Source organism: Microcaecilia unicolor, chromosome 2 (assembly GCF_901765095.1).
Source record: "Microcaecilia unicolor chromosome 2, aMicUni1.1, whole genome shotgun sequence".
Taxonomy (NCBI): domain Eukaryota; kingdom Metazoa; phylum Chordata; class Amphibia; order Gymnophiona; family Siphonopidae; genus Microcaecilia; species Microcaecilia unicolor.
The window spans coordinates 88,328,219-88,400,307 of NC_044032.1; the positions used below are offsets into that span (position 1 = coordinate 88,328,219).

Here is a 72,089-nt window from a genome sequence, read left to right on the forward strand (position 1 = left end):
CTAATGGGTGGTACTCGAGCATCAGTCTGACACTACTGAGGGCTCCTGCAGGAGTCTAATGGTAGTGCCTGCTCCCAAAATGCGCGCAACAGATTTTTAAAAACGTTTTTGCGCTGGGATAGCATGGGAGCCCTTACCATCTCCTAAATGGGTGGCCATAAGGGCGTTCCCGGGAAATGGCAGCGAGGCAAGTGTTTCAATGCCCAGAATTTCCTTTTTCTGGGCAGCGGTAAACAGGGGACCTTGGTGTGTGACAAACCCATGCATCAACGCCACTGCAGGACCCCTTTTAGTGCCGCTTGGTAAAAGGGGCTCGAAGGTTACACAAAAGCATTTCAACAAGCTCCATTCTCCAGAAAAAAAAAAGAAGACAGAGTTATGCATTATGTATAATTGTAATAATACCTCTTGAAATGTATTTCAGTTCTCATCACAATATTTATTTACTTTTGAAAGGGCACCCTTCTGCCTATAGATTGAATCCAGTCTGGTAAAAGTCATTATAAATTGCACTACCCTTAATCCTAATTTTTCTTCTGATCAGAATAATTTATGCTCCCTTCTTCTTGTTCAAAGTAAGAGTGGTGTATCCGGAGAGGTTAGATATTGCAAGGGGGAGGGGGAGAATCTAGGAAACCTTTGTTTTCTAGACAGGAACCTAGCAAAGAAGAAATAATGATTTCAAAAACATCCAGTTGTTAAAAAGCCTGGAAAGAATCTTTTCTAAAGGGGCTGTTATATGCCCGCACTGGAAAACACAATCCTGCTCGACTTTACTTTCAGTTTCTTCACTTACAAAAAGAAAAAAAAAATCACATTTGGACCTTTCACCACCCCTGGGTCTCCCCCTCATATTAAAAACAAAGGGCAGCAAAAGGGAGGGGAAAAGGAAAAAGAAGAAGGAAGTGAGAAAAAAAACATAAACATTGATCTCAAAGTTTCAAAAGCTACATCCCTTTCCAACCCCCCCCCCCCCCCAAAGTATTTCTCCCACAATAAGGAAAAGGCCAACAGTGCAACATTCTTCATTAGATGGACTGGAAATACTCAGATAAATAATGCTCTTACCTGAATTACTGAGCAAAATAATTTTACTGTAACAATTTATGCTTTAAGGGTGGGTCACTTCAACAAACTTCATCAACAACTTCAGTATTACAGCAACTGTTTTTTAAGGTTGCACCAAATCGAAAGTATAAGAAACGTAAAGGATGATGCAGAAAAAGTAACCCTTCTAGGAATTTCAATTTGAAATTTTACAGCTTCGTTGTTATTATCTATATTTATGTGTTGAGTAAAATAAGACTATCTTTAAATATGGTGAAGTTACATACTTTTTAGCGTTCAAAAATAGTGCTCTATAAAATAGGAATCTAGTTACCTTCGATTTAAAACTACAATTATAAAAAAAAAAAGAAGCAGGGTACCAACTTACTGTTAATGATGTCACTGTAACCTAGACTTTTATTTAAAAAAATAATCTAATTTTAATAATTTGTATTTTGATAATATTATGACTTATAGACAATTTCTTTAAAAAAACATTTTGGATAAGAACGGAAATCATGGGAACGGACAAAATGAGAATTTATATGCTGCATGAACAAGGTTTCAGAGCAAAGGCAATTGCAACTGCATGTCAGCTCAAAAACTGGAAGCTAAGCGCTTTGAAGAAAATTTGTCAGCGTGACTGCAAAATTTTGACACATTGTTAATTGTATCATTTGAATAATGTTATTTTACTGTGTTTTACCTCAAACATTTTTATCATGCAAAAATTGCTAGGTAGTAATGTTAAAATGTTAGTAAAATGAACATAGCTTAAGATAATTAAATGTTATTTAACAGTAATATATAAGTAAATAAGTACGTAAAATTTCTCATTGAAATTCAAAGTGGTCGCTGAAAAAAACTGCAAAAAACTTGTAGAAGGTTACTTTTTTTTTCTCATTCTGTAAAGGACCTATGTTAAAGCTTTAGCAGTCCAATTGTTAAACATGTATGAGGGCAAACCTAGTACATTGTTTATGTATACTTGCAACCCACTGTTTAATGTCCTGTGTTCAACTGAGGTGCAAAGTCCGTTATGAGGAAGGAAGCAGTGGTTTACAAACTGAACTCTTATTTGTAATAAAATAACGAACCCACAATTCTGCTATTATTTACAGATTTAGGGTCCTGTTTACTAAGCAGCATTATAGGTGCGTACACTTTTAACGCGTGTTAACCATGTACGCACGTTAACCATGTACGTGCCTACAATATCCCTGTAGACGCCTACATGGCTACCACGCTTTCTAAGTGTAGGTGCACTAAAAATACTAAAGCACCTTAGTAAACAGGGCCCTTAAATATGAAACTTTTTCAGGTATTTAAACAATTTCTAAATATGGAACAGAGGATAGGGGACTTTGACTGTAGTAATCCCATTTGTCAGACATTTGTGAAATATATATGTCTACATATGGTGCTTTTATTGCACATAATATTTAAGGAAAATGAAGACAACACACAAAATTTGATATAGAATTCAAAGACCACAGTACAACCTTTATCTTTCTTCTCTTTTTTGTTTTTACTTCAGCTAACAAAAAATATAGTTAAATGACAATGGCAAGTCTTCTGACAATAAATAATAAATTACTTTAAAATTTTGCAATGCAAAAGCAAACAAAAAATTTTTTTTCTTTATTTCCAGTGAGAGAAAGAAAAAAAAAATTGAGTCTTTTAAATCAATAACTATACACATCTTTGGGGGAAAACGTTCTTGGATGTACATGTTGCACACACAGTCCCAAGCTTGGTGGCAAAAGAGGTATACCATGTTGTAATGCTTTCTAGAGTTGGTTTAGAAAAACAAAGCTAAAAAAATTCCTTTAAAGCAAAGTTTTCATTGTCCTCTCATCATCTTTGAGAGAAAGAGAGAAGAGAGAAGGGAAAGGATCTCAAAAATAAAACCAAAAGCCCAGTTACATGCTATAGGAGACACAGCTTTAATCAACCTTTTGTGACAAGCCATCTATGAACAGTGCAGACCAATGTAGCTTTGGCTTCCAGTCGGCATCCCTTGAGCAATTGTCCATAGTGCTTGGAGCTATTGTCTGTTAGTTAACTTTCAAACCTAGTGGAGCTCCTGTTTGGCAAGGCAATGATCAACTGATGTTCAATAAATAAAGAGCACCATGAGGATGGCTTCTGAAGCCTATCTCCTTTTAGCTGTGCAGAGGGGAACAATCTCTAGCTTTTGAGATCCACAGTCATAAATATATGGGGTTAAAAAAAAACAAAACAGTTTTCAGTACTCCTCTGATTATTGGCCATTAGGGGGCCAGTTTTCCATTTTCCATTAAGATCCCATGATTGTCTTCACAGTGTTACTACCATTCCACCAGTTCATTAATACAGCTTCATTTATTAGATAGAACTTCCTTTCCTGTATATTCAGTTTTGCATTAAATGGGTCACTAAATACTTGATTTGGAGTCCAATGTTATATTTATCACAGGAAATTAGAGTCCATATCCCTCATGCCTCAATTGGGCTGGCTACCATGCTGTTAGGTGTATCTGGAAGCTGAGAAGACATTGATTCTACTTCACTTCCGGTGGAATTGGAGCCTGGACCTCCTTCTGAAAAATTAACCTGCAGAAAACAGGTCTTCAATTAAAAGCAGTAGAAGGGAATGAATGTAATAGAACTTATCATTTTTTTGTACAATCACTGTAAAAAGCATACAACACTGTTCTAAACTTGGTCAGTTCTAAATCTAAGGGCCCTGTTTAATAAGCTACGCTACAGGTATATCAGCATTTTTAGAACACACTAAGCATTAGTACATGCCAAAAATGTTAGAGCACCTTAGTAAACAGGGCCCTAAGAAACATCACTTTATTGTATTGTATTACTCTGATGCATCCCATTTTAACCTCAATTTTTTTAATACTTTATAGAAAACTGTAGGAGCAAAGTTTACATTTTTTCTATAAATATAGCTAACTCATTTCGAATAATTTCCATGGAGTAGATAATCAGTGTTTTAAATTTCTCATAAGTTTTGTTTATTTACCATTTTAACTTATATCAGCATGAAAATATTGCTACCTACACTAGAAAACATATTTCTAATTTTCTTAATGGCAATTAATAGTCTTCTATTATAATTAGAAATCATATATTTTTCACATCCAATGGCAGTTAATTTTATCCAGCATGGTAGTGTAAATGTATGGACAGTCATTATTTGGTACTATCCATCATAGTTAATGTTTTCCCTCTTGCCACAATATAATACAGTACATTCTGTATATATTTATTGGCTTAATATCAATCATCTATCTAATGCCTCAATATGAATGCAGTAATACCTTTTGTTACTTTTGATTGATGTTATCTTTAAAGATATACACTGAAAATATTTTCTTTCTGACTTGGGTTCCTTATCATATTTCTTATCTGAAAGGAAATACTGCCCGTAAGATTGGCATTCATCTAAATATCAAGAATGTATTTATCTTCTTGGTCTCTTATCTCACAGCAGTTCATGTACCATTTACACTTTGCAGGTACAGTCAGACTTGGTTAATCCATAACTGCGTAATTCTGATGTCTACCAACATGAAATGCATTGCCAATAACAAATCTTTAGTTCTCTAAATTGCAAGAGTGTTGATTTATTAAATGTCTGACAGTTTTGTTCCCTGCAAAACTGATAGGAGGTTTACAAGTCAATAAAATCCCATCATTTTTAAGGGGAAGAACACAGACACCAACTTCATTTAAATCAACCCACATATAGGTCTAGATTCTACATATGTTGCCTGAAAAATCTGTGTGGGAAAAAAATAAGACTAGGTGTATTCTCTAAAGTACGCTTAAATTTTACAGAATAGGTTTACATTTCCGCACAGTATATAGAATACGCCGAGCACCTCTCTATGCGACTAAATTTGGTCATGGCCATTTACACCATGTTTTACTTGGCGTAAATCCTGATTTCTAAATTAGGCGTAGAATGGGTGCATTGTATAACAACGCACATAGATTTTAGAAACGCCCATGCAATACACATAACCATGCCCCCTTTTCAACTATGTGACATAGAATTTACGGACATCGTGTTACAGAATATACTTAAGGCCCTGTTTACTAAGCCAAGCTATAGGTGTGCTAGCGTTTTTAGTGTGCACTAATGCTACAGACACCCATAGTAATATATGGGTGTCTCTAGTGTTAGCGTGTGCTAATTTTAGTGCACACTAAAAATACTAGCACGTCTTAGTAAACAGGGCACTTAGTGAGTTGTGTACATAAATCTTAATTACTGCTAATTAGTGCTGATAATTGCTTGTTAACATCAAATTAACAGCACTGATTAGCTAGTTAATTAATTTACATGCATTGTTTTATAATACAATTAGATTTCCATATAAAAATTAAGGCACAATATATAGAATTTCAGGGATATTGTTTGCCCTGTTCATTTTTTTTCAGAAACATATCATTACAGTCAAACATATATTACCAAGAAAGCTACAATGCAATTGATTAGTACTTGAAAAAGAGAGCAAGAAAAGGTGTGAAAGCAAAGAACAGAAATATTGTCCCAGCCCATAGTTAACCCTGATAGTGGCTTATCTATGTAATTGAACCAGGTTTCAGAAAATCCAAGTTTTTTTTTTTTCTGGTCACCCCTATCAAAGCAGAAGCATCCTACTTTCTTGTGCAATTTTTTGACATTCACCGTCTGAGAAGTGGCTCTTACCAGTTGTTGAAATGCAGGCTGATCTATGTCACTCTGCAAGGCGAAGTCACTCAGTACTTTCCAAGGTGGTTGGTAACTCTGTACCTCCACTGGGTTAGCTTGTAAACCACCATCATGTCTCTCAGGACTAGCAGCCACCATAGGGGTTCCTGTCAGCCCTTGAATATTCTGTAAACAAGTGCCAGAAGAAGTCAATAAGCTTTGATAAGTTCCTGCAGCTAACTGTTGAGTAAACAGTTCCATTTCTATCTTATCTTTTTAGCCATCTCGTATTTGGATTCTTAATCATCTCCTTGAATATAAATCCCAAAATATTGAATGTTTTCAACAATCTGCACGTGTCATCTCAATTCTTAGCTGGTTAATTGTTAAGGAGTTAACACTTGGAGCTGGGACCCATTCTACCAGGCTTGCACCCTCCCCCACCCCTACCCCTCCAAGTCACTTTTGCAATCTCACCATATCTCCTCAATCAATAACTCAGGTGCACGCAATTGTGGGATAACCATAGGCCACAGCTTGATTTATTAACAACTTTTAAACTACAGCTACAGTTGTCAAAAGCATAACATCAACAGCTGCCCCCACCGCAGCTCGCCATGATAGCAAAGTAGTAACTTCCGCTTCCTGCTGTTGCCACAACTCTTCTTCTTCCCGGCTCCACCCTAACAGCAAGAGCCCTGGCCTGTGTGGACCTCCACTCATTTATTCTGGGTCAACCGACCACTTTTAATGACCTGGCTCATCTCCCATGAGCCATTGCTTCTGTAGCTCGGGTTTTTGCTGCTGCGACAATCCAAAAGCACTCCACCTAAATATAAAACTACAACACAAAAGTTGAGCCTCGCCCCTCCAATTCAAATGAGTGGGCAGGGGGATGGGAAAAGCTGCCTCCGAGGATCAGGAAAACGCCCTGAACCTCGGAGGAAGTGCCAGCTTTATTCCCTCCCAGCAACCTGCCCATAGTAACCTCTCCTCCAATCATCTCTCAGAAACAAGCTAAAGGGCAGGCCGGCTTCTTTTAAGCCAGCCAATAGTCTCTGCCCCTGAGACCGCCAGACATGAGTGCCGCCACCCCCCTACTATCCTCCCGCCCTGAGCCTTCCTGAATGGGTCCAGACCATGTTACTGGGCCTGTTAAGACAGGCTCTCAGGCCTTTTCTTTATAACTAAAATGAAAATGAAAGCTCACCACATGTCTTTTGTGCATTGATTAGTATCAAAACAAATCTGACATATACTGAGGCCTACATTCATCATTCCAATTTTCATAATGGTGACAATGCTACGCAACTCTAGTTTGGTTTTGAGGAAGATGGTAAAGGCAACAACACAATATTGAACTGTACTACTTACATTGTGAGACCAAATGCCCTAAATTTCTGTTAACTAGGAGGCCTTATGAATAAAATATTTCCAAGGGGAACTAGATTGAGTGATCCTAACAGCCTCCTACCTACAGTTTGATAGAAAATATGCAATTGCTTACCTATAAAAATAGCATTTTGGAATATCGTTTTAATAAAACAAAGCTGTAATATTTTTACAAAAACTTGTCTTATTTGCATGCTAGATTTTTTCCCCCTGAAAATAGCTATTATATGAGAAACAATCATTTAGGGAGTTTGTTATTATTTTATGTGCACTCTAACACTGTTCTTATGGTTTGCTGTGTGTGTAGATTCAATAACCCATCATAAAATATTTTCTATATCAATGTTGAACATGATACATTATTTTGGCTCTAATGCCAGTGCAGCAACAAGGACCATTTTACTAAGCCATGTAGGTGCCTATACTCGCTCAACGTGCATCAATTTTGAGTTACCACCTGGTTACCATGTGGCCATTGCGGTAAGTTCATTTTTGATGCGCGTCTGCTACACATGCCGGAAAATATTTTTATTTTCTGGCGCACAGGCGATAATGGGGCATTAATCGGCATTTTACACACATAGACCATTACCGCCCGGTTACCATGTGAGACTTTACCGCTAGGTCAATGGCTGGCGGTAAGGTCTCAGACCCAAAATGGACATCCATTTTCAGCAAAAACATTTTTAAAGGAATTTTTTACAGGTGCGCTGAAAAATGATTCTGCGCACCTCCAAAACATGTGTCTACACTACCGCAGACCATTTTTCAGTGCACCTTTGTAAAAGGGCCCCTCAGTGAAACGTTATAGTGCCTTTCAATCATACCACTCTAACAGCTTATAATCAAGGGCAAGGTCACAAGCCATAGCTGGATTGCAGTTACCACAGTATCTGGGAAAGATATCTGACTTTTAAAAAGACAGCTGCTTTTCTGCTATGATCACAAGCACTGTTGCCCATCTTTAATGTACCAAGTAGCATTCACCGAAACATCATGCTGTATCAACTAGAATAACCTGCCTCCCACCTGCCTGGATAGCACCTGGAAACGCGAATAACATAGCCTCAGAAAAAGCCTCCACAAACATAGTTATTATTGCACTGCCATTGGGTAGATTAATGTATTTTATGATGACGATGATGATGATAATAACAATAACAATAATAACAACAACAATAATAATAATAATAATTATTATTATTATCATGTTGATGTTGCTCTAAAGAAAGAGGCCTTTTAAGCAGCCACTTACAGTTTTGTCATTAGGTTGTTGCTGTTGAATCTGTTTCATCAAGATGCTTCTTTTTTTGTCCTTGCAGCGCTTGTTTTGAAACCAGACTCTGATGACTCTGGGACTGAGGCCAGTCATTTCTACTAGCTGCTCCTTCATGAGTGCGTCCGGTCTGGGGTTGGCATTGTAGCAGGTTCTCAAGGTGTGAAGCTGTTTCTCATTAAGGACGGTCCGGACGCGTGTGGTCTTCTCTGGCTGCTTATGGACATGTGGTCGAAGAGCTGGTTGCCTTGCAGAAATAGGTTCTGCTGTAGAAAAAGGGAGAGGAGGATAAGAGTTTTTAGATGTAAAGAAGGACGATATATTGAGAAATAGAACACACAGAAAAATACTAACTTTGTACAGTCCAGAAGTATGGAAATAATGATCTTTGTTTCTTTGGGAACTAGTATTCATGGAGGATAAATATGCCCAGTCCTCTTGAATATAGGTTTAGAAGTGGACTGGGGGGGGGGGGGGGGGGGTGATATGAAATCTGTATATAAAGGTAGATTCTGAAAATGGTGCCCAAGGTTAGGCATTGGGATGATCCATGCAAATTCTGTATAGGTCGCACAGTGCAGAACACCAGCATAGCTTTCATTTCCATGACTAACTCTGGGCCTGAGCATTTATGCCTGACAAAAGCTGGTTTAAAGACTCGAGCCAAGCTCTTGGCGCTTTCCCCTAGATTCTATAAAGGGTGCCCAAAGTTGTGCCTAATCCTGAGTTGCTTGTGGAAATAATTTGGCTAACAAATTAGTGCCTATAATTGTGTGCTAACAACCAATTATTGGCATTAATTGACAACATTTTAGGTAAGATCTGCATGCAAATCTTATGTTGCGCATATCAAAAGGGGTTGTGGCTATGGGAGGTGCAAGGGCGGGTCAAGAGCATTCCCTAAAGAAGCACACAGTATTACAGAATTCTGGGGCTTAACGCCCATCTTGGTTGTCCGCATTTATACCAAGTTTCAGTAGATGAAACTTTGGAGTCCAAAGCTAGGCACGGGATCTGTGCTTAAGCACTCTTCTATTTATTTATTTATTTGTTTGTTTGTTGCATTTGTACCCCACATTTTCCCATCTATTTGCAGGCTCAATGTGGCTTGCATAGTACCGTCAAAGGCATTTGCCCAGTCGGTTGATAACAAGTACAAGGTTGAAAAGTGATCGTGTGAGGTATATGTGGAGGGTCGGGAGGGATGAAGATTGCGTGTTGTCCAGTACGGTCAAAGTCATGCTGTGTTGCTGGGTGAAGAGGTTTATGTGGAGTTGTTGAGGTAGGCCTGTTTGAAGAGGTTGGTTTTTAGTGGTTTCCTGAAGTTCAGGTGGTCGTGGATTGTTTTCAGGGCTATAAAGGGAGTACACCCTCTTGTTCTTTTATCTTGGATCTTATATCTTTATATTGTGGACGAAAATTAAAACTTTTTATTTTCATGAGTTGTTGATTACTTGTATATTTTAGAGTGTTTTCTTTCATGTGTCCTGGCATTGTGATACTGTTTGGATATTGTGTATTAATTTGCATTAAAAAAGGGAGTACACCCTTTATAGATTAGCACGCTATGCAAATGGCTTTTTTGGCACCCAAATTTAGGCACCATTTACTGAATCTACCCCTTAATTTCTGGGAACGCCCTTGATCTGCCCATGCCCCTCCCATGGTCATACCCCCTTTTTGAGTTTCTGCTATGAAATGTAGGCACACATTTTATAAAATAAGGCGCAGGGCAAATCCGCACATTCCCCCGGATTCTATAGTGTGCCTAGAGATCTGCACCAAAATCCAGGCGTATTCTATAACAACTCATATTGGCTTAAGAAGCTAATCAGCATTGTTAATATCACTTGACAAGCAATAATAAGCACTAATTGCCAATAAGTATAATTTACACGCACAGCTCGCTAAGCATGTTCTGTAATGAACTGTGCCTAAATTCTAATTTGTGCAGTTCAAAAGGGGTGTGGCTATGGATGGGGAAATGGGAGTTTTATGGCCATTCCAAAATTTACACACATAGTTATAGAATATGGCCTAATATGTGTAAATTTACACACACAGATTTATAGCACATTTTCATTGGTGTAAATGGAGGTGTGTAGTTTTAAGTGCTGGGATATCAATTAAGCATATTCTATATACCATACCTAAAAGTAGGCACACTTATAGAATACACTTATGCAGAAATGTTTACCGTGCAGATTTTTTAGGCACCATATATAGAATCTGGCCCATTACTCCAAATTGCTGCCAATTAATTGCTTGTTAACACCAATAATTTATTGTTATCACCTAATTAGCTCATCAGTTTACATGTGGATCTGCTTCTGCACCCATATTTGGGTGACCTATGCAGAACCCAGGAGATAATATTCTAGGAACTGATTTTCACAAGAACTTTGAGTGTCATCCTATGGTTTTAATTGCACTTTTAATATCTGACTGAAAGTGTGCTAAGTACAGTTAAGGACCTATATACACAAAATAAACGTGTTTAAAAAAAGTTAGCAAATTCTATCTGGTGGAAAGTGAATAAAACTAAGATGAAATTCTCACCAAATCACATAAACCGCTTCAGGAAGGCAGGATCACTTTAAAGGCAATTACTGAAGATTAGCTTGTTGACAGTTTTAAATTACAGACTAAGTGCTGGCATGCAGTTAATGAAGTCTCTTTCTAGTTTCAGGATAGGTTTTAAGAAATAGATACATAATTTAAAAAAAAAACTACTTGTTTTAACTATCTGAAAGGACTTAATGAAATGGGGATTTGTATTTTAAGATCAAAATATAAACTAACCTGCCCTTAACATTTTCCCAGTTGCTTTGGGTCAGCTCTAGGATATAGCAAATGTATCATCTTTCACAGTTCCCGCATATACTGTCCACTGATCCTCTCCTGGACATGTACAACCCTTTACAATGCTACCCAGCAGGCAAATGTCCACTGCCAACCAAGTCCTCTCTAACTTCTTTTGTACTGCAGCTCTTGTTCTCTCCCTCCCCTTCCCTCCCCCTTCCTTGTGTGCTACTGCAGTTTCTGCTTAGTGCCTGCAAACACAATGTTCAGTTCCTGCTCCTTCTGGCAGACTGCTGTTATAATGTAATGCTGGCAAAGTACCTGCCATCTGCAGAGGTCTGGCAGGGTGAAGTGGGCTGAGGGGGTCGCTCGACCCTAGGCTGGCCCTCTCCACCACGTCGTGATCGGCTCTGCAGAAAAGGCCATCCTCCCTCAGTGCAAACTCGTCCCCAGGGATGAGCTGGTGGCTGCAGGCCACACAGCGGAAACACTCAATGTGATACACCTTGGAACGGGCCCGCATCACAAAATCATTCTTGCTGAAGCCGATGTTACACTTGGCACACTTGATTCCATATAATCTACCCAGGATGGCCGACCGGGGAAAGGAAAAGCAGGGAGGGGGGAAAGACAAAAGAGAGGACATGAGAAATACATTATAAATCCCCTTCCCTAAACAAATAAATTTGAAATACAATTGCTTGCACTGAATATTGTAACTGAATTTTACATTATATGTTATGGCAGAAGCAAGAAAATAAGTATAGGTATCTGATAGGGCCTTCATCAACCCAACTGCCCCAAAAATATGCATCATACTGCTATTCAGTCTGAGAAGAAAAGTATGAAATATAAGACTAAAAAGAAACCTAGTTATCTTCCAACCCACTTCAGAAAGTGATTCAATTATATAAGTAGGTTTGGGGCATGTTAATTCTAATCAGCCCTTAAATACCAGCAGTAAAGAATACCTAGGGATAATCAAATGTTTTCCTTGGTTATTTTCTCTTTATTACACAGACACACATAAAATCCCCCAAAGTGACAACAGGAATAGGAAATATATGCAAAATGTTCCCTTTTGTAAGTTCATCTGTGGTTCAATATCTTCAAGCAATAATTCCAACAGCCCTTGAAAAGCTTGAAGCCAACCACAGGGATATGAAAGGCAATGGATGCTCCCCAAAGCACACCATCACGTCTGTCCGGCTAAGAAAAAGACATAATTATCTGGAACCATTTGTCGCCTAGAAAAAGTACTTCAGCTGGCTATATGTGGTGTCATGTCCTACTCACTTTTCCTATAATTATTTTCCTATGGTCGTTTACAACAAGAGAAGAAAAAAATGAGAAGTTTTTAACAGACCCCTCCACCCCCCAAAAAAAATGCTCATTCACGCCTGTCTAATAAGAAAACGAAAGAATTTTAAACATTTTCCTAAACTCCTCCTCCCCATTAGAACCTCACATGCTGAATCCATAATCATGATTTTTAGACAGATGGCAGTTCTAAGTAAGTTTCTTCAAATCCCTTTGATATGTCGCATATTATGAGTCTGATTTCAGAAGAAAACTGAGAAGCCTGAATTCCATGGGCTCAGGTTTCACAACATTTTGTTAATCACTATTTTTTCAAACTGAAAAATTTACAGATAGAAAACACACACACACAACATGTAAAATATAGACTGAATAGTATGACAACTAACATTGCAATTTTTACAGAGAGCAAACTAAGAAGTTCATTCTTCCCAATTCAGTATTATGTCCTGTAGACTCGCCCCAGTCCTCGATGCTTACTTTAAGCTTTCCCCAAATAAAACACCTTGAATTCTGCTACAGTAAAGTCAAATTCTTGCAGTGTTATTATTATGCACTAGTTTGTACAATGGCCCATTTGAATCATTTGGGTAGTGTTTTATATCTGTCAACTAATACAGAATACCTAGGGCAACTTTTCTCTATATTACTTGAACTAATTTATTTATTTGTTGCATTTGTATCCCACATTTTCCCACCTCTTTGCAGGCTCAAAGTGGCTTACAATACACCATGAGTAGTGGAAGAATGCTAGAAAATAAACATTTAGTATTACAGAAGGATCTTGGTCAGCATGATGATAATAAAACAAAGTTATAGTATACAAGCAGATATTATGAAACAGTTCTGAATATAAATGGGCGAGTTGTGCATATTCACATTGGTTGATCTTTGTGGAAAAACATGTTTGCCACATCTAGACAAAAGAATTTCTTATATGAACTTCCAATATGGAAAGACAACCAGATCAATGCAAACATGTGTTTGCAGAAAGTACACTTCCATACATCTGCATCCATTCCCATTTACATATTTTAATTATACATATATGGAATTTATATGTGAGTTTATATTTTATTCCATCTGGATAGTTTACTGAAAATATATTTAATTACTGTAAAATAAAACAGTGATTCAAAGGATCATTGTAATATATATCCATCTGTATGTCATCAAATAATATCTATAGAAAAAAAATAGTATAAATAATTACTATATAATGGCTGCAGCATTAAGATTATTTCATCTTCATGGTGGTTATGTATAACAATAATTATTACCATAATTACTCATCTAACCATAGAAACTCTTGGATGTAAAAATATGGGATTGAATATTCCTGACAAATATTTGACAAACAGGTTCAGCCCCTGTGAATGAAAAACCCTAACTTTTAGGACAATGACTTATATCTGGAAGTGGTTACAGATTTAACATTTCAAATAATAAAAAAATTGTTAAGAAAATATTTCCCCCTCCCCTCCCTGTTTACTAAGCTGCACTAGCGGCTGCCATGCATTAATGCTGACACAGCCCATTCACTTTGAATGGGCTATGTCGGCATTGCTGTGCAGCAGCCATTAGCGCGGCTTAGTAAACGGGGGGGGGGGGGGGGGGGTTGATGTTTATTAAGCCTGTTTAATTTAACACCTACTGCATGGAATGTGAAATATACTCAAGTTGTCTTTTAAACTAGGTAACTATATAGCAGTTGTAAAGTATACCATTATGTACACTGTACGTTTGCAGAACTACGCTGAACAATAAAGTTTAAAAACAAGGGGTTTTTTTTCCCCATCACAGACAAGCCTGCAAAATAATGAACCTATTCTGAGAAATTATAGTTAACACCTAGAGCATAAATAGTGTATAATATATATTGAAATATGTCAAGGATAGCAGACAGTGAAAAATTTAACTTTATTAGATGTTTACAGAAAACAATTTAAAAATTACATTTCTGGCCATGCCCCATTTATTTATTTATGTATTGGGATTCATTTACTGCCTTTTTGAAAGAATACACTCAAGGTGGTGTACAGTAAGAATAAATCAAACATAAGCAATAGACAATTACAATAGTAAAATATATTCAAATAACAATCAAAGTAGGACATAGTATACTACTTATAATGTCAACACAATTGTTTCATTTACAATGAGCGATTAGTATAGCTCAGATTAAAGGAAGTGAAACTAAAAAAAATCATCAAAACCTCTAAACACTTCAGCCAAATAATAATTACAAAATCCCCCCATGTTAGTCAAAAATAGTATCAAAATAATAATTTTTATAAATATATTTTTCATCATTTCTTTTCAATAAATAAATTTGGTGGAACAATCATAGCACAGGCATTGATTCATGCCCAATAAATGCAGCTCATTCGTTTTTACTGCTTTAATCTGGTTATAATAATAAGTCCCACTTTTTCTACAAATTCATCTTTAAAACATTCTTTAAACATTTATCCTTCAACATTATCTCATTTGTGCAAAAATTCTCTTCAAGAAACTTTATATAAATAGATCTTATCCGGCCATCACTGTTCCTTAGAAAAAGGATACAGCACATACAATTTCATAGAAAAACCCAGCACGATCATGTTTTGAGGACATGGTTGTATAATGCTACCAAATTTAGGGGGTCTTTTACATTAGCCCAAAGTGGGCTTACTGATGCTAATCCAGAACTCTCTCCGACCCAACGCAGCTGCCGCAGGTAGTTCCAGCTAGAGCACGCGCCATTTGGGGTGCTCCAGAATTTTTTTCTATAGCACAGCGCTAACCGAGCAGTAATTGGGCATTGCTTGGTTACCGCCGGGTTACCAAGAGAGCCCTTACCCTCACCTCAATGGGTGGCGGTAAGTGCTCCCTACCGCATAGCCAGTCGTTAAGTGTTATCTTACCATGTGGCCATTTTTGGGGAGGCATTTTACCCACTGCAGTAAAAAATAGGCCCTGGCACATAGGGAAAACAGCCCCTGCCACTACTGCAGGACCCTTTTTCCTGCAGCTTAGCAAAAGGCCCCCTTAAGGCATCACAGGAATTTGTTTTAGAAAAAGCTTCTCTCTTTTAGAGAATGCATACTTGGGTCCTCTGTATTTACTCCAGGGCAGCAAAACTGACTTACGATTATAACCAGATTAAAGAAGTAAATGAAAGCGCTGTGTTCAGTACTGCCACTGTGCAGGTAGCACATGGCAAAATATCATTACTGCACCATGCGCTGAGCCACCCTGCAGTAGTACTGTGCTTGCTGCGTGGTATTTCCCACGCCAGAAAAGATTTTTCTATTCTCTAGATGGGGGGGGGGGGGGGGGGCGGAGAGTAGACATGCCCAGCAGAAAGTGGCCATTAGCACACACTGTCCGATTATTGCCGGGTTGACAATTGAGCTCTTACCGCCTTCTAAATAGGAGGAAGTAAGGGCTCCAGCAGTAACTTGCTGTGCACTAATATTTTTTATTAGTGTAAGGCAATTTACAATTTTCAATTAAAATAAGGGAAATTCCTGCTGTCATAAAAGTGGCCTCAGAACGCAATCATTTTCATGCGTCCACATTACCACAGGCCACTTTTTACCACGGCTTTGCAAAAGGATCCCTAAATGAAAGTACTGAATTTATTGGGTATGACTCATTGCCCTTGATATGATGGTCTTATGACACTAAAAATTAATAAAAAATATTTATAAACATCATTATTATTTAGAGGTTTTTAAAAATATAACCTAGTTTTTGTCAAATTATTATTTAATTGAAGTACTTTATTTGTCTTAGCCAGTGTTCTAAAAAAAAAGAAAAAAAGAACAAGCTGAGCAGAAACTAGTTAAGATTTTGAAATGGGAAAACAAGACAAAATATCAAACCCAAAGTTCTGTTTGATTTTAGGCTTGTCAGAATTGGCAACTCTCACATTTATCAGTTACCAGATTTTCATGTGAGGAAGGAAGCAGTTCCATTATCTAAATATACCAATTGTTTGTGGCCAGATGATGGGCAATTTGATCTGCTCTAATTCATCAGAACAGATAAGATAAGAATGAAAGGACAGTCAGATATCACCAAGGGTTAATATTTAAAAAGATTAAATGTCAGTAATTTTAGAAAATAAATATTTTACCCAATTTTATACTATTGGATAAAAAATGTTTTATTTACATAATTCATTAGTTTTGTTAAAATGAATCTTACAATAGGCAGGTTTTCATTTTTTACTTTTGGAATTTGAACTGTATTTATGCCAAGGGCGAGTGTCTGCTGCTTTTATATCCATTCAACTTAAGAGTTATGTACCTTCGGGCTGCATTTCTCCTTTTCCATTTTAAACAGTCTCTTCCACCTGACCCTACGACTTTAAGTTTTATTTAAGATTAATTATTGCAAATTTAAAGCAATTATTTTCTACAGACCAGGCGTTTCCTATTGTGGGCAAACGTGAATTTCTTTTTTTTTTTCAGGCTCGTCCGAACCATGTTTTATATTTACAGAATAAACTTTTTAATAAGATTCCCAGACTTGTGCAATCCACTTAGTCCAAAAATAATGGTGGTGGAGTGAAATACAGAAACCACAAAACTACATATGCGAGAAAAAACAAATCTGGAGAGAAGGAAAGAGCAGAGTAAGAAGCGTACCTGATATAGTCTCTTTTACAGTACGTTTTACCATCCCTAACAAAGCACGTACAGGTCTCATCCAAATACTGATTACACTCTGCACATTTCAAACACGCCGCATGCCATTCCAAATCCGGAGAAACCCGCAGAATATACTGATCATGAATTTGATTGCCGCAACCAACACACAGGGAAATCAGACGTTTTTCTGAAATGAAAATAAATACATGATTGACTAATCGTTTACTCTCCTACAGAGATAAACACACTTTTAGTGTCGTTTCCTTACAGGGCGTGATCTCAGAGAGGCTGTATTTCTTTTTTTTTTTTTTTTTTTTAAAGAAGGCATTAAAAAAAATATCACACACACACTTTTAGATGGTAATTGAAGTGTGCCATCAAAATCTTGACTCAGAAAGCAGAAGGAACAGAGGTACTATGCTAACTTGAATGGATGGTTTATGGTTTTGTTCCAAATCTAGCACACCGTCAAAACTGGGGCTTTGTACACTTCATTTGCCCATAATATTTGGTAGCTTCATAGAGCAGTGTCAGAAAAATGGGAGTATTTGAATAGAGAAACACTAATTGAATGCATGGTCATTTTTTTTGCACAGAGCTCTCCAATTTAGAAGAGAACTAGAGACTGGGAATAGGATCAAAATTCATTTCAGTTGTCTCTTGTTCTATTTTACACAGAACAAGATCCCCCTGACTGTAAATCTAGATGTTTTAGGCAAACCTGCACAGATAACAAGGCATTACCTCCCAGGTCAATCAACACAGTAGTTGTAGAATTGAAAGACATTTTGCCAATACGGCTGAGGACTTCGAGACTCATAAAGATACAGTGATGTTCTGAACGCTTAAACCCAGCAAGCATGCACGCCCTCCCTCTCTCAAAAGAGATGGATCAGGAACGCAAGCTATTCCATTTGCAACACAAGCCACGATAGCACACGGATAGAAACAAGGTAAAAAAAAAAATTGCAGCTTACTTTTTTGTGGGTCTCCCATATCTCCCATATCTGTGAGAGGGTGTAGTGTCCACAATGAAATGGTGCACGGTGCTTTTAGCCCCTAGAGGAGGTCTGGCTGCTGTTTAACATGGGGGAGTACTGTGAATGCTGCAGGGGTGAGAGGTGCTGCTGTGCTGCACTCTTGCTGATCAATCCAGTTTCGTCAGTGTGGGAAAGGGGAAGAGGAGCTGCAGTGCTGGACTCGGAGCACATCGGACACTCTCTTCCTTATCTCTTACTCAAACTTCTCGGCTCCAAGTCAGCTCAGTCTCCATTGGTTTGACGTAAAGCGCAGCGATGTCAGGGCTGCTCCCAGCTGATTGGCTGGGTCCAGCACGGAGCAGCTGTTCTTATTATCACATTTCAAGCCCTGCAGCTCTGTGTACTGCCGTACAATCCACAGTCCTCTGTACTAAGAGATTCACTTGTGACTTTTTCTCTCTCAGTACGCATTTATGTTTGCATTTTCTTTCCTTTCTTGATGATGACACCTCCTTTGATTTAACACTATTTGCATGTCTTTGAGTTTACTTTCTGGTCTTTCATTTGACAGTGATTCTAAGTAAATAACGTTATCGTTGTGCATATTCCATGGATTTGTACCAGGAATTACCTTTTGCTTGTAAAACAATACATGGTCTAACTTCTTAGTTTAAATTGCTTCTTATGGAGACCTGCCTTTCTAAGAATTTCTCATTTGCAATGTAATAACTTTTTTTTCACACAGATTCATTGAATTCATTCATAGGCAAAGGTCAGCTATATTACGCTTTTATTTACATTCATAATATATTTCTCCTTTTCTTTCTTATTGAACTGAGAAATGTTTGCTTACTTGCTGTTAACATTCTTATCAACAAAAGATAATTATCATGTCCTTTAATTTATTCCTCAGCCACATATTCCATATGTAATTATTTACATAGTATGATATGTACACTGATTATTGCTGTTTATAAATAATCAGCTGTACGGATGTGTACATAATGTAGATAGAAACAATTTAAATACATGTATACCTATGCATATACTAGTAATTTTTTAACAGATTTTTTTCCATCATAAAATTCTTTAACTTGTGGCTTGTATATCTCTGCTAGAATATGTTGATTGTTTTTAATGCACTTTCTTGTCTGCTTTTTTGTTGTTGTTCTGATTTCTAAGTGATGGGGTACATTTATTAATTAGGCCACCATGTATTTCTGATTTACACGATAGAGATGATTATTTTGACTTTAGTATATGTTTGGTTAAGAATTTGGCTGCTGTTAATTAACAATTTCATTAGTAAACTGACACAAATAATGTAAGCAGAATATGCAATGTTAAAAATAGTTATGGGAATTTTTTACATTTGTATGTCACAGAATGACTGCTTGTTTCTTAATCTTTCTGAATATATTTTAGCAACTACTACTACTACTTAACATTTCTAGAGTGTTACTAGGGTTACGCAGCGCTGTACAGTTAAACAAAGAAGGACAGTCCCTGCTCGAAGGAGCAACCTGAGGGGTCCTTTTACAAAGTTGTGGTAAGCCCAATGCAGGCTTACCACTTGCCAGTTTGGAGCTACTGCTGGCCCAACACCAGCACCAGTGTAGTTCCAGCCCCAGCATGCTCCATTTTCCATGCTGGGGCTTGATTTTTTTTGCACACCGGTTACCTAGCAGTAATTGGGCAGCACTGTGTACTACCCAGTTACCACTGTACGGGCTTAGTATGGGAGTCACCTCAGAGGGTGGCAGTAACTGCGCCCCCTCGCATGGCCACTTGGATAGGGCAACCTTACTGCATGGCCATAGCTATAGTCAGCCTTTTTTATCCACTGTGATAAGAAGGGCCACAGCATGCAGCAAAAGCAGTCCCCACAATTAGTGCAGGGCTCTTTTTACTGCAGCTTAGTAAAAGGACTCCTGAGTGTCTCTGGCTTAAGTAGGCTAGAACTGCAATTTATATAAAAATCATCATATATATGATTTTGTTGACAATTCTTGGCCAGTGTTTGAAAGAAGACCATTACTTTGGAGTACTTTGAAAACTGCCATAAGATGTGACAATAGCCATATTCTATAACAAACCAGGTGGGTTTTATTCATGTGTTAAGACAATTCTGAGACTGATACTGTTCATATTGTCAGTGGAAGCATCTTTGGAATGGCCTGCTTACTGAAACTGAATGTGTTAAAAAGACAGGGGGGGGGGGGGGGGAGAATGTACGCCAGCATTTTAAAAAGTACAGGGCTGGTCATATACAGACTGCTAGATAAGTCAATTAAGAAATAGAACTGTTGGCTTTTAAATTGAAAGTCTTTATTAAAATAATCATAAAAGCTGATTTAGGTCTATATCTAGTCATTGTTCTGTATTCAGCAAAATATTTCTTTCACATTAGAGTGAAATTAAGAAAGAAAGAAAAAGAAAGAAAACAGCAACAATTAGGAAGCATTACTGCTGATGGTAGAGTTTCCAAACAGAGGAGCTAGGGAGTAGATCATGAAAACCCTTAGACAAGAGCTATTCCACTGTAATACACCAAGGGGTTGTGTGTGTGTATGTGTGTGTTGTCACAATTGACCTCTCCCGTGTAGTAAACAACAATTCTATAATAAGCTACTAATAAGATAATCTTTATAAATTCCATCAAAATATTAAACAACCGGATGGGAGGAATATATTTCATGCTAGTGTGACCCTCTGCATAAATTGAATGTTTTATTATAATAATATTTCTGTGTGATAAATATGATGTCAGGTCATTTTAGAAACGTCTATTACACATAACTAAAACAGCATAGATTTTTAGACCTCAGTCAAAAAATCGCTGACACCTTAACATAATAACCTTTAGGTACCGAATTTGGGTCGCCATTGATTTATTTCTTTTTTTTTTTTTCAAATACGTCTGTATCTAGTCTTTGGAGCATATCAATCAACTCTGTGAAAAATATGCATAAAATTGGGAATGTTGAAGCATAAATCAAACAATGATTAAACAATTTAAGACAAATGCCTGAAAATAAATTGTAAGACATGCAGATAGTGTTAAATAGAAGGAGGTGCCATAATCAAGAAAGAAAGAAAAAAAAAATAAAAAAAAAAGCAAACACAAATACGTGCTGAGGAAGAAAAAGTCACAAGTGAATCTCTTAGTACAGAGGACTGTGGATTGTACGGCAGTACACAGAGCTGCAGGGCTTGAAATGTGATAATAAGAACAGCTGCTCCGTGCTGGACCCAGCCAATCAGCTGGGAGCAGCCCTGACATCGCTGCGCTTTACGTCAAACCAATGGAGACTGAGCTGACTTGGAGCCGAGAAGTTTGAGTAAGAGATAAGGAAGAGAGTGTCCGATGTGCTCCGAGTCCAGCACTGCAGCTCCTCTTCCCCTTTCCCACACTGACGAAACTGGATTGATCAGCAAGAGTGCAGCACAGCAGCACCTCTCACCCCTGCAGCATTCACAGTACTCCCCCATGTTAAACAGCAGCCAGACCTCCTCTAGGGGCTAAAAGCACCGTGCACCATTTCACTGTGGACATTACACCCTCTCACAGATATGGGAGATATGGGAGACCCACAAAAAAGTAAGCTGCAATTTTTTACCTTGTTTCAATCCATGTGCTATCGTGGCTTGTGTTGCAAATGGAATAACTTGCTTTCCAGATCCATCTCTTTTTCCTCTGAGAGAGGTTGTCCTTGCATGCTTGCTGTGTTTAAGCGTTCAGAACACCACTGTATCTTGTGTATCTAGATATCCTTAGCCCTATCGGCAAAATGTAGGTCTTTCAATTCTTAAACTACCTTTGTTGATTGACCTGGGAGGTAGTGCTTTATTGTCCATGCAGGTTTGCCTAAACCATCTGAATTTAGTCAAGGGGATTTTGTTATATGTAAATGCCTGTAAAATAAAAGAGCAAGTGACAACTGAAATAAATTTTGATCCTATTCCCAGTCTCTAGTTCTCTTCTAAATAGGAGAGCTCTGTGCAAAGAAACGACCATGCATTCAATTAGTATTTCTTTATTCAAATTCTCCCATTTAACTGATACTGCTCTATGAAGCTGCCAAATATTATGCCAAATGAAATATACAAAGCCCCCCGTTTTAATGGTGTGCTAGACTTGGGGGAAAAAAAGAAAAACAACATTAAAACATTCATAAGGAACACTATTCAAATTAGCATAGTACCTGTGTTCCGCCTACTTTCTAAATGAGTCAAGATTTTGATGGCACACTTCAATTACCATCTAAAAGTGTGTGTGTGTGTGTGTGTGTGTGTGATACTTTTTTATGCTTTCTTAAAAAAAAAAAAAATACAACCTCTCTGAGATCACGCCCTGTAAGGAAACGACACTAAAAGTGTGTTTATCTCTGTAGGAGAGTAAACGATTAGTCAATCATGTATTTATTTTCATTTCAGAAAAACGTCTGATTTCCCTGTGTGTTGGTTGCGGCAATCAAATTCATGATCAGTATATTCTGCGGGTTTCTCCGGATTTGGAATGGCATGCGGCGTGTTTGAAATGTGCAGAGTGTAATCAGTATTTGGATGAGACCTGTACGTGCTTTGTTAGGGATGGTAAAACGTACTGTAAAAGAGACTATATCAGGTACGCTTCTTACTCTGCTCTTTCCTTCTCTCCAGATTTGTATTTTCTCGCATATGTAGTTTTGTGGTTTCTGTATTTCACTCCACCACCATTATTTTTGGACTAAGTGGATTGCACAAGTCTGGGAATCTTATTGGAAAGTTTGTTCTGTAAATGCAAAGCACAACCCGGGCGAGCCTGAAAAAAAGTGTGCCAAGAATAGAAAACGCTTGGTCCGAATTTAGGAAATAATTACTTTGAATTTACAATTGATCTTAAATAAAACATAAAGTCGATATGGTCAGGTGGAAGAGACTGTTTAAAATGGAAAAGGAGAAATGCAGCCCGAAGATAACTCTTATGTTGAATGGATATAACAAGCATCAGACACTCGCCCTTGTCATAAATACAGTTCAAATTCCAAAAGTAAAAAAGTGAAAACCTGTCTATTGTAAGATTCATTTTAACAAGACTAATGAATTGATTGTAAATAAAACATTTTTTAACCAATAGTATAAAACTGGATAAAATATTTATTTTCTAAAATTACGGACATTTAATCTTTTTAAATATTAACCCTTGGTGATATCTGACTGTCCTTTCATTCTTATCTTATCTGTGCTGATAAATTAGACAGAGCAGATCAAATTGCCCATCATCTGGCCACAAACAATTGGTATATTTAGATAATGGAACTGCTTCCTTCCTCACATGAAAATCTGGTAACTGATAAATGTGAGAGTTGCCAATTCTGACACACCTAAAACCAAACAGAACTTTGGGTTTGATATTTTGCCTTGTTTAATTATTGCAAACCTTTACTACGTTCTGTTCAGCTTATGCGTATGTTTTTATTGAAACAATGGTCAAAACCACTAAAGTACCTCAGCCAAATAATAATTCCAAAAAAATCCTGTTATACAAAAATAGCATCAAAATAATAATAATGATATTTATAAATACTTTTTCATCTTTTGTGTGTGTGTGTGTCATACGACCATCATATCAAGAGCAATGAGATGTGCCCAGTAAATGCAACAGCTTCATTTAGTGCTGAACACAGCTCATTCATTTTTTTGCTTTAAAGTCCCAAATCTTCTATAAATGCATCTTCAAAACAGTGTTTTGCTGCCCAGGAGTAAATAGGGAGGAGACAAGTGTGCTTTCTCTAAATGAGAGAAAAGCTTTTACTAAAAGGAATTCCTGTGATGCTTTAAATTTTGTAGCAGTAATACAGCCCTGTCTTGACACAGCTTTGGCTCAAAATATGATCATGCCGGCTGTACCTTTTTTTCCAAGGAACAGTGATTTGAGAGATAAGTTTTATTTATATAAAGTTTGTTGAAATGAATTTTTGCACAAAAATATAATGTTGGAGTATAAATGTTTAAAGACTGTTTTAAAGATGTATTTATAGATAAATTGAAATTTATGATTATAACCAGATCAGGGCAGTGAGTGAATGAATGAGCATGTTTGATCACTAAATAAAGCTTCATATACTGTGCATGACTCATTGCCCTCCCACCACACTAATACAATGATGAAAACATATTTAAAAAATGTTATTTTGAAGCTGTTTTTGAATAACAGTTTTTTGTTTGTTTTAAATTATTATTTGGCTGAAATGCTTCAGTGGTTTTGGTGATATTTTTGTTTACTTCCTTTAAAATGAGAGATAAAAATCTTATTTGAAACAATGGGGCATGGCCGGAAATGTAGACTTTTTAATTGTTTTCTGTAAACATATATGTTATAATTCTTCCCTAAATATATTTCAATACATACATACATACATATATATATATATATATATATATATATATATATATATATATATATATATATAGTTGTTTATTATGATTTCTTAGAATGGGTTTATTATTTAACAGGCTTGTCTGTGATAGGGAAAAAGCTTAGTTTTTAAACTTTATTGTTCACCTTAGTCCTGCAAAGGCAGTGTACATAATAGTATACTTTACAACTGCTATATGGTTGCCCAGTTTAAAAGACAACTTGAGTATGTTTCAGATTTTATGTAGTAGGTGTTGAATTAAACAGGATTGATAAACATCAAATATTTTTCTTAACTTTTTATTATTCCAAATGTCAAATATGTAAACACTTGCAGATATAAGTCATTGTTTTTAACCTTAGGGTTTTTCATTCACAGGGGCTGAATCTCTTTGATTGTCAAATATTTGTCACGAATATTCAATCCCATGTTTATACCCGTGGTTAAATGAGTAGTTATGGTAATAATAATTGTTATACATAATCACCATGAAGATGAAATAATCCTAATGCTACAGGCATTATATAGTAATTATTTATACTGTTTTTTTTCTATAGATATAATTTAATACATACAGATGGATGTATATCACAGTGATCCTTTGAATCGCTGCTGGTTTATTTTATAGTAATTAAGTATATTTTCTGTAAACCATCCAGATGGAATAAAATATAAACCCACATATAAATTCCATATTTGTATAACTAAAATATGTAAACGGGAATGGATGCAGACGTATGGCTGTGTACTTTCTGCATACACACGTTTGCATTGATCTGATTGTCTTTCCATATTGGAAGTTCATATAAGAAATTCTTTTGTTTAGATGTTGAAAACATGTTTTTGCATTAGTTCTAGCAATGCAGAGAAAAGAGGTCCAAAAGTACCTTCCCCTAGTTATTCTGTTATCCATGTCTCAATTGACAGATGTAAAACACCACCCAAATGATTCAAATGAGCCATTATACAAACTAGCACATATAAATAAAACTGCAAGAATTTGACATTACTGTAGCAGAATTCAAGGTGTTTTATTTGGGAAATGCTTAAAGTAAGCATCGAGGACTGGGGTGCGTCTACAGGACATAATATTGAATTGGGAAGAATGGGCTTCCTAGTTTGCTGTCTGTTAAAGCAACAGTACTAGCCATCATCCTATTCAGTCTTTATTTTACATGTTGTGTATATGTGTTTTCTGTTAATTTTTCAAGAAAAAAAAAATCACTAACCTGCCAAAACTATGTGAAACCGAGCCAATGAGTTTCATGCTTTTCAGTTATCTTCTGATCTCAGTCTCACATTATGCAACATATCAAGGGTGTTTGAAGAAACTTACTTAAAACTGCCATCTATCTAAAAATCATGATTATGGATTCAGCAAGTGATGTTATAACATGAAGGAGGAGCTTGGGAAAATGTTCAAAATTCTTCCTTTTCATTGTAGATAGGAGTGGATAGGCATTTTTTTTGGGTGGTGGTGGTGGTGGTGGTGGTGGTGGTGGGAGGAGGGTTGTTAAATACCTCTCATTTTCTTCTCGGGTTGTAAAGACGACTGTAGAGAAATAATTTTAGGAAAAGTGAATAGGACACAACACTATATACAGCCAGCTAGGCGACAAGTGGTTCTAGATAATTATGTCTTTTTCTTAGCTGGACAGATGTGATGGTGTGCTTTGGGGGAACATCCACTGTCTTTCATATCTCTATGACCGGCTTCAAGTTTTTCAAGGGCTGTTGGAATTGTTGCATGAAGTTATTGTACCATAGATTAGCTTACAAAAGGGAACCACATTTTGTGTGTGTCTCCTATTCCTTCTGTCACTTTTGGGGATTTTATGTTTTTCTGTGCAATGGAGAGGAAATAATCATGAAAAAAACATTTGAGTATCCCTAGGCATTCTTTTCTGCTGGTGTTTAAAGGCTGATTTAGAATTAAAATGCACCAAACCTACTCACGAAATTGAATCACTTTCTGAGGTGGGTGGGGAGATAGCTAGGTTTCTCTTCTTTAGTCCTTTATTTCATACTTTTTTATGCACTGGGGGGGGGGGGGGGGGGGGGTCAAAGAATGGAATATCAAATTCCTATTCTTATTTTCTTGCTTCTGGTAATATGTATAATGTGAAACTTGGTTAAGATACAAAATGGAAGCAATTTATTTATTTAGGGAAGGAGATTTATGATGTATTTCTCATGTCCTCTCTTTTGTCTTTTTTTTCTTCCCTACTTCTCCCTTCCCTGGTCGGCCATCCTGGGCAGGTTATATGGAATCAAGTGTGCCAAGTGTAACATTGGCTTCAGCAAGAACGATTTTGTGATGCGGGCCCGTTCCAAGGTGTATCACATTGAGTGTTTCCGCTGTGTGGCCTGCAGCCGTCAGCTCATCCCCGGGGACGAGTTTGCACTGCGGGAAGATGGTCTTTTCTGCAGGGCTGATCACGACGTGGTGGAGAGGGCCAGCCTAGGGGCAAGCGACCCCCTCAGCCCACTGCACCCTGCCAGACCTCTGCAGATGGCAGGTACTTTGCTAGGATTACATTACAGCAGCAGCCTGCCAGAAGGAACAGGAACTGAACATTGTGTCTGCTCACAAGGAGCAGAAACTGCAGTAGCACACAAGGAAGGGGGGAGGGGAGGAAGAGAACAAGAGAGGCAGCACAAAAGAAGTTAGAGAGGACTTGCTGCCTCTTGGTTGGCAGTAGATGTTTGCCTGCTGGTAGCATTGTAAAGGGCAGTACCTGTCTAGGAGAGGATCAGTGGACAATATATGCAGGAATTGTGAAAGATGATACATTTGCTATATCCTAGAGCTGACCCAAAGCAACTGGGAAAATGTTAACGGCAGGTTAGTTTATATTTTAATCTTAAAATACAAATCCCCATTTCATTAAGTCCCTTCAGATAGTTAAAACAAGGAATTTTTTTTTGTAATTATGTATTTCCTAAAACTTATCCTGAAACTGGAAAGAGACTTCTTTAACTGCAGGCCAGCACTTAGTCTGTAATTTAAAACTGTCAACAAGCTAATCTTCAGTAATTGCCTTTAAAGTGATCCTGCCTTCCTGAGATTTGGTGAGAATTTCATCTTAGTTTTATTCACTTTCCACCAGATAGAATTTGCTAACTTTTTTTTCAACAAGTTGATTTTGTGTATATAGGTCCTTAACTGCAATTAGCACACTTTCAGTCAGATATAAGAAGTGCAATTAAAGCCAAAGTTCTTGTGAAAAAGAGATGCTAGAACACTATATTCACATTTTTCCCCCTCAGGCCACTTCTGAGGCTAAGTTCAAGAGGACTGAGCATATTTATCCTCTAGGTTTTAGATAATAATACTAGTTTCTGAAGAAACAAAAGGGCATTATTTCCATACTTCTGGACAGTATGACTGCACTTAAAGCACAATTAGCTTTACACTTTATAGATATCATTAACCCAAGTAAAGAAAAGGTGTTTATATTTTGGAAAGTGGTGATACCTTTAGCAAACAAATGCTTTTCTTGTGACCACAAGGGGGAAAAATACTTCATAAAGAACACTTATTGTTTAGTGTTATCTGTTTTGTATGTTGTAAAAAGAGAGCATTTATCTCTGTTTATTTTGGTCAATCTGTTTACTTTGGATATATATTTCACGATGTGTACTTAAAACTTGATTCAGGGGAGGAATAGCGAGGTAATAAATTATTTGACCTCAATCTGAAACAATGTTAATTATTCAGTCTCTGATTTCAGGAAAAGATCTATCCAGTAAACAATGTATTGGGTTATCTTCTCACTCTGTATGATTTTTTCCATTCCTTTATTTTAGCAATGCAGCTTGATTAAAGCTATCTGAAACCTGGCAGCCAACACTACTTTGCCTTCTACAGCTTTGGGGACAGTATCAAATTTTTCTCCTAGGGATTGCTGACCTATAGTTGGTATACCAAAATAATGAATTTGCGTTCATTTAATATGATGTTGTACCTTTAGGTCTCCAGCAGAACACAAATTTTTTAATCAAGTCTCTCCATTGTGTGATTTGGAGATGAGAGTGTGTGTGTGTGTGGGGGGGGGGGGGGGGGGGGGGGGGAGTCTCCTCTTTCCATAGGCATCGAAAGGAGGGATAAAACCCTTTCTAAACTATAGCCCTTAGCTCATGTATCACAAATTAATTAGGAAACAAGTTCAGGTATAAATAAATATAAAAATCAGACTGTATTGCTGAGAAACAAATTCTATCCATGCTATTAATAAAACTGAACAACTTAGAACATTGCCAATAAGTCAGTTGCTTATAGAGTGAATTATTTATTTCTAACACATGTTTTTATGGGAAGAATGTACTAAGTCAATATTTTTCTGAGTGTTCTATTTCTCAATATATTGTCCTTCTGTACATCTAAAGTCTCTTATCCTCCTCTCCCTTTTTCTACAGCAGAACCTATTTCCGCAAGGCAACCAGCTCTTCGACCACACGTCCATAAGCAGCCAGAGAAGACCACACGGGTCCGGACTGTCCTTAATGAGAAACAGCTTCACACCTTGAGAACCTGCTACAATGCCAACCCCAGACCGGACGCACTCATGAAGGAGCAGCTAGTAGAAATGACTGGCCTCAGTCCCAGAGTCATCAGGGTCTGGTTTCAAAACAAGCGCTGCAAGGACAAAAAAAGAAGCATTTTGATGAAACAGATTCAACAGCAACAACCTAATGACAAAACTGTAAGTGGCTGCTTAAAGGCCTCTTTCTTTAGAGCAGCATCAACCTAATAATCATAATCATAATAAAATAATAAAATACAGTAATCTAACCAAGTGATATACAAATCATTTTATTGTGGTTTGTTGAAACTATGCACACAGTGAAGAACGATAGAGTGCACATAAAATAACAAAACCCCTAAACAATCATTTCTCATTAAACAGCTATTTTCAGAAAAAAAAAAAGTTGGTATCAAATTATAAGAAGTTTTTGTAAAAATATTACAACCTTTTTGTTAAAATAATTTTCCAAAGCTATATTTGTTTAGGTAATCAGCTGCATATTTTCTATCAAACTGTTAGTAGGAAGCTGTTAGGATCACTCAATCTAGTTCTCCTTGGAAATATTCTATTCATAAGACCTCCTAGGTAACAGAAATTTAGGGCATTTGATCTCACAATGTAAGTAGTAAAGCACAATACTGTGTTGTTGCCTTTACTATCTTCCTCAAAACTGAACTTCAGTTGCTTAGTAGACACACAAATCACAAAACTGTTTAAAGTGGGAAGTACTGTTGCTACATTTCCTTGTTTTTACTGTATTCTTTACCATGTAAGATGCTTTCTTTTACTATGTAAGCCGCACTGGACCTGCTGTTTGTGAGAAAGAGCAGGGTACAAATGAAATAAATAAATAAATAAATAAATAAATAATGTAATTTATACTTCATTGACACCATCAAGAACATTTGCATGGTGAATATTGACCCCAGTATATGTCAGATTTGTTTTGATAATAATGAAAATACAGAAATAATGTACACAAAACACATGTGGTGAGCTCTCATTTTCAGCTTGGTAATTTATTTATTATGACATTTCTACCCTGTATTTTCCCAAGAAAGCTCAGGTTCAATGCGGCTTACCTAACAAGTTAAGAAGAAGCTTTACAAGACAATTATTATTAATACAACAATTCAATTATAATAAAACTAGTAAAAAAGGCCCGTTTCTGGAGCAAATGAAATGGGCGCTAGCAAGGTTTTCCTCTCCAACCCTCCCCTCCCTACTCCTTCGTCGTTGTGAAGCCACTGACGCCATGGCTCCGCACCTCGTCAATGCACCTTCATCACCTTCTTCACCTTCTTCGTTCTGAAGCCACTGATGCCATTGCTCCGCCCTCGATGTGTGACGCCATTGCTCCGCCCTCAACGTCATCACATTTGACGTGAGGGCGGGGCCCAGAGACTTGGTGATTTCGGTGGCTTCACCACCACGAACCCTTCATGAAGGAAGTGACGTCAGTGGCTTGGCTTCAGTGACGTCAGTGTCTTCAGAACGTTGAGGGTGAGTTTTATTATATAGATCTTTCCATATTAGCTGAACACAGATCTAAAGAAGTGGGCTTTAAATAAACTAAATGACATAGAGGGGCATAATCTTCTACTCTTCTACTTCTATCCCTCTGCCTGTCGGCATACCTCAGGGTTCTGTTCTTGGTCCCCTCCTCTTTTCTATCTACACTTCTTCCCTTGGTTCATTAATCTCATCCCATGGCTTTTCCTACCATCTCTATGCTGATGACTCCCAAATCTACCTTTCTACCCCTGATATCTCACCTTGCATCCAAAACAAAGTTTCAGCATGCTTGTCTGACATTGCTGTCTGGATGTCTCAACGCCACCTGAAATTAAATATGACCAAAACCGAGCTTCTCATTTTTCCCCCTAAACCCACCTCCACACTCCCCCCATTTTCTATTTCTGTTGATGGCTCTCTCATTCTCCCTGTCTCCTCAGCTCAAAACCTTGGGGTCATCTTTGACTCTTCTCTCTCCTTCTCTGCTCATATCCAGCAGATCGCCAAGACCTGTCGTTTCTTTCTTTACAACATCCGTAAAATCCGCCCCTTTCTTTCCGATCACTCTACGAAAAACCTCATCCACACCCTTGTCACCTCTCGTTTAGACTACTGCAATCTGCTTCTTGCTGGCCTCCCACTTAGTCACCTCTCCCCTCTCCAATCGGTTCAAAACTCTGTTGCCCGTCTCGTCTTCCACCAGGGTCACTTTACTTATACTACCCCTCTCCTCAAGTCGCTTCACTGGCTCCCTATCCGTTTTCGCATCCTGTTCAAACTTCTTCTACTAACCTATAAATGTACTCACTCTGCTGCTCCCCATTATCTCTCCACATTCGTCCTTCCCTACACCCCTTCCCGTGCACTCCGCTCCATGGATAAATCCTTCTTATCTGTTCCCTTCTCCACTACTGCCAACTCTAGACTTTGCGCCTTCTGTCTCGCTGCACCCTACGCCTGGAATAAATGTCCTGAGCCCCTACATCTTGCCCCATCCATGGCCACCTTTAAATCTAGACTGAAAGCCCACCTCTTTAACATTGCCTTTGACTCGTAACCACTTGTAACCACTCGCCTCCACCTACCCTCCTCTCCTCCTTCCTGTACACATTAATTGATTTGATTTGCTTACTTTATTTTTAGTCTATTAGATTGTAAGCTCTTTGAGCAGGGACTGTCTTTCTTCTATGTTTGTGCAGCACTGCGTACGCCTTGTAGCGCTATAGAAATGCTAAATAGTAGTAGTAGTAGTAGTAGTAATAATCAAAAGGGACGCCCAGGTTTTGCTGAGGACGTCCTTGTAAAACATCCCGGTGGAGGGGCGGGGAAACCCGTAATATCGAAACAAGATGGACATCCAGCTTTCCTTTTGATAATATGGTCGGGGATGCACAAATCCTGAAATTTAGGTCGTCCTTAGAGATGATCATCCCTAGACTTGGTTGTTTCTGATTTTCGGCGATAATGGAAACCAAGAATGCCCATCTCAGAAACGACCAAATGCAAGCCCTTTGGTCATGGGAGGAGCCAGCATTCGTAGTGCACTGGTCCCCCTCACATGCCAGGACACCAACCGGGCACCCTAGGGGACACTGCAGTGGACTTCATAAATTGCTTCCAGGTACATAGCTCCCTTACCTTGTGTGCTGAGCCCCCCCAAAAAACCCATTACCCACAACTGTACACAGCTACCATAGCCCTTATGGGTGAAGGGGGGCACCTAGATGTGGGTACAGTGGGTTTCTGATGGGTTTTGGAGGGCTCACATTTACCACCACAAGTGTAACAGGTGGGGGGGGGGGGTCTGGGTCTGCCTGCCTGAAGTGCACTGCACCCACTAAAACTGCTCCAGGGACCTGCATACTGCTGTGATGGACCTGAGTATGACATTTGAGGCTGGAAAAAAATATATTTAAAGATTTATTTTAGGGTGGGAGGGGGTTAGTGACCACTGGGGGAGTAAGGGGAGGTCATCCCCGATTCTCTCCGGTGGTCATCTGGTCAGTTTGGGCACCTTTTTGTGCCTTGGTTGTAAAACAAATAGGACCAGGTAAAGTCGTCCAAGTGCTCATCAGGTACACCCTTTTTTTTCCATTATGGGTCGAGGAAGTCCATGTGTTAGGCACATCCAAGTCCCACCTTCACTACGCCTCCGACACCCCCCCCCCCCCCATGAACGTTGGTCACCCCGCGATGGAAAGCAGTTGGGGGATGCCCAAAATCAGCTTCGATTATACCGATTTGGGCGACCCTGTGAGAAGGACGCCCATCTTCCGATTTGTGTCGAAAGATGGGCATCCTTCTCTTTCGAAAATGAGCCTGATAATCAACATGATCTAATATGCCTGGATAATGAGTTCCAGAGTTTGGTACTTTGATAATAAATATTAGGATTATGGATAGTTTTGTAGGTTAAGTTTTTACAACTTGGAAAATGTAATATGAGATATGCTCTAGATGATGAGATGGCATTTCGTGGTGATAACTTAATGATGTCTTAATAAACTTAATAACAATTAACCAGCTAAGAATTGAAGATGACACGTGCAGTTTGTTAAAAACGTTTAATATTTAGGGATATACATTCAAAGCACACAATTAACAAGCTAAATACAAGATGACTATATAGATAAGATAGAAATTGAGCTGTTTACTCAACAGTTAGGTGCAGGAATGTTATCAAAGCTTATTGACTTATTCTGGCACTTGTTTACAGAATATTCAAGGGCTGACAGGAACCCCCATGGTGGCTGCTAGTCCTGAGAGACATGATGGTGGTTTACAAGCTAACTCAGTGGAGGTGCAGAGTTACCAACCGCCTTGGAAAGTACTGAGTGACTTCGCCTTGCAGAGTGACATAGATCAGCCTGCATTTCAACAGCTGGTAAGAGCCACTCCTCAGATGCTGAATGTCAAAAAGGATTTTACCTTACTTTTGCTTTTCTATGTGGTTATATATTCTGCTCACACCTTGAAAGGTTCATAGCAGATTACAATACAGAGAATCCAGTAACAAAAAACTGGGATTACAATATCAGGAGAAGTTCAAGCGGATTACAATACTGTGTAGCCAGTAGCAAAACATAGAAACATGACGACAGATAAGAGCCAAATGGCCCATCCACAGAAGCAGAGCTAGGTTGACGGTGCGGGGGGAGCGAGAGCGGACTTCCACCGATGCTGGCGCACATTCTCAATGCAACACATTGAGAAAAAAATAGGCGCCTGAGCTGGCAGAACTCTGTTTGGGGGAGCGGCCGCTCCCCTGGCACCCCCCTGACTACGCCCTTGCCCATCCAGTCTACCAATCCTCAATAACCACTAACTCTTCCTTTCCTAAGGGATCCCACATGCCTGTCCCATGCTTTCTTAAATTCTGACACCGTCCTCATCTCCACAGCCTCCACCAGGAGGCCATTCCATGCATCCACCACCCTTTCAGTGAAGGAGTATTTTCTTAGATTTCTCCTAAGTCTATTTCCTCTTAACTTCATTGTATGCCTCCTGATTCCAGAGTTTTCATTCATTTGAAAAAGGGTTGCCTCTTGTATATTGAGACCTGAGGTATTGAAATTTCTCTGTCATATCCCCTCTCTCTTGCCTTTCTTCCAGTATATATAGGGTTACCATATGGCTCCAGAAAAAGGAGGACACATTGATCCAGTCTGGGTTTTGCTTCCATTGAAATCAATAGAAGTAAAACCCAGACTGGCTCAATCAGTCCTCCTTTTTCTGGAGCCATATGGAGGGGCATATTCGAATGCGAACGCCCATGTGTAAAAACGTCCATCTCCGGAGACGGCTCCGTGAAGAGGCGGAGCGAACCGTAAAATCGAAACGAGATGGCCATCCATCTTCGGTTTCGATTATACTGTTCGGCCCACTGAAATCCCATCATTTGTGTTGACTCTAGAGATAGATGACACAAATGGTGAGATCGCTGGACCTAGAGATGGCCGTCCGCGGTTTTCAGCGATAATCGAAACCACTGCCGACCATCTCAAAAACGGACCTAATCCAAGCCATTTGGTCGTGGGAGGGGCCAGCATTCGTAGTGCACTGGTCCCCCTGAGATGCCTCTATGCCAGCCTCGAATATCATACCTAGCTCCATGACAGCAGTATGCAGGTCCCCGGAGCAATTTTAGTTTAGTTGGTGCTGCTCGGGACCCATGCAGAGAGCAAAAATCGGAAGAAAAAAAAACATGCAAGTGCAGTCAGGGACGTCCAAATTAAAACAATAGTAATAGGGGGATTTGAACCAGAGCAATTTAGTTTAGTTGGTGCTGCGCGGGACCCATGCAGAGAGCAAAAATCAGAAGAAAAAAAAACATGCAAGTGCAGTCAGGGACGTCCAAATTAAAACAATAGTAATAGTGAGAGTTGAACCAGCCATCTTCTGATTACAAGACCTGTGCTCTAACCACTGCACCACTTATTCAGCTGTCTAGACCTCCTTCCCTTTCCATTAAGTCCCTCCAAGTTTCTGTCAGCCATCACAGCTCGTTTAGCTGACACCTATGTCAGGTAAGTGAGCTGTGATTGGCTGACAGAAACTTGGAGGGACTTAATGGAAAGGGAAGGAATGCCTACTCAATTAAGTAAGTGGTGCAGTGATTAGAGCACAAGTCTTATAATCAGAAGGTGACTGGTTTGGATCCACCTATTACTATTGTTTTAATTTGGACGTCCCTGACTGCACTTGCATGTTTTTTTTTCTTCCGATTTTTGCTCTCTGCATGGGTCCCGTGCAGCACCAACTAAACTAAAATTGCTTGGGGGACCTGCATACTGCTGTCATGGAGCTAGGTATGGTATTTGAGGCTGACATAGAGGCTGGAAAAAATATTTAAACAGTTTGTTTTTTAGGGTGGGAGGGGGTTAGTGACCACTGGGGGAGACAGGGGAGATCATCCTCGATTCCCTCCGGTGGTCATCTGGTCAGTTTGGGCATTTTTTGGAAGCTTGGTCGTGAAAAAAACAGGACCAACTTTGTGTGGACTAAATGCTCGTCGGGGACGTCTTGCTTCTTTCCATTATCAGGCGTGGAGGTCCATCTGTTAACCACGCCCCGGAATGCCCCTGTCCCGCCTTCACTACCGTTCGGCCACGCCCCCAAGAATTTCGCCCGTCCCCATGATGGAAAGCAGTTGGGGCTGTCCAAATTCAGCTTTCGATTATACCTGTTTTTGAGATGGACGTCCATCTCCCGATTTGTGTCGGAAGATGGGCGTCCTTCTTTTTCGAAAATAAGCTGGATGGTAACCCTAAGTGTATACATGTTGAGGTTCCTAAGCCTGTCCCTATATGTTTTACGACAGAGACCACTTACTAATTTTGTAGCTGCTTTCTGGACCAACTCCTCCTGTTTATATCCTTCCGTAGGTGCGGTCTCCAGAACTGCACACAGTACTCTAAATGAGGCCTCACCAGAGATTTATAAAAGGGCACTATCACCTCTTTTTTCCTGCTGGTCATCCCTCTCCTTACACACCCAAGCATCTTTCTGGCTTTGGCTGTCACCATTTCTACCTGTTTAGCCACCTTAAGGTTATTAGACACAATCACCCCCAAGTCCCGCTCTTCTTTCATACACAGAAGCACTTCACCCCCTATACTGTACCATTCCCTTGGATTCTTGTACCCCAAGTGCATGACCCTGCATTTCTTAGCATTAAATCTTAGTTGCCAATTATCAGGCTATTCTTCAAGCTTCGCTAGATTCTTCTTCATACCATCCATAGCCTCCGGGGTGTCCATCCCATTACAAAGTTTGGTATCATCTGCAAAGAGACAAACCTTACCAGACAGCCCTTCCACAATATCACTCACAAAGATGTTAAAAAGAGCCAGCCCAAGGACTGAACCTTGTGGTACACCACTGATAGCAGCCCTTTCCTCAATGCAAACTCCATTTACCACTACCCTTTGTCTCCTTCCAATTAATCAGTTTTTAACTGTCACTTTAGGTCCCATACCAAGGACCTGTGTGGGATTGTGTCAAATGCTTTTCTAAAATCCAAGTACACCACATCTAGCACCCCTCCCATGATCAACTGTTTGGTCACCCAGTCAAAAAAATCAATCAGATTTGTCTGACATGACCTGCCTCTAGTGAAGCCATGCTTCCTTGGGTCCTGCAGTCCATTTGAATCGAGAAACCTCATGATCCTCCACTTTAGAAGCACTTCCATTAGCTTACTCACCACTGAGGTTAGACTGACAGGTCTGTAATTCCCAACCTCCTCCTTACTTCCGCTTTTGTGCAGAGGGACAACATCCGCCCTTCTCCAGTCCTCCAGGACCACTCCAGGCTCTAAGGAATCATTGAAGAGGTCAGACAGCGGTGCCACCAGAACATCTCCAAGTTTATTTATTTATTTATTTACAGCATTTATATTCCACAATAGTCCCACCCATGGGCAGGCTCAAGTTCCCTGAGTACCCTCGGTTGTATCACATCAGGCCCCATCACTTTGTCTACTTTTATTTTAGCCAGCTCCTCCCAAACAGTCTTCTGAAAATCAGTCCCAATCTACCATACAACCATCCCCATTAGCATTTGTTTTCTGTGGTCCTACCCCCAGCCTTTCATCCATGAACACAGAAATAAGTGTTAAGTAGTTCAGCTTTATCCTTATCAGCTTCTGCATATTCCTCCTCCTCAGCTTTGAGTCTCACAGTGCTATTATGGCAATTCCTCCTGTCATTTATATATCTGAAAAATGCCTTGTCCCCCAATTTTACCGTATTGGCTATCCTTTCTTCTACTTGTCTCTTCGCATTCCTGATGGTTTTTCCAGCTTCTCTTAGCTTTTACAGGTATTTTTGCCTGTCCTCCTCTTTCCAAGTCTTCTTGTAATTTATGAAGGCTAGCCTTCTTTCCCTTACCTTTTCAGCTATTACGTTCGAGAACCAGAGTGGCCTTCTTTTCCTCTTACTTGGATTACATGCATAGAGATCAGTAGCAGTGCACTGGGACATTAATTACATAGTTAAGCAAAACATTGTTGTATAGTAATCATGGTTGAAAGAGTAGACTTATGATGTGTCACAATTAAATGAGTGGTTTGATGGAGTAATTACGAGAACCAGGGCTCTAAAATAACATATTTAGTTGGTCATACATGTGGTCTCATCATATGAGTAGACTAGATTGAGAGGGTTATGGCAGTACATGTTTCTTGTTGTATGTGTAGACTGGATTGAGAGGATTATGGCAGTACATGCTTCTTGTCATATGTGTAGACTAGATCTTGAGAGAGTTATGACAGTACATGTTTCTTAAATAATATAGGGCTCCTTTTAAAAAGCGGTGCTACCAATTAGTGTGCACTGAATGTGAAGAAGCCCATTGAATTCCCATGGGCTTCTACACATTCAGCGCACATTTATCGGTTTATTGGCCAAATCCATCTTGCCCATCAAGAATGTCATAGAACCTAGTGGGGCAGTATTTCTGCCTTATCATAAAACTTAACTGGTAGTCATAATTATAGTAGCAGACATACCTGGGTAGATGCTCAGGGATGAAAGAAGGCTGCATATGAAGCTGCATGTGAAGGGGTGTGAAAAGGGGCAGGGCATACCCCTTTGGTACACCCCTTCAGTGTGATATCTGAGATGTGACACGTTAGAGCTTGGCGTCATGTTGTGGAGGAGTGTGCAATGTCATGAATTAGTGCTCCTCCCATTGGTACCTCCCTCCACAGACTCTCCAATGCACCTGAAAGGTTACTTGTTGCAGTTCCCTCCCATGTGGCTCAATGCTTTTTGTAGCGATGAAGCAGGGTGATGACCGAGGTTGTGCAGAGAAATGGCTGAAACTGTATTGGCCTCAGGGCTCAGTATTGTTATGTATAATTGATAAAAATGCTTCTCCTTTGATAGGGGTGACCAGACAAAACTTGGATTTTCTGAAACCTGGTTAAATTCATATATACTTATATCTGATAGGGAATTCAGATTAAGGGGTTATTTTACTAAGGCACACTAATGGATTTAAAGCCCACTAACAATTAGGGCATGCTAAATGCTAAGATGCCTATTACCCCTCAGATTCCATATAGTGCAACTTTGTTGCACACATAAATCAGGTCGTATTCTGATTAGTGTGTGCAACATAACTATCTTAACAAACCTATCAGCGCTAATAATTGCCACTTAACAAGCAATTATTGACACTAATTGGAATTAATTAGAATTTACATGAACAACTTTCTCAGGGTATTCTGTAAAATGATGCACATACATTTTCAGGTGCAGTTTGAAAAAGGGAGCATGGATATGGAATGGACAGGTTGTGAGCATTTCTAAAATTGTGTGTGCTGTTACAGAATAAAGTCACTCCACATCTAACTTAGGCGTAGGCATTTACACCAAATTTTACTTGGTGTAAATGCCTGCGACTAAATTTAGTTGCATGGACAGGCACTAGGTGTATTCTATAAACCATGCTTAACTTTAGGCATAGTTTATAGAATACGCCTATACCAATTTTAAAGGCGCCATATATAGAATCTAGCCCAATATTTCTATGGGTGTCTTGTCATTTAGCGTGTGCTAAATTCATTAGCACACCATAGAAAAAGGACCCCTAAGTGATGTTTTTCAAGAATGTTTATTAAGCCAGTCTAAGTGTAAGCTATGGGCTCGGACAGTAATTCTGTTCTTTGCTTCCACACTTTTTCTTTCTTTTTCAAGTACTAATAAATTGCACTGTAGGTTACTTGGTAGTATATGTTTGATCATAATGGTATATTTCTGAAGAGATGAACAGAGCAAACAATATATGTGGGTTGATTTATTAGAAGTTGGTGGCTATGTTCTTTCCCTTATAAATAATGGGATTTTGTTGATTTGTAAATCTCTCACCATTTTGCAGGGAACAAAACTGGCAATGACATTTAATTCTTCAACACCCTTGCATTATAGAGAACTGAAGATTTGATGTTGGCTATGCATTTCATGTTGCTAGATATCAGAATTACACAGTTATGGATTAACCAAGTCTGACTGTACCTGCAAAGTGTAAATGGTACATGAACTGCTGTGAGATAAGAGACCAAGAAGATAAATACATTCTTGATATTTAAATGAATGCCAACATTATAGACAGCATTTCCCATTCAGATAAGAAATATGATAAGGAACCCAAGTCAGAAAGAAAATATTTTTAGTGCATACTTTTTATGATAACATCAATCAAAAGTAACAAAAAGTATCACTGCATTGATAGTGAGGCATAAGTTAAATGATTGATATTAAGCCAATAAGTATATACAGAATGTATTATATTGTGGACCAAGAGGGAAAACATTAACTAGGATAGATAATAACAAATCATGACTGTTCATATATTTACACTACCATCCTGGATAAAATTAACTGTCTTTGGATGTGAAAAATTTGTGATTTCTAATTATAATAGAAGAATATTAATTGCCTATGGAGAAAATGAGAAATATGTTTCCAAGTGTATGTAGAGAACAGGGAAGTAAGGGAAAGGCAAAGGCAAAATGCAACAGAAAAGAACCTTAGGTAGAAAAAAACCCTCTTTAATGTTCCAACTAAAATAGATTCACATTATAAACGTTAAATGCAAATGGTGGTGGCATAATGGCTAGGACTCAACATGGCCATGTTTTGGCAAAATGCCTTTCAGGAGTTATAAAACCCAATAATTTATGTCACCAAATCTAGCAGTACATTTCAAAAGATAACAATTCATTTCAACAACAAATGTCAGCTAGAATTTCAATCTTTATAATGTGAATCTATTTTAGCTGGAACATTTAAAGAGTTTTTTTTGTACTTAAGGTTCTTTTCTGTTGCATTTTGTTTTGTTTTCCCTCACTTCCCTGTTCTCTTGGAGATTTTGTGAGGGTTACCTTCTTCTGCTTTGTGTCCATGTGTATATAGCTAAGATGGTAAAGAAACAAAAGTTGTGAGAAAGTTAGAACACTGATTATTTGCTCCATAGAAAATGATAAGAAACTAGCCGTTGAGCCCGTGTAAACGGGCTCGTTTTGGAATGGGGGGGGGGGGGTTCCGAGGCCCCCCTCCCGAGGTCTCCGCTGCTACGCCCCCCCCCGGCCCGAGCACTGTCTGTTATTGAACTTACATCGCACGGACAACGCAGACGCAGCAGGCACATCAGCAACGCTGCCATCGGGATGGCCTTCCTTCTCTGCCTGTGTCCCGCCCTCATGTGACGTAACACGGCGAGGGCGGGACACAGGCAGAGAAAGAAGCCCGTCCCGATGGCAGCTTTGCTGATGTGCCTGCTGCGCCTGCGTGGTGCGATGTAAGTTCAATAAGAAAGACAGTTCTCGGGCCGGGTGGAGGGGCGGCGGTGGCGGCGACTCCGGGTGGGGGGAGCGGTAGCAGTGACCTCGGGGGGGGGGGGGAGGGTGGAGCGGCTGCGAGTACGTCTGCGGCATGCGCAGTAGAGACTTCCCGCTCTGTCCCGCCCCTCTCATCACGTATTGATGCAGGGGCGGGGCAGAGAGGGAAGTCTCTACTGCGCATTTGCGAGTGAGTACGACACTCGCCTTTTATATGTTTGATGAGTTGGCTATATTTATAGAAAAAATGTAGTATAACAAAAATTAAGGTTAAATTGGTACACATAGAGGGACATAATCGAACGCGAACACCCATTTCCATGGACGCCTATCTCTGAGGACAGATACGCGAAGGGGCGGGACAGACCGTATTTTCAAAAAAGATGGGCGTCCATCTTTTGTTTCGATAATACAGTTGGTGCCGGGCAAATGCATCGGATTTGGGTAGATTTGAGCTGGGCAGTATCGGTTTTCAGCGATAATGGAAACCGAAGGCGCCCAACTGAAAAACGAACAAATCCAAGGCATTTGGTCGTGGGAGGGGCCAGGATTCATACTGCACTGGTCCCCCTCACATGCCAGGACACCAACCGGGCACCCTAGGGGGCACTTGTAACAATTAAAAAAAAATTAAAATACCTCCCAAGTCCATAGCTCCCTTACCTTGGGTGCTGAGCCCCCCAAATCCCCCCCAAAACCCACTCCCCAGAACTCTACACCATTACCATAGCACTTATGGCTGAAGGGGGGCATCTAGATGTGGGTACAGTGGGTTTGGGGGTAGGTTTGGAGGACTCCCATTTACCAGCACAAGTGTAACAGGTAGGGGGGGATTGGCCTGGGTCCACCTGCCTGAAGTCCACTGCACCCACTAACAACTGCTCCAGGGACCTGCATACTGCTGTGATGGAGCTGGGTATGACATTTGAGGCTGGCATACAGGCTGGAAAAAAAGTTTTTAAATTTCTTTTTTTTTGGTGGGAGGGATTAATGACCACTGGGGGAGTCAGGGTAGGCCATCCCCGATTCCCTCCGGTGGTCATCTGGGCAGTTGGGTCACTTTTTTGGGGACTTGTTCATGAAAAAAAAGGGTCCAGAAAAAGTGACCCAAATTCTCGCTTCTGGCGCCCTTCTTTTTTCCATTATCGGCCGAGCGCGCCCATCTCTCCTCGGCCGATAAACACGCCCCAATCCCATCTTCACCACGCCTCCGACATGCCCCCGTCAACTTTGTTCGTTCCCGCGACAGACTGCAGTTGGAGGCGCCCAAAATCGGCTTTCGATTATACCGATTTGGGCGCCCATGGGAGAAAGGCGCCCATCTCCCGATTTGGGTCAAAATATGGGCATCTTTCTGTTTCGAAAATAAGCTGGAATGTATTAAAAGAGGTTGCAGCAGTGCTATCTCTTTATGGTTTTTACAATTTTTTCTCAAGGGCAAGCAGGATTCGGCATACCACATTTGGGTAATGTCATCTGATGAAGCCCAGCATAGACGCTTACCAGAATTATGGAAACTTTAGTAGCCTTTGGAAGTGCCACACTGCACATGCACAAATGTCTTCCCATCCAACGTTAGCGCATCCTTTTTGAGAGATTTTTTTGTGCCTTCCCAAATGATACGCAGGACTTTTTTCCCCTCATTTTCTTCTTTTTACTTTCTTCTTTTTAAATTTCCTAGTATTTTTTGGCCTTTCATTTTTGCATGGCTCCCTCAGCCCTCTCAGACGTGAGCATCCAGTTGGGTTTCCTTTTTTTCAGCTGTATTTCACCAGGTGTCACTTAAAACTCTGTGGTTTTAGAAAGTATACTGGGTATGGCAGGACCATCTCTGTGACTGATATGCACAATTGGTGCTTGCGGTACCTAGGACCTTACCATACAGCCTCTAATTGTCATCTTTGTTCTAAAATACAGAAGAGGACACACAAAAAAATAGAGAGACTCAGCATGAGAAACTTCGAAGTTTGGAGAATATATACAGGAAACCAAAGAGCAGAGGTGGCCAAAGGAATTGAGGTGTGAGCCACAGGGGTAAAAAGAGTCTTTATCAATTGCCAACCTAACAATGCCATGTTTCGACACAATGACTGCGTCAGGGGTCCTAAAAAATAAAATAGAATAAAAAAAACATAATTTTAAAGTAAATTAACACAAGCATAATGAAATGATGAACCTAAAAAAACTAGTTTATTATGTATGGCTGGCAGAGCTGCATGGAACAGTAGGGATGTACTGCAATCAAGGTGGTCTTCACTTGCCTCAACATCAGGCACCATTAGAGCCCAGTCAGACTGACTTGCATAGAACCTGATAGCAAAGACGCATCATGATTCAACATCATACTTGTTGGCTCAAGAGATCCTGATGTTGTGCATCGAGTGAAGGTAAACGTATGCCAACATTGGTCCTCCTCAAAGCACAGTGCCAAGAGCTGTTTCTGGGTTCTGAAGTCAACCCAGAGGAGGTCTCAGAGGAGGGATCCCTTGGTCTACCTTCAGAAACCTCCCCAACTCAGGGGAGGAGAAAAACCCAACCAGAGGAACTCTCTTTTGTAAAGTTTTTTTTTTTTTTTTTTTAGGGAGATGGCTAAGTCCTTCCCATTTGATTTGGAAGATGAATAGAATCACAGGGCTGATATGTTGGACACCATTGGAGCCCCCTAAGGAGGCTGTAACAGTGCCTGTGCATGACATCCTTCAGTAAGCACAGATGAAGAATTGTCCCTTTTTCTGAAGTCCCTCAGAAAACAGACTATGTGCAGAGTTTAAAATCTTACTAATTCAAGAAGGAACAGCTACCCCACCACTCTATGGTGGTTGAATCTGCTCTCAGAAGAGCTAAGGGTGCTAAGATCTATGCCTCAGTGCCCCTGGTGTGTGATGTTAGGATCTTAGAGAAAGGTTTACCAGGCTTCTAAGATTATGTCCCATGTACAGTCCTACCAACTCTACATGAACATCTATTTGCAGAACTTGGTCTGCAGTGTGGCAGAGTTTGCAGACTCTCTACCCTCAGACAAGGCTGCAGAACTCCATGTGTTAGTAGCCAAGCAGAAGGAGTGCCAAAAACACAGGGCCTGGGCAACCTATGATACTTTTTATCTGAGGATTTCTTTATTATGTATTGGCATGTGCAGACTTTCCTGGCGGTGTATCTCAGACTTAAAACCAGCTGTTCAGGATAAACTGGAAGATGACTCCTACTGAGGTGACAGTCGTTTGGGGGAAAAAGTAGAGGTGGTCTTGGACCTCATCAAGAAAAGAACTGATACCATGAAGTCCTTCTCTCAGCCCACTCAATCTGCGGTCTCCACATCTCTGAGGTTTTCCGGTGGTGCCCAGAGGAGATCAAACTAATCACAAGAATGTAGGAATACTCTTCTGACCTGACCTTCCCAGCAGTCTCAAGGGGCTCACTCTAGACCTAGGCAGCAGAGGCCCCCCAAAACCCTAGTCAGTTCCACAGTGAAAGCAAGGAACAAGCTTTTGACTGGTTCCAAGAGATCATAGCTGCAATAAAAATAAACATCCTGGATAGTTTTCTGGTAGGTGGGAGGCTACATTTTTTTCCAACTGGTGGGTTCTTCAGTTACGCTCTAAATTGGCATCAAATTCTTCCAAATTGCCCACATGAGCATTAAAATTCAGCTTTTAGCACCAGGCTGTGCCTGCAGAGGAACTCTCTTACCTTCTACAGGTCCATGGGGATGAGCCCATACCACCAAGGGAAAAGGGGCAGGGATTCTATTACAAGTACTTCCTGGTGTCCAAAAAGATGGGGGAGGGGAAGGATTTCATTCCATTCTAGACATAAGGACCCTAAATAAATATCTGGTCAAAGAAAAATTCAGGATGGTTTCCCTGGTTACCCTGCTCCCCATGATTCAGACAAATAATTGGCTATGCTTTCTGGACTTAAAGGATGCGCATAACCCTATAAAGAAATGTCTATATCACAGGAAGTATCTCAGATTTCAAGTGGGAAACTGACACTACCAGTTTCGTGTATTGCTTTTTGTCCTTGTGTCAACTCCTTGGGTCTTTATCAAATGCCTTGTGTAGCACTGTATCTATGCAGGCTGGAAGTGCACGTGTTTCTTTACATGAATGATTAGCTGGTCAAGAACACATCCAAGGAAGGAGCTCAGGAATCTAGCAGTTGGAGCTTCTAGGGTTCATTGTAAAATACCCAAAGTCCCACCTCCTTCCTCCTTCCTGTTCCTGTTGGAGTTCATTGGAGTCCTGGTAGTCATGATTCATGCACAGGCCTTCCTTCCAGATGCCAGGGCAGAGTAACTGATAGCCATAGTCCTGCATGTCTTTCTCAGCCAGCAGATGTTGAGGTTATTAGGCCACATGCCCTCCACAGTGCATGCCAGCATGGCCTCCATGGTGCATGTCACACCCACAGCATGTCTTCATTTTAGAGAGGTTGAATAGACCATAGCTTCCCTGTGGAACCTAGCAGATGTCATCTTGTTATTCATTCCGAAGGAGTCACTCTTATAGTGGACAATCTGGTCCAATCTGATCATGGAACTTTAATCCCAAATGTCCATTCCCCACAATATCGTGATGACAGGTGCATCCAACCTGGGTTGGGGAGCTCACATTGAGGTGCTTCACACACAGGGTCATTGGTCCACTAAAGAAATTCAACTTCACATCAATCCCTGAAATTGAGAGCCATTGGGAATGCTCTAAAGGCTTTCAGAGATCAGCTACTAAACAAACTTATTCTCATCCAAACACACAATCAGGTTGCAGTTTACTATGTCATGAAGCAGGGATGCATGGAATTGTACCTCTTGTGTCAGGAGGTGATCTGAGTATGGCATTTGTCTTCCAGCTATGGCATGGTGCTCAGGGCCACATACCAAGACAGCAAAGACAACAGCCTACACAAATGGTCCATGAATATGGATGCAGCCTATCAGATCTATGAAGAGTGATACACCCCCTCAGTAGATCTCTTTGCCACTCATCTCAACAACAAGGTCCCTCAGTTCTGTTCCATGATCATGGAACCATGATTCTTAAAGTCCTTTACTGGTTGAGGTAATATGGTTCCCTCTACTTCTGTAGTTATCCTCAGGACTTCTGTAGTTATCCTCAGGAGACCCATGGACAATAAAATGTTTTCCGATCCTCATCACTCAGAACAAGAGGTCTCTCTTGCATCTCAATCTCCAGTCCCTAGCCCTCATGGCTTGGAAGTTTAGAACATAGACTCAACACTCCTCCAACTCCATGAAGGTGTCTCCCAGATCCTGCTTGCTTCCAAAGAAGAATCCATTAAGAAGTCACATCATTTTAAATGGAAGAAGTTTGTAATCTGGTGTAAGGGCAAAGCCTTAGATCCCCTTTCTTGTCCTACACAAAAACTGCTTGAATATAAGTGTTCACCTCAGTGCAAGTGGCATTTACCATCACCGTGTGTTATTCAATGTATGAGAGGATTGCTATTGACCAGGACCCCATCAAACCTACAGAGTCTTGGGACTTCAGTCATCCTCACTCAGGTGATGAAAACTCCTTTTGATCTAATAGACACCTGCCACCTGAAATTCTTGTCCTGGAAACTTCTGTTTTTGGTAGCGGTCATTTCAATGTACAGTTAGTGAGCTTCAGGCCCTAGTAGCTGATCTACCTTGCACAAAGATTCATCATAACAAGTAGTTCTTCACACTCATCCTAAGTTCCTACTGAAGGTGGTGTTAGATTTCCACCTTAACCAATCCATTTTTCTGCCAACACTTTTCTCAAAGCCTCATGTCCATCCTGGCAAAAGCACACTGCACACTCTGGGCTGCATTTGAGCCTTGGCCTTCTATCTAGAGCAGACTAAAGCCCATAGACAGTCCACCCAGAGTTTTGTTTCTTTTGACCCAAACAAAATGGGTCAGCCATCAATAAAAACATTTTATCCAATGTGGCTAGCAGATTGCATCTCTTTTACTTATGCCTAAGTCAGGCTGATGCTGTAAGGTCATTTCATGGCTCAGAATGTCAGAGCAATGGCTGTGTCAGTGGCCTACTTGAGGTCAGTCTCCACTGAGGAGATTTTCAAGGCTTCAACTTGGTCTTCAGTTCACACATTCACCTCTCACTACTGCCTTGAGCATGATTCCTGATGCCTCAGTCATTTTGGTCAGATAGTGCTTTAGAATTTGTTTGGAGTCTAGAATCCAACTCCACTCTCATAGGTTCATTTTTATTCAATTTCAGGCTGCACCTATTTCACAGTTATGTATTTAATTTCTAAGGTCATTGGTTCCTAACTGGCCTTAACTGGTGCAAGTCCCTACTGACTGTTGTTTGTTGCTTTCAGTGAACCCCCAAATGTGGTATGTAGTCCTCATAGAAAGTGAAGTTACTCACCTATAGCAGATGTTTGCCAAGGCCAGCAGGACTCGCAATGCCATATTCCCTCCCCCTTGCCCTAGGAGTTAAATTCCTTATACTTTTTTTTATTGTACTGCTATTCCCACATGCTCACATCAAGCACAAAGGTACCCATGAATGCACAGTGTGGCACTTCCAAAGACTTATCAAGTTTCCGGAATGCTGTAAAGTGTCTGTGCTAGGTTTTGTTGGATGACATCACCAAATGTGGTAATGTATGTCCTGCTACAGGTAAGTAACTTTGTTTTATCTGCAACAGGTGTTGGCAATCAGATTAATAATATACAACAAAATGATCTGTTTTAGATTTAGAACTGACAAATTTTAGACCACTGGTTTATGCTTTTTACAATGGTTATACAAAAATGAAGATAAGTTCTATTACATTCATTCACTTCTTCTTTTAATTGAAGACCTGTTTTCCGCAGGTTAATTTTTCAGAAGGAGGGCCAGGCTCCAATTCCACCGGAAGTGAAGTAGCATCGATGTCTTCTCAGCTTCCAGATACACCTAACAGCATGGTAGCCAGCCCAATTGAGGCATGAGGGATTTCCTGTGAAAAATATAACCTTTGACTCCAAAAACAAAGTATTTAATGACCCATTTAATGCAAAACTGAATATAGAGGAAAGAAAGCTCCATCGAGTGCATGAAGCTGATTCAATGAACAGGTGATATGGTAGCAACACTGTGAAGACAATCATGGGAACTTAGAAAATGGGAAAAAAAGGCTCCCTAATATCCAATGATCAGAGGAATACTGAAACTTTTTTTTTATTTTTAAAGAAAACCCCCACAAATTTATGACCGTGGATCTCAAAACCTAATGATCATTCCACTCTGCACAGCTAGATCTTAAAGGAGATAGGCTTCAGAAGCCATCCTCATGGTGCTCTTTATTTATTGAACATCAGTTGATCATTGCCTTGCCAAACAGGAGCTCCACTAGGTTTGAAAGTTAACTAACAGACAATAGCTCCAAGCACTATGGACAATTGCTCAAGGGATGCCGACTGAAAGCCAAAGCTACATTGGTCTGCACTGTTCATAGATGGCTTGTCACAAAAGGTTGATTAAAGCTGTGTCTCCTATAGCATGTAGCTGGGCTTTTGGCTTTATTTTTGAGATCCTTTCCTCTCCCTCCTCTCTCTCTCTCTCTGTTTCTCTCACAGACGTCTGAGGGGATTACGGAAACATTGCTTTACAGGAATTTTTTTTAGCTTTTTTTGTTTTTCTAAACCAACTCTAGAAAGCATTACAACATGGTATACCTCTTTTGCCACAAAGCTCGGGACTGAGTGTGCAACATGTACGTCCAAGAATGTTTTCCCCCAAAGATGTGTATAGTTATTGATTTAAAAGACTCAGTTTTTTTTCTTTCTCTCACTGGAACTAAAGAGAAAAAGGAAAACTTTTTGTTTGCTTTTGCATTGCAAAATTATAAAGTAATTTATTATTTATTGTCAGAAGACTTGCCATTGTCATTTAACTATATTTTTTGTTTGCTGAAGTAAAAAAAAGAGAAGAAAGATAAAGGTTGTATCGTGGTCTTTGAATTATCTGTCTAGCTGCGTGTTGTCTTTTTTTTTCTTAAATATTATGTGAAATAAAAGCATCATATGTAGAAATATATCTTCAGGATTATTTCACTGATGTGTCACAAACAGGATAGCTACGGTCAAAGTCCCACTTCTTCTGTTCCATATTTAGAAAATGCCTAAATATCTGAAAATGTTTCATGTTTAAATCTGTAAATAATAGCAGACTTGTGGGTGCATTATTTTATTGAAAATAAGAGTTTGGTTTGTAAGCTACTGCTTCCTTCTTCATAACAGGCTTAATTTGGCGCCTCAGTTGAATACACAATATTAAACAGTGGTTTGCAAGTATGTATGAAAGTGTTCTGGGTTTGCCCTCACACACAGTTAACAATTGGGCCCCTAAAGCTTTAACATTGGTCCTCTATGCAGGGCTGGTCTTAGCAATTGCGGGGCCCTGTGCAGACCAGTTCAGTGGGGCCCACGCCCACCACCCCCCGCCCACACCCACCACCATAAGCCATAATCTATCAGAGTTTAAAAGGAAGTTTAGCGCTCTCAGAACCCCACCTCACCCTGTACCTTGATGTGCATCCACCATGTTTCATATCCTGTCTAAGACCGGCCCTGCCTCTATGTTTCTCATCCTTTCGATCTGGTTAAACCTTAAAAATAAGTTGTTGCAATAATGAAGTTCTTGATGAAGTTTATTGAAGAGACTCACATTTAGGACCCCTTTTACTAAGGCGCAGTAGCAGATTTAGCTTGCTCTAAAAATAAGCACATGTTAAACGCTGACGCCCATAGTAATATAATGGGCATCTTAGTGTTTAGTGCGTTAAATCCGATAACATGTCTTAGTAAAAGGGGCCTTTAAATTAAAAACTGTTGTAGTAAAATTATTTCGCTTAGTAAGTCAGGTATGAGCATTATTTATCTGAGCATTTGCAGTGCAGCTAATGAAGAATGTTGCACTGTTGGCCTTTTCCTGATTGTGGGAGAAATACTTTCGGGGGGGGGGGGGGGGGGGGAGAGGGGTGTAACTTTTGAAACTTTGAGTGTTTATATATTTTTTTCTTACTTCCTTCTTCTTTTTCCTTTTCCCAGCTCCCTTTTGTTGTGCTTTGTTTTTAATATGAAGAGGAGACTGAGGGGTGGTGGAAGGTCTAAATACGCATTGTTTTTTCCTTTTTGTAAGTGAAGAAATTGAAAGTAAAGTCCTGCAGGATTGTGTTTTCTAGTGCTGGCACATAACAGCCCTTTAGCAAAGATTCTTCCAGAGTTCTTAGCAGCTGGGGGTGTTTTGAAATCATTATTTCTTGCTAGGTTCCCCTCCCCTCCTCCCCAGTAATATCTAACCTCTCTGGATATACCACTTTTACTTTGAACAAGAAAGGAGGAGCATAAATTATTCTGACCTCATGAAAAATTAGGAGTAAGCATACAACAATTTACAATGACTTTCACCAGGCCGAATTAATTGTATATGCCATTTGAAAAGTAAATAAATATTGAAATGAGAACTAAAATATATTTTACATTGTTTCAAGAGTGATAATGCCTTTCTTTTTTTTGGAGAATGTAGCTTGATGGGACGCTTTTGTGTAACCTAAGGGGCCCTTTTACAAAGGGGCGGTAAGCCCAAAGTGAGCTTACGGCATGCTAAAACTGAGCTACTGCCAGGGCAAAGCGGCCACCGGCGGCAGCTCTGGGTTGAGCGCACACCATTTCAGAAGCCCCCTGGAATTTCATTTTGTCTAGCGCAGCGCTAACCCGGTGGTAATCGGGAATTGCCATGCACTGCCCAGTTACCACGGGAACCCTTACCGCCACCTCAATCTTACTGCCTGGCCATTTTGGGGGGTTTTTTATCCACTGCGGTAAAAACGGCCCTGGTGCACGGGAAAAGGGCCCCCGCTGATATCGCAGGGCCCTTTTTCCTGCAGATTAGTAAAAGGACCCCTTAGGTAACCAAACCCCATCTTGAATGCTGGAAAGGTGAGGGAATGTGTTCTTTTTTTTCCTCCACACATTTAAGTCTTACCTGCTAGATTTGTGGCCCTGAAAGAAATGCAATAGTCTGCCTTTTAAAGGCATTGATTGTCATTGTACTACTGTCTATAACAGAAGAAAAACTGAAGGTAACTCAATTCCTATTTTCTAAAGTACTATTTGTGCACAGTGTATCTGTTTGCTGTACGTGGTGGTGGTGGGGGGGAGTTTAGAATCATGGATTGGCCTAAGGATAACAGTTTGCTAGAAAAATATTATCATCTTAAAAATGTCCTATGGCATCTTGCTATTAGACTTTTCACAATTTCATACATGAATAATTACCTTCAGTTGTGCGCTTATTAGAATTCCATAATTGTAATATAATTATTCCCAGTAATGACTCTGAGGTTTGCAACAGACTGATGTTTCTGGCACAGGGGAGATTTCCTCGTTTTCCCTCATGTATGTAGTCGCTAAGTGCTCGAGTATGTGTTATCCTTCACCCATTCTTTAAAGTTTCCAGGCTGCAAAAACTGTCTCTAGATAGTAGTCTATTGGAGAATCTCAGGCTTTTTCTATTGTCAGCTCTATGTGGCTTTTGGTGTTGACTTTGAATCGGTTCATTTTTTGTGGAAGGGATGTTAATTTTTTAACGCAGAATTGTTTTCAGTCTTGTTTTGGATTACTTTTACAGCTATTTTTTTTTTTTTTTTTACTGTACTTTAGTTATTTTAATATGTTAGGGAGATGAATCCTGAGTCCAAAGAGGATTTGTTTTTACTTTCTCTGGCTTATCACAAATAATTGCTCAAACTTGGGTAGTTTGAAAGGAATTAAAGGCAACATTGTGATGTCTTCTTTCAATTCAGCAGTACTGAGTGCAGTGTATCTGCCTGTTCTATTTACCTACTCCCTAAAATCATAATTTCAGAATCTGGGAAAGGAGAAAAAGAATATCTGAAAGTATGCAGGAGTCAGAATTTCTTGGCTTAAAGTTGCATTTTAGATGGGAGTGGGGGTGCTTTCATTAAAGGAATATGTTTAGTTCTACTGAGTCTTGTAGTAATCATTTGGTTCATGGAATGCTGCAATGCCTTCCATCACTAGGAATCTAGATACTACTACTACTACTAATACTATTTAGCATTTCTATAGCGCTACATGGCATACGCAGCGCTGCACAAACATAGAAGAAAGACAGGAGTTTGAGATAGCATGGAATTCTCATGTAGAGAATTTTTTCTATGATATATATGTATGTATGATAATTATGTTCAATGGTCATTTACTTGAAATAAAATGTAGCAAGTTCCCCAACAAATATAACTCATTTCGGGAAGAAATGTTTAGGTATTCATATTGTGGTTTTCGTTTAAAAGGTTAAAGATGCATATTTAAGTGTGGTGCTATAAGAGTTTTTAACATTAATGTTTCCCTCAAGATGTGCTCCAAAACAGCTCTAGATCAAGGTTGGCCAAACCATTAGACAAGATTAAGCAGTGGCCTAGGGCAGCAGCTTCTTAGGGTCAGCAAAGAGAAGCTGCAGTCAAAAGAAAACAATAGATCCTGACAGCCACAAAAACTCAAAGAACCATCAGCTCATACTTAAAATTGTTTTTTTTATAGGACATATTGTGATCACCATGATTCTTGAGTTTAATTACCAAAATAGAGGGAGAGGGAGGCTTGAGGTATGAAAGTTAATTGAGGGGGTGGATGTAAGAGCGAATCAGCTTTGCTATAGAAATAGCAACAAAAATAATCCCATTATTTACTGTCCTAAGAACACTGAGGGGGCCTTTTACTAAGCTGCGTAAGCATCTACGTGCGCCAAACTGGAGTTACTGCTCGGCTACCGTGTAGTTTTTACAGTAATTTCATTTTTGGCGCACATCCGCTACGCGGATTTGAAAAAAAAATATTTTCGGATGCGCGCCAAGTCATTGCTGCCTGGTTACCGTGTGAGAATTTACCACTAGGTCAATGGCTGGTGGTAAGGTCTCAGACCCAAAATGGACACGCACCAATTTTCATTTTGCCGCATGTCCATTTTCGGCAAACATTTTAGAAAGACACTTTGTAAAAGGGCCCCTGAGAAAAATGTAATGACTAAACTATAATAGGACATTCAGTACTTATTTTTTTCTAATAGTTATAGAAGGGACAAAGTTCTCAAATAAGGCCCATAGAAAAGGCTGGAGGTTTGTAATGCAGTTCCTTCTAGTGTACTTTGAGTAGTCCTTTTATTTCTGGATGATTCAAGGCTGGATTATTTCAAAGTCACTTTTACCTTGCATAGCATCCCTTTTAGGAAGCTGAAGTAAAAAAGTGGCTTCAGCACACCCTTATATGGGTCTTCCTGCGCATTTTTCTGCCATTTTTACTGCAGCTGGAAAATGGTCAATTTTCCATTTTCTTAATTAATGGCCATACACTAATTTTGTCGTTAGCATCCAACCATTGACAAAGATTAGCGAGTGAGCATTTGCTGACACCTATTTTGTAGGTGGTAAGAACTTACCCGCTAATCCTCCACTAATCAGTTAGCATGCTAGATTGTAAGTTCTTTGAGCAGGGACTGTCTTTTTTGTGTATGGTGTACAGCGCTGCGTATGCCTTGTAGCGCTATAGAAATGATAAGTAATAGTAGTAGTAGCATGCAGTAATGTAGCTGCATTAACTGTTCAGCGCAGAAATCCCACTCTTCACTTCTGTGAAGAAAACGAAAACAAATTTTAGTGAGCAGTATCCGTGTGCAAATCTCTTGCGGTAAACCATTTTAAGCTGCAGTAAACATACACTAGTGCTTACTACAGCTTAGTAAACGTAGTCCACAGTGATGAGAGTGATAAAGATGAAGATATAGTTTTCTAAATATCTGGCAGGTTTATTTTCTTATTATTTCTGTGCACTCTGCTTCCATCTTTTTGGAAAATATATTTTCTACTGCAGAAGTGTGTTCATTTTCCAAGTATATTTTCCCCTTATCTCTGCATGCATAATATATATTGCCCATGTGTCTAAGGAGTGCCTAATGCATGCATTTGCCATTAGTTATATTTTGTTCTAGGCATAAGGATGAGGTCATCAGTACAGCTAAGTTTCTCATCATTTCAAAACGGTCAGGTTTTTTTTTTTATCAGCCACATTGAACTGTTTTGTTGTTTTTCTTTTCTTTTTTGCTATCTATCTATCTATCTATCTATCTATCTATCTATCTATCTATCTATCTATCTATCTATCTATTCAAAAGAATCAGAATACACATTCTTTTGGATGGAATATACTACTACTACTACTTGACATTTCTATAGCGCTACTAGGGTTACGCAGCGCTGTACAATTTAATAAAAGAGGGCAGTCCCTGCTCAAAGGAGCTTACAATAGCCACTCATGATTGTATTTCAGCAAATTATTTCATCGATTTAGTCCAATACCTGAGCAGTTAGAATTCATTACCCCCTAAATTCTATATATGGTGCCCCAAATTGTGAACAGAAATGTGGGTGTGTACCCAATTTCTGTGCACAATTTAATTGGATAATGAACCAATTAACACCGATAATTGGGTGTTAATAATCAATTACATTGAGCCTGCAATTGGTGGGAAAATGTGGGATATAAATGTACTAAATAAATAAAATATTAAATAAATAAAATTAGGCACTAATTGACAATTGGAATTTATGCACGCATCTTGTTATATACTGTTCTATAAAGATGTGCATGTAAATTCTTACTAGCAGATCTAAAAAGGGGGTGTGACTATGGTTGGGTCTTGGACATTCCAAGAATTTGTGCACACTGTTATAGAATATATCTGATTGGCGCCTAAGATAGGTGCAGAGATTTACACCAGCCTAAATGCTAAGCGCAGATCCCAACACTAAGGGGGAGATTCTATATATATATGGTGCCTAAAAAAATTGGCGAAGAAATCAATGCCAACTAAGCATATTCTATAATCGGCACCTAGATTTAGGTGCCATACATAGAATACGCTTAGTTGATGTCTCAGCTCCTGAAACTACACGCCTCCATTTACACCAGTGAAAATGTGGAATAAAAACCTGTGGGTAGATTTACAGGCACTGGGCCATATTCTATAACTATGCATGTACATTTTGGAATGCCCACGGAACGCCCATTTTCCAGACCATAACTACACCCCTTTTTACCTCCACACATTAGAAATTAGGTGTTCTGTGTTACTGAATATGCTTAGCGAGTTGTTCGCGTAAATTCTAACTATTGCCAATTAGTGCTCATTATTATTTGTTAAGTGCTGTTAACAATGCTGTTAACACATTGTTATAGAATATGCTTGGATTCTGGCACGGATCTCTAGGCGTGCTATATAGAATCCGGGTGTAAGCGCTATTCTATAAACGGCAACCAACTTGGAGCACTGTTTGTATTTCAGCTCTTAGCACTTATTTTTTTCGGAGCCGATTTTTCAGCACCATTTATAGATCTGGGTCCTATATGCATGTTTGTGGAGCAGTTCTTTGAACTAGGAATTAGTTTATATACAGGGGCTAATAATTAATGAACATTTGATACCCTATTCACCATTAACAATGGCAGAATCAAATGTGAAATAAATGCATTGTTCACAACCACTTGTAAATCAAATGCATTCTCTTGAAATGAAAATAGGAGATACTTTTGAAGCGGTATCTGTTTATAAGGCTGGGATACAGTGTCAAAATTTGAAATTTTCTAGTAGTTGATAAAGGATGCTGAAAGCAGAAGCAGATCCTGTTTACTGATTCTTTCTGATTGTTGTTTTCTTGATAACAGAGCAAACCACTGAATGACAGTGTTTGAGTTTAGGTGCCATAAACCTAAACTGAACAGTTCAGTTTAGGTTTATGGCACCTAAGCTCAAACACTGTCAGTTGACAATATCCCAAGCTTTCTCAAGGACTTTTGAAGTGCAGGCAGAGAAGTTCAAGAGCGAAGAGTTGTAGTTGTTGTTGGTGGTGCTGTGGTATGTGTCTGTATCTGTATGTGTGTGTGTATGTGTATCGAGGGACATCAGGTGAAAACAGCAGGAAGTTGACAAGTAAATATTGATTCTATTGGCTGTTATTTCATCATAGAACTGCATGTGAATTTCACCACCTCAGCAAGGGAAACTGAAAGGTAATTATGCACATTGAGAACACTGATTATTACTAAAATTCATGTCTTGAAATAATTTTTGAAATGTTCTTTTATCAGAGGAGTTGCCTAGTGGTTAGAGCACTGGCCCTGATATCCAGAGGTGCCCAGTTCAAATCCCACTGCTGCTCCTTGTGATCTTAGGCAAGTCACTTAACCCTCCATTGCCTCAGGTACAAACTTAGATTGTGAGCCCTGCTGAGACAGAGAAATATCCAGTGTACCTGAATGTAACTCACCTTGAGCTACTACTGAAAAAGGTGTGAGCAAAGTATAAGTATAAAAAAAATTACTGGAAATATTGTTGTAAGATATCCCTTAGGTCTCATTGTAAAAAAAAAAAACAACATACATATGCACAGTCTTAAATTTCACAGAAAAAGATTTGTGTTTAGTTTATTTAAGGTCACCAAATCGTATCACTCTGTAAGTTCTCTGAAATCTGGTTTTGCTTTGGCTTTTGGAAAATGAGCATTGTTTTCAACCATTTTATGTGTATTCTTGAACTCTTTCAAATATTAGGTCAAGTTTAATTTGATACTAATTGACAGGCTATGATTTACAATCCTCTTCCGACACCATTTCCCCTCAGTAGTGTAAAGGTTATACACATAGCCCTATCTTTCCCCCACCCCCTGAGGCCTGGGTGATTATAGACTGAAGATGAAAAAGCATTGCTTTTTACTAGTCCTGCTGTTCTGGAGGCTTTTGAGAAGTAATCTCGCCCCCTCAGAAGAGGAAAATAGAGTGTCAGTGCATGTCTTTTTGCTCCTTAAGGAGGTTGATCAGGTTGGTAGATCTGGAAGACAAATCCAAACAAGTTTGACTTGTGAGGTCCGAAGTCTAGACAGAGCTGGTGGCTCAGGGACTCCTTATCTATCTTTGGGATCAGCTTAAAGAGTCTCTCTTAATGCCCACAGCTAAAGGATCTGCCAGGGCTGGGAATGCTAGGCCTGGAGACACCACACTTCACCTCACAGACAGAATAACAAATACACAGTTTTCGGCCTGCACTGTTTCCCTTGAAGAATTTTAGATCTTGGCAAACATCTTTGTTTTAAATGTTTCCTGCTTACAAGACAGAATTTATTCTTTTGCACCACTTGCTCCAAGATTGATGTTGGAGTTTCCTACCTAGGCATAGCTATAGAGAATGACTTTTTTTTTTTTTGCAGAAAACATTTACAGAAAATCAAATGAATGTTTGTGGATTAAGTTTAAGAAAAACTAATACTTTGACTCAAATCACACATACACTGGTCTAGAAATCACATCTTTAGAAAAATATTAAGAAGTTTAAGTATTAACTAAGTTTAAGTATTAAGTTTAAGTGTTGCTGGATGAAACATTAAAAGGAGCATTTACACTTGATTCTGGGGCCCTTTTACTAAGCCGTATGAGCATCTACGTGCGCCCAACATGCGTCAAAATGGAGCTACCACCCAACTACCGCGTGGCATTTTTGGCATGCATCTGATACGCACGTCTGAAAAATATTTTTTATTTTCGGGCCCGAAAAATGGAAGCGCGCCAAGTGGCATTTGACGCGCATAGGTCATTACTACCCCGATTCTTTACTACTAGGTCAATGGCTGGCAGTAAGGTCTCAAGCCCAAAATGGATGTGCGGCAATTTTCATTTTGTCGCACATCCATTTTTGGCCAAAAAAGGGATTTTTTTGTAGGTGCTTTGAAAAATAATTCTGCGTGCGCCCAAAACACGCATCTATACTACTGCAGGCCATTTTTTTATGCATCTTAGTCAAAGGACCCCTTAGTTCAAGATTAGCCTGAATTCCTATTCTGTGGATTCTCTTGAACTTTAACAGTTTACTGCTTAGAAATATTTAGAATAGATCTCAGAAATGTAATCGGAATGGCTTCTGTAAAGATCAGTTTTACTAAAAGGTTGAATATGTCAAATTCTGATTTGTGATACACCAGATTTTCAATCATTATACACAGGGCCGCCAAGAGGGGGGGGGGGGGACAAGGGGGACAACATTCCCTGGGCCCGGGCCTCCGGGGGGGGGGGCCCGGTGCCGCCGCCCCAGTCCGGCCCGCTCGCCCTCCGTCACTCCCTGGCATTGAACTTAAGCGCCTCACCTTCGAAAGTGCAGCAAGCAGTGGCAGACCACTCCTTCCTTCCATGTCCCGCCCTCACCTGACATAACTTCCGCAAGGGCGGGACACAGAAGGAAGGAGTGGTCTGCCGCTGCTTGTTGCTGCGCCTTCGAATGTGAGGCGCTTTAGGTCAGTGCAGAGGGCCCAGGGGTGGAGAGAGGTCCTGGTGGCTGGTGGAGGGGGGGCCCCGGTGACGGCCTTGTCCCTGGCCTGGCCCAGTCTCTCGGCGGCCTTAATTATACAGACAGGTCTGTAGATTGTTAATACTTCATAAGGGATTCCAATCACTCTACACAGCCTGCAGCAACTCATATACAGATATCATAAGATCTTTTACTAGGAGAAAAAAGAAAGCAATTTCTTATGTTTTGTGCAATTTTCAGCCAATCTTGTAATTAAGCTGGAACAGAACATTCTTAAATTGCCCAGGATTATAGCATTCAATTTATATGCCAATTTTGGATTCTGATAATCTGATGGTCTAGTGCATAACTTGCTTATGTAGGAATAAAGTGATACCTTTTTGTTAATCTTCCTTTTTCTGCGTTCAAGTGGACAAACACGGCAGCCATACTACTTAAGTAGAGAGAAACAGATGATTTTATGGGAACCATGTTTGATGTTTCAACAGGGAAATATCACAGACTTTCCAGCTAATTTGCCCCATTCTAATTAGTATTTGCTTGTTTCTTCATAATTTATCGTAGAAAGTTGATCGGGAAGAAGTCAAATTCAGGTATTTACCAGACTGAACTGCTTCATCACCAGTTCTGGCAGTCACTGAGGATTTTTTTTTTTCTCATGGGTAAAAGTTGCTGTTTATTTTGATCTGTCACAAATAAAATGTGTTGTTTGAAAAGTGTTAAACTTAGCAGATATATAAAGATAGCTCTATCGACAAGTCACTGAAAACAATAAAGAGAAATATGTTGGGAACTTAACAGAAAGGGTTACCAAGGTTGGAACAGCTCGGAACTAATTTCCCAACAATGCAACTCTGAAACTTGGAACGTTTTATAAGGGTCTGGGGCAGTTCATTTTTAAACCTCAAATCTCTGGACCTAATGTCAGAATTTAAGGCATCATCATTTATAGCGTTTATAATTTGAGTAGATTTATGAATACATTTTGAGTAATACTTAATGGAATGCAGTCTTTGGCCAGTTTTTCCCTATAATATATATCAGATAATGCAGAAAATAACATCGGTGTGGTTTGAAATTACCAATAAAGAACGCAGCTTTTTTTTTTCAGATAGCTTGAGGTAATTTTTACTGTAATTACATTGGTGTGGGCTTAGACATAAACCTAGAAAAGTTATTAAACAGTTTTAAAAATATAAGGACATGCTAAGTCCACTATTTACCACAGCTTAGTAAAATGACCTCTAAATTTCAATTGAGTAACAAATTCCTTTGTAGTTTTGGTATTAAAATTCTTTCAATTAATCTTAAAAGGCTGAGATATGTTTATTACTAGATTTACTTCTTAGCTTATCAGAAGAAAATGACCCAACAAGCTATTAGGCCAAAGGCATACTGGATTTAACAGAGAGACATTTGCAACAGTTTTAGAGATGAATGCTTGCTTTTTTTTTTTTTTTTTTTTATCAAATAGGTGGCCTCCAGAGTCATAGCCAAGAATAATTCAGCAAATCTTCTTTGAGGTCAGATGTGGTGTTATGAATTTTTTTTTCTTAGAAAGCACTTGAACAAATATACAAAGGAAAATGTCTTTTAAAAAATGTGCATTGTCCACTACTTTTGTGATAAGAAGCAATTCACTTATAACTTCTCTCTTTAACTAGATTTACTACACTTGATCTTAGCCAAAAGGCCAAGAAATGATTCCTTAACTAGATCTAACAATCCTTTGGCCAAGCAAGAGAATGACCAGTGAAAAATAAAAGTCAAATTTTAGTTTCCCAGTTGTGGGAAGAGGTGCTCTGAAATAAGAGGGGAGATTTTTGGATTATTTTAATATTAAAGCTTTCGTAGGTACTTCCTCTAGAAAATGTAAAAGCACTTATTTCTTTTGTTTGATCATTTCTTTTGGTTTGTCTAATTTACTGAGTAGGCAGATCAAAACACATCTTTACCAGCAGTTATTCTAACCTTATGATATAGCAGGAGGGCAATGAAAATCTGAAACAGTAGTCATAATGCTATAAACTAATGGAAGAGTCCAAGCTTTTTATTAAGGTTGATTTGTGGTGCAAGCAACCAGAACAATTAAAGAATGTGCCTTTGGATTTAGCAAGACATTATTCCAATTGCTGAAAGCAGATGAACTAGTGCCCCGATGATCGCAAGCAAACACAGGTGCTAGAGGCTGTTAGCACCATACTAGTGCCTGCGTTTGCTCTGAATGCAAGTAGCATGCAAATGTATGCAAACCAGGGCTCTTAGCGCAAATAGCATGCAAATGCATGCTAAACCTATTCATCCCCAATGATCAGCGACCAGCGCACCAAAGATTGGCTCGCTAGCTGCGGCAAACCCTATGCCAGCTCGGAGCTGGTGCTAGGGTTTGCAGATCATTGGGGAGGATTGGTGAGCCCTGTCCAGCATGCATTTGCATTCTAGCTGGCCCCCATTTCCCTCAATGCAGGAACTGATGACCCCCCAGTGACAAGGGGCTGGAGGTCTGGTGGACCTCCGGTCCCCCAACCCCCCTGACACAGGTTCAGGGAGGGCTGGAGATCCGGTGGGTTTCCAGCCCCTCAACTCCCCCAGCATTTCTAAGGAGTTCCTGGTGGCCCAGTGGGCAACTGATGAGCCCACCCCTTCAGTGACAGGGGGCTGGAGGTCCGACGGACCTCTGGTCTCTCCAACCCCCCTCCCCCAACACAGGTTCAGGGAGGGCTGGAGATCCGGGGGGGTCTCCAGCCCCCCCTAGCCCCTCCAGCATTATCATGAAGTCCCTGGTGATCCAGTGGGCTGCTGTCATCCCCCCTCCCCACTACCTTGAGTTGGAGGAGGGAGGTGGCCTGCCTCCCTCCTCTACCTTTGATGCCCCCTGCAAAATGGTGGTGCCCAATCCTGCCCAGTGTATCCTGGGATGCGCTGGGCGGGACTTCACACCATATAAGGGAGAAGCTCTTATGGAAGCTTATCATGGAGGTGATTAAGACATTTAAAAATGCTATACATATAACTATTAAACATTTTATAGTGACAATCATTTCAAAATGTAAAACACAAAACTCCTTCCCTCCTCCACCTTCTCATACATACATGTAAAAAGCTTGTTGAAGAGGTATTTAATTTAAATGTGTAATTTCATTTATTTAGGGCCCTAACTAAGGTTAGGGTTACCATATGGCTTCAGAAAAAGGAGGAAAAAAGGCCTCACAGAGCTCCTGGATATAACTATCTATCGGAGCTGAAACGGATCTACAATGACCCTCTGTTCATCATTGGCCAAAACCTTCAAAAATGTGTGGTAATCTAATCTCCTTCATACGATGTATCTCAATATGTAGACTAATAAAGATTTCTCTCTCACTATGGTACTCAAAAGAGTTACTCAACATGGTGTTACTCTGAATATATATAGTTCAAAAGAACACTTATCTTTTGAAACTGCTTGCACAAGGGTATTCAATGATTTCAATTCGTTCCTTCTCTCCCCTTGCCCCAAGCAAACAATGGTCAGCGTTTCGTCTCGCTGCATCAGGGTCTTGGTGGCGGGACTGCTTTGGAATGGGTATTCACACTCCGTAAATTGTGTCTGTGCCTGAACTGACCAGATGACCACCGGAGAGAATTGAGGATGACCTCCCCTTACTCCCCCAGTGGTCACTAACCCCCTCCCACCCTCAAAAAAATATTTTTTGCCGGCTTCTATGCCATTCTCAAATACCATACCCAGCTCCATGACAGCAGAATGCAGGTCCCTGGAGCAGTTTTAGTGGGTGCAGTGCACTTCAGGCAGGTGGAATCAGGCACATTCCCCCCCTACCTGTTACACTTGTGGTGGTCAATGTGAGCCCTTCAAAATCCACCAGAAACCCACTGTACCCACAGCTAGGCACCTCCCTTCACCCACAAGGGCTATGGTAGTGGTGTACAGTTGTGGGGGTGGGGGGGTTGGGGGGCTCAGTACACAAGGTAAGGGAGCTATCAGGCTTATTTTCAAAAGTGATCGCCGGCCATCTTCTGACATAAATCAGGAGATGGCCGGCGGTCTCACAAAAGCAGCGAAATCGGTATAATCGAAAGTGACGTATTTGACACCATCGCCGCTTTCCTGTTGCCGCACCGGTGAAAGTTCAGGGGGCATATCGGCGGCGAAGTGAAGGTGGGACATGGGTGGGCATGGGCATGGCTACCAGATGGCCGGCTTTTGCAGATAATGGGAAAAAAAGCGGCGTTAATCAGTATTTCACTGGGTTTACTTGGTCCTTTAATTTTCACGACCAAGCCTCAAAAAGGTGTCCCAATTGACCAGATGACCACCGGAGGAAATGGGGGGGATAACCTCCCCATACTCCCCCAGTGGTCACCAACCCCCTCCCACACTAAAAAAATAAAAATAAAACACTTTTTTGCCAGCCTGTATGCCAGCCTCAAGTGTCATACCCAGCTCCCTGACAGCAGTATGCAAGTCCCTGGAGCAGTTTTTAATGGGTGCAGTGCACTTCAGGCAGGCAGACCCAGGTCCATCCCCCCCCCCCTACCTGTTACACTTGTGGTGCTAAGTGTTGAGCCCTCCAACCCCCCCCCCCAAAACCCACTGTACCCACATGTAGGTGCCCCCCTACACCCATAAGGGCTATGGTAATGGTATAGAGTTGTGGGGAGTGGGTTTGGGGGGATTTGGGGGGGCTCAGCACCCAAGGTAAGGCAGCTATTCACCTAGGAGCAATTTGTGAAGTCCACTGCATTGCCCCCTAGGGTGCCTGGTTGGTTTTCTGGCATGTCAGGGGGACCAGTGCACTACAAATGCTGGTTCCTCCCATGACCAAATGCCTTGGATTTCGCCAGGTTTGAGATGGCCAGCATTTTTTCCATTATCGCTGAAAAACAAAACTGGCGATCTCAAACCTGGCGAACTCTGGCATTTGGCCGGGTTAAACCGTATTATCGAAAAAAAGATGGTCGGCCATCTTTTTCGAAAATACGGTTCTGGCCAGCTGTTGCGCTGCCGCCAAAATAGATCGCCGGTGACCTATTTCACCGGCTACATTCGATTATGCCCCACCACGTTCCTGGAAGCATTTTATGAAGTCCACTGCAGTGCCCCCTAGGGTGCCCGGTTGGTGTCCTGGTACGTGAGGGGGACCAGTGCACTACAAATGCTGGCTCCTCCCATGCCCAAATGGCTTCCATTTGGACGTTTTTGACATGGACATCTTTGGTTTCAAAAATCGCCAAAAGTCACAAATGTCCATGTCTAGGAATGTCCAGATCTAAGGATGTCCAAATTTAAGGATTTGGATGTCTCTGACAGTATTTTCGAAACGAAAGATGGACGTCCATCTTGTTTTGAAAATACGGGTTTCCCTGCCCCTGGATTTCGCTGTTTTGCAAGGATGTCCAAATTGCAACTTGGACGTTTCTTTCAAAAATGCCCCTCTATGTGGAGAGTGATGAAGATAATGCGAACGCGCTAAACAATTACTTCTCTTCGGTACTGCAGCTTTCTTTATATCAATCACCTTACTAACTCTTCCTACTTTCTTACCTATTTATATGTTCCATATTTGCTTTACCCTTCACTATCAATTATAATGTTCTATTGTGTTGATTTTGTAAGTACTATAGCATGCCATACTTTGCATTGTTCTTGACTATTTTTACTGCTGAAGTTGTCTATTGCTCATGTTTGATCTATTCTTACTGTACACCACCTTGAGTGAATTCCTTCAAAAAGGCGGTAAATAAATCCTAATAAATAAATAAAAGATCAGCTGCAAAGGTCAAAAATTTACATCAGGCTGTTCAAAAATACCATCCTGGAAGCCCAAGCCAAATATATTCTATGTATTAAAAAAGGAGGGAGGAAGACCAAAGAACAGCTGGCATGGTTATAAAGGGAAAGGGAAAGGGGACTTGATATACCGCCTTTCTGAGGTTTTTGCAACTACATTCAAAGCGGTTTACATATATTCAGGTACTTATTTTGTACCAGGGGCAATGGAGGGTTAAGTGACTTGCCCAGAGTCACAAGGAGCTGCAGTGGGAATCAAACTCAGTTCCCCAGGATCAAAGTCCACTGCACTAACCACTAGGCTACTCCGGTGAAAAAAGCTATTAGAGCTAAAAGAAAATCCTTCAGAAAATGGAAGAAGGAACTGCCTGAAAATAATAAGAAACAGCATAAAGAATGTCAATTCAACTGGAAAGCGCTGAAAAGGAAGGCAAAGAGGGACTTTGAAAAAAAGATTGCATTGGAGGCAAGAAGCAAGAAGGCGGCAAATGAATTGTTTGGACTACTAGATGACAGAGGGGTAAAAGGGGCAATCAGGGAAGACAAAGCCACCTCCCTAACATTTAAAAGGATAGGAGGAGTCAATAGAATGTAACCACCTTGTATGTACCGGCGTTCTGGCTGAATGAGTGAGAGGACGTTAGGCTGTTCCTGCCTGAAGGTATCTGTTGTACATTATCTATTGTGATGTATCATTTAGATGCAAATAATGAAGAATGTTTCAATAACTAAGACTGTATTCATAGTTTTAAGCATAAGCACTGCTCTTGAGCCAGATTATGATATTTGTGATCTTCATTCTAGAATGGTATTCCCCTGATGATGCTACAGCGAAACATGCTTGCATGTAGGGCACCAACAACAGATGACAACTAGGAATTGGTTTAAAAGCTCCACAATATTTATGTTTCACTGCACGTTTTCAAAGTGACTGGGACTTTCACTAGCCACATCTGTATCTACTTTTAAACACCAAGATAAGTGGTTTTCGAATGAGTTCTAATGTGGATAAGGAACACACACATTATCCACAGCAGCTATAATGTAACATCATAGGTAGGCAGGAGGCATAGTGCTATGATGTATTAATGGATACAACACCTTTAATGGCTGCCAGTCAGTCTAGTGGGGGTTGTCCAGTCACTGAGCACTACTTGAATGCAAATAAAAAAATATATAAATAAGTGTTTGTTCATTGCACTGTTGAAATACACATATATATTATGGTATAAGAGTTAAAATGTAATGCCAAGAAGCGCAGAGTGATGCACTTGGGGTGCAGAAACCCAAAAGAGAGATACTGAATAGGAGGGGAGAGATTAGTAAGCGCGATTCAGGAGAGAGACCTTGGGGTGTTGGTGTTAGAGGATATTGTGAGAGTGCAGGTGAAAGGGGATCTGGGAAGGCACGAAGAAAGGGGGTACAGGTAGCTGGGGAATCCCAACGGGGCAGATTTCATGTGCACAACACCCACATTCAGAAAGCTGGGCTACCGGAGGCAGAGAGGTTGGCTGGGTTAAGGAAGAAGGGAAGGAACTACCAGTCCCAGAATCCTTCTCTTCCCCACCCGGCTGTGCAAGAGTTAGGGGAGGAGATAGAAGATTGGGAAATGGTCTCTGAGGAAGGTGATGAGGGCCAGCTGGAGAGATTGGGGGCGGGGGAAGTTGAAGAGGAGGATAAAATGGAGATTACTGAAGGACTAGGGGAGGAACAGATGGAGATTGGAGCCCTGGCTCAAACTCAAAAAGCTGCTGTAAGAGGGTGGCTAGCTGTACCTTGGAGAGCTGGTGGAAGACTGGAGGAGAGAGGCTGAGGCACTGGGGGAAATCTCTACTAAAGAGGAAACAGGTGCAGCCTGTGGGAGAGAAAGAGAGCTGGGCACAATTGAAACCCCAGCCTGAACCAGGTGGGAATAAAGCTGTGTAACCGTGCGGTAAGAAGGTACAAGAAAGACTGTGTAAACTGTTTCATACTAAAAAGGTCTGGGCTGCAACCTACCAAGCTATTTGGTTTTTCCCTCTGATAATGTACTGTTCCCTAAGTGAAGTAATCTGAGCTAAAGTGAAGTGTTGAACCTGAGTTTGAAGTTATATGGACTGTTTTTGAACCTGAATTTGACTGTGTTGAACCTGAATTGTGCTCTGGGCTGCTAGCCTAAACAACCTGGAGTGAAGGGTGTTTTGTTGATTTGAAGCAAGAAAATAAAAGCTCTTACTTATAAACATTGGGCTTTGAATGTGCCTCTATGAAAGGAAGGGAGGGAGGAGGAAGTCCTGGGAGTTCACAGGGCCTGGAGCAAGGCTCAGAGTAGCCAGATTGCTGTGGAGTGAAGGCAACAGTTGTGTGGAGGAAGAAGTAGCTAAGCAGGGTCAAGCCTGGCTGGGTCCTGGATGGGTGACCCAGCTAAAATATGAAGGTGAAGAAACAGTGTGACATGGCCATGGCCAGAAGGATGCTAGGATGAATAGAAAAGGGTATAAACAGCAGAAGAAGGGAGGTGTTGATGCCCCTCTAGAAATTGGTGAGGCCTCACTTGGAGTATTATGTTCAGTTTTGGAGGCCATATCTTGCTAAAGATGTAAAAAGACTGGAAGCGGTGCAAAGCAAAGCTACAAAAATGGTATGGAATTTGCATTGCAAACCGTACGAGGAGAGACTTGCCGACCTGAACATGTATACCTTGGAGGAAAGGAGAAACAGGGGTGACATGATACAGACGTTCAAATATTTGAAAGGTATTAATCTGCAAATGAACCTTTTCCAGAGACGGGAAGGCGGTAGAACTAGAGGACATGAATTGAGGTTGAAGGGGGGCAGACTCAGGAGTAATGTCAAGAAGTATTTTTTCACAGAAAGGGTGATAGATACATGGAATGCCCTCCCGTGGGAGGTGGTGGAAATGAAAATGGTAATGGAATTCATATGTGTGTGTGGGATAAACACAAAGGAATCTTGTTTAGAAGGAATGGATCTACGGAATCTGGGAATTGTGAAGCAAAACCAGTGCTGGGCAGACTTCTACAGTCTACTCCCTCATCGTAACTGAATAGATATGGACATATATATTTCAAGAGGTTATTGTTTATTTTTGTAGAAAAAAAGGTGCCGGTACTCATTATGGGTGGGGTCACCACATATGGCTCCACCCCCATGATAGCCACACCCACATAAGCCACACCCCTTATACCAGCTATGGCGCATATAAACATACATCATTGAAAATATTATACTAGTATAGGAGAAAAAAATAAAGTGATTTTTTTTCATTAGAAATAATTTCTGGAAGCTGTTACAGCTCCAGTATACCCAGTGCAAAGTAAGACAGCAGATGTAAGTTCTCAAATTGGACATATTTCAAACACTAAAATGAAAATAAAAATATTTTTTCTACCTTTGTTGTCTGGTGACTGTTTTTCTTTCCATATTGGTCCCAGTCTCTGATTCTGCTGCTCTCTATCTGTTCCCTTAACTCCGTTTCCAGGGCTTCCTTTCTATTTATTTCTTTACTTTCCGCCTTTCTTCTTCATTTCTTGTCCTACATCCGTAAGTAAAAGCTGGGTCCTCCGCAGACTTCACCGTCCAGTGGATCCAGCTTCTGCCTATTTTCTTCATGTATGTGCAGATTTTCTCCTCTCTTCCTTTCCCCTCATCTCATCTCTCACTCTTCCCTTCCCTCCATCCATGTCCAGCATTTCTTCTCTCTCCCTTCCCTTCCCTCCATCCATGTCCAGCATTTCTTCTCTCTCCCTTCCCTCTCCTCCATCCATGTCCTACAACCCTTCTCTCACCTGCCCCCCTCCATCCACCCATGTCCAGCGATTCCCTTGGCTCCCCTGCCCCTCCTCCAGCCATCCATACCCACCCTGCGATTCCCTTGGCTCCCCTGCCCCCCCTCCAGCCATCCATACCCACCCAGTGATTCCCTTGGCTCCCCTGCCCCTCCTCCAGCCATCCATACCCACCCTGCGATTCCCTTGGCTCCCCTGCCCCCCCCTCCAGCCATCCATACCCACCCAGTGATTCCCTTGGCTCCCCTGCCCCCCCTCCAGCCATCCATACCCACCCCGCAATTCCCTTGGCTCCCCTGCCCCCCTCCAGCCATCAATACCCATCCTGTGATTCCCTTCACTCCCTTATCCCCCCCTTCCAGCCATCCATACCCACCCCGTGATTCCCTTCGCTCCCCTGTCCCCCCTCCAGCAATTCATACCCACCCCACGATTCCCTTCGCTCCTCTGCCCCCCCTCCAGCCATCCATACCCATCCCGTGATTCCCTTGGCTCCCCTGCCCCCCCTCCAGCCATCTATACCCACCCAGCGATTCCCTTGGCTCCCCTGCCCCCCCTCCAGCCATCTATACCCACCCAGCGATTCCCTTGGCTCCCCTGCCCCCCCTCCAGCCATCCATACCCATCCTGTGATTCCTTTCGCTCCCCTGTCCCCCCCTCCAGCCATCCATACCCACCCCGCAATTCCCTTCGCTCCCCTGTCCCCCCTCCAGCCATCCATCCCCACCCCGCGATTCCCTTCGCTCCCCTGCCTCCGTCACAGCTGCCGTAGTGAAAGGCCGTCAGCCTTCCCTTCATTTCCTGTCAGTGTCCCGCTTTCTTCTGATGTCATTGCGCGAGGGCGGGACACGACAGGAAACGAAGGGAAGGCTGATGGCCTTTCACTACGGCAGCTGCGACGGAGGCAGGGGAGCGAAGGGAATTGCGGGGTGGGGATGGATGGCTGGTGGGGGCAGGGGAGTGAACGGAATCACGGGATGGCTGGAGGGGGGCAGGGGAGCGAACGGAATCATGGGATGGGCATGGATGGCTGGAGGGGAGGGCAGGGGAGCGGATGGAGGGGCAAAAAAAAAGGTGCCGGTGTAACAGGCCACATTAACCCCCTGCCCAGGCTATACCCGGGATTAAAGTGGCCTAGGCCAGAGTATACCCCGGGGGATAAACTGGCCTAAAGGCCAGACTATATCCCACTAGGCCAGAATATACCCCGGAGTTTACTCTGGCCTAGGCCACAAAATACCCCGGAGTTTACTCTGGCCTAGGCCAGAATATACCCCTCCAGGGCAGAATAGAATATACCCCTTCAGGGCAGAATACACTATCTATGCCCAGGGGGAGAAAGTAGCCTAGGCCAGAATATACCCCCCCAGGGAAGAATATACCCATTTTTGCCTTGGGGTATATCCTGCCCTAGGGGGTACAGCCTAGGCCAATTTATACCTAGTAACATAATGTTTAATTAATTTGACTGCTCATAATATAATAAAAGTCATAACGTCCTGAAACTTCATCTTCTAAGACTAGGAGCTCCTCACTTTAATATAAACGTTCAAAGTTAAACACTGATAACAACATCAAAATGATCATGCTTGTTTTCAAGATAAAGTGCGTGTTCTGTTGTTGACTGCAGATTGAAACTTGCGGGATAGGTCAATCAATCCATGGAGTCACCAACTTTTGTGTGGATGACAATGTCACAACTCAGCAGATTTGCTGTGGCCATGATCTCTGCATCAGTTGCCCATACTCCATCACGGGAGATGCCAGAGATGTTCACATATTCATTCACCTTTTGGTTCAAGTAGTCCTGTAGTTTTCTTCTTAAGTCATTTTTCATGTGGTGGATGACTTTCTTTCTGAGCAGGGAGTGGTTGTCCTCTGTTCCTGTCAGAAAGTTGCTGATGGCCCGGAAGTAGCAGTTGCCATCACCTTTGGTTTTATATGTACGCTGTGGTTGTCCAAGGTCCCTTGTGCATCCACAATACACAACCTTACCAAATGTAAGGCCAAGAGTTGTGCTAAGATACTTTCTTTATGAACTTGGTAGTGGGTTGAAAGTCTTGGTTTGCTTGTTTCTGTGCAGCAAAGTCACTGAGACAATCATCAGAGGACTGAGTTGGTGGAGTAGTCTCTTCATCCTGGTAAATCTTAAGGTTGCTGGCATGGTAGGTGTTCTTCAGTATCTTGCCAGTCTTATTGTTCTTAAGTTTTACTCGTCCCTTGGTCAAGGATTCCACAACAAAGTAGGGTCCAATCCAGCGTGGTTCCATCTTTGAACCCATGCGATGGATACGTTGCTTATTCTTGATGTAAACAATGGTTCCAGCAGTGATTTCTTTTTGGCTGTTGTGTCGATGGTCAAAGGCACGCTTCTGGTGTTCCTGGGCAGAGTGAATGTTGGTACTGACAGTTGAGCAGAGCTTTTTATGAATGGCTGTCAATGTATTTAGCACATCAGGGTTGGCATCATCTGAAAGGAGCATGGTGTCCATAGTGTCATATTCTGAGGGATTGAGGTCCATAGGAAGCTTGGCCTTCCGTCCATACATGACCTCAAATGGAGTGCACTTGGTTGAGGCATGCACAGATATGTGATAGGCAAACAAAACACCAGGGATGAACTGGCCCCAGTTGTTTCCTTGTTCATTGACAAGCTTACTGAGAGATTCCTTGAGTGTTCGATTGTCACGTTCCCGCTGGCCATTTGTTTGTGGGTGGTAGGCAGATGAAATGCGGTGATCTGTTTGAAAATGCTCCATCAGGTTGTCGATAATTGAGTTCACAAACTCTTGTCCCTGGTCACTTATGACAGTGTCCATACAGCCAAGGTGGCAAATAACGGAGTACAAAAAATTTGCTACTGACTTGGCACTCTTATCTGGAACAGCTGTAGCTTCAGTCCACTTTGAGAAATGATCAGTGGCAGCAACGATATATTTGTTGCCATTCGATGTTTCCTGAAGAGGACCCATCATATCAATCCCGACTAAGCTCCATACTTTTCCAGGCACTGGTATACTGTTGAGTGGTGGAGCCTCCTTGCTGATTTTGGGATTTGTAACAAAACATTTTTAACAGGCTTTGACATGTTGGTGAATGTCATTCTTCATTCCCTTCCAGTAATAACGGACAGAGATTTTGGCTATTGTTTTATCTCTGCCAAAATGGCCACCAGAAATTGGGTTGTCATGACAGGCCTTAAGGATATTTGGCAGTTGTCTTTTAGTTAGAACCTCCTTTTCCCCATGGAAAAGAATCCCTATGTCTGCTCGATATGGCTTAGCTGTTTGTCTGAACTGGGTCTTGGCATTTAGACGTTTCTCTGGAGGTAGATCGTAGATCCACAGGGGGTACTTTTGTTGTGTTGCAGTGTAGAATGTCAAAAGTTGGTTATACAGTTGGTCTTCCATGGTTGTCAACAATGGTAAAGTAAAGAGTTTGGTGTTAGAAGAAGCAGCTGTGTGTATGAGGATGATAAAAAGAGATCTGCACTTTTCAACCAATTAGAGACAGGGTGAGAAAACCAGGGAAGTGACAACAGAGGAAGCAGTTTCTCAACCAATCAGAGATAGGCTGAGAAAGTATTAGAGGAAGCAACCAATCAGAGACAGGCTGAGAAAGTGTTAGAGGAAGCAGCACAGATGGTATATTCTGGCCTGGAGGGGTATATTCTGGCCTAGGCTACTTTTATTATATTATGAACAGTCAAATTTGTTGAACATTATGTTACAATTGCATTATATTGTTTTAGAGAGCGTATGAAATGGCCTAGCCCCCAATTTATATTCCCGGGGTATAATCTGGCCTGAGGGGGTATAAAGTGGCCTAGGCCAGAGTATACCCTGGAGTTAAACTGGTCTAGGCTAGAATATACCCGGGGTATACTCTGGCCTAGGCCACTTTAACCCCGGGTATAGTCTGGGCAGGGGGTATACTCTGGCCTGTTACACCGGTACGCTGTACCGTTGCGTACCAGCACAAAAAAAGCACTGGATATGGATGGACTGGAGTGTAAATTTTAAGGGGCTTCAATGTTAGCTTCAGAACCTTTAGTACAAGAAGAGTGCTGGGCAGACTTTTACAGTCTGTGCCCTGAGAAAGGAAAGGACAAATCAAACTCGGGTATACATATAAAGTATCACATACTATGTAAAATGTTGGGCAGACTGGATGGACTGTTCAGGTCTTTATC

General features: G+C 40.7%; 2 protein-coding genes and 1 pseudogene across 3 annotated transcripts; 1 reads left to right on the plus strand and 2 right to left on the minus strand.

The window, feature by feature from the left end:
* Positions 1-2,695: 2,695 nt before the first annotated feature.
* On the minus strand, positions 2,696-18,441 carry ISL1 (ISL LIM homeobox 1). The gene is made up of 6 exons (XM_030192236.1): positions 18,154-18,441; positions 17,174-17,363; positions 11,535-11,794; positions 8,391-8,677; positions 5,762-5,929; positions 2,696-3,642 (listed from the first exon to the last, which is right to left on the minus strand). The coding sequence occupies exons 1-6, from the start codon at positions 18,179-18,181 to the stop codon at positions 3,526-3,528; spliced, it is 1,050 nt and encodes a 349-aa protein (XP_030048096.1). The 5' UTR covers positions 18,182-18,441; the 3' UTR covers positions 2,696-3,525.
* Positions 18,442-21,469: 3,028 nt separating this feature from the next.
* On the plus strand, positions 21,470-48,352 carry LOC115462228 (insulin gene enhancer protein isl-1). 2 transcript variants are annotated; one of them, XM_030192238.1, is made up of 6 exons: positions 21,470-21,757; positions 22,594-22,783; positions 26,817-27,076; positions 28,977-29,263; positions 33,318-33,485; positions 47,782-48,352. In XM_030192238.1, the coding sequence occupies exons 1-6, from the start codon at positions 21,730-21,732 to the stop codon at positions 47,896-47,898; spliced, it is 1,050 nt and encodes a 349-aa protein (XP_030048098.1). In that variant the 5' UTR covers positions 21,470-21,729; the 3' UTR covers positions 47,899-48,352. The 2 variants fall into 2 exon arrangements, with proteins under 2 accessions (XP_030048098.1, XP_030048099.1); XM_030192239.1 differs by having other exon boundaries at positions 28,980-29,263.
* Positions 48,353-59,895: 11,543 nt separating this feature from the next.
* LOC115463890 lies at positions 59,896-60,023 on the minus strand (annotated as a pseudogene).
* Between the last annotated feature and the right edge of the window lie 12,066 nt (positions 60,024-72,089).

Excerpts from the sequence above, each read along its gene's own strand:
- ISL1 (XM_030192236.1), bottom strand. The coding sequence starts at position 18,181 with ATGGGAGATATGGGAGACCCACAAAAAA. Across the intron at positions 8,678-11,534 it reads CAGACCTCTGCAGATGGCAG|CAGAACCTATTTCTGCAAGG; the intron begins GTACTTTGCCAG and ends CTTTTTCTACAG. Across the intron at positions 3,643-5,761 it reads AGCCTGCATTTCAACAACTG|GTTAATTTTTCAGAAGGAGG; the intron begins GTAAGAGCCACT and ends TGTTTTCTGCAG.
- LOC115462228 (XM_030192238.1), top strand. The coding sequence starts at position 21,730 with ATGGGAGATATGGGAGACCCACAAAAAA. Across the intron at positions 21,758-22,593 it reads TATGGGAGACCCACAAAAAA|AAAAACGTCTGATTTCCCTG; the intron begins GTAAGCTGCAAT and ends TTTTCATTTCAG. Across the intron at positions 27,077-28,976 it reads CAGACCTCTGCAGATGGCAG|CAGAACCTATTTCCGCAAGG; the intron begins GTACTTTGCTAG and ends CTTTTTCTACAG.